The 59346-nt window shown below is 48.4% G+C and overlaps 1 protein-coding gene and 1 pseudogene across 1 annotated transcript; one reads left to right on the top strand and one right to left on the bottom strand.

The window, feature by feature from the left end:
- The first annotated feature begins 5854 nt into the window (after window positions 1–5854).
- MAPKAPK2 (MAPK activated protein kinase 2) lies at window positions 5855–55766 on the top strand. The gene is made up of 10 exons (XM_030935609.1): window positions 5855–6463; window positions 50129–50268; window positions 50452–50516; window positions 50811–50890; window positions 51438–51564; window positions 52156–52231; window positions 52607–52731; window positions 53107–53192; window positions 53306–53386; window positions 54065–55766. The coding sequence occupies exons 1-10, from the start codon at window positions 6185–6187 to the stop codon at window positions 54206–54208; spliced, it is 1203 nt and encodes a 400-aa protein (XP_030791469.1). The 5' UTR covers window positions 5855–6184; the 3' UTR covers window positions 54209–55766.
- LOC115899096 lies at window positions 16491–17209 on the bottom strand (annotated as a pseudogene).
- Window positions 55767–59346: the final 3580 nt, after the last annotated feature.

Here is a 59346-nt window from a genome sequence, read left to right as displayed (position 1 = left end):
GCCTTAAAGTTACGTTCTCATGTGGAGCTATGGCTCATTATACCCTTAGGAAATCTCTACCCATTTCACATACACATGTGTATATCTCTCCCCTACCTTTTCTACCTTTCCACTTCCATTTACTATCTTAAGCAAGGGAGAAAATTCCAGGCATCACCAGGTCACCAGGTAAGAAGATAATGATCCTTTTCGTTGACCCATCTTGATTGTGTTCCTAGATAGTTCCCCCTTTCCTTTCCTCCTTTCCCAATCATTATCCAGGCTGTTACTCATCTAAGTAGCAACTGATATGCCAGATGTAAGCTAGGTTGGAGGGCAATGCTTTTTAATACAAGGACAACAGCCTTGGAAGCCTTCTTGAATACGGCTGGATATTTGCCTCTCTTCCCTACATTTCCCATTGTAAACCGTGGATTTAGCATTAGGCATCCTGGCCGGGTGCAGTGGCTCACGCCTGTAATCCCAGCACTTTGGAAGACCAAGGCAGGTGGATCACCTGAGGTCAGGAGTTCGAGAGCAGCCTGATCGACATGGTGAAACCCCATCGCTACTAAAAATACAAAAATTAGCCAGGTGTAGTGGCAGGTGCCTGTAATCCCAGCCACTCGGGAGGCTGAGGCCGGATAATTGCTTGAACTCGGGAGGCAGAGGTCTCAGTGAGCCAAGATTGTGCCACTGCACTCTAGCCTGAGCAACAAAGCAATACTCTGTCTAAAAAAAAAAAAAAAGACTTAGGCATACTGTAGTCCTAATTACTCTCATTTGTAGTCCCTTTGGACCATATTATGTCTGTTGATGTGCAGAGGTGAAGTTTCTGTTCCCCTTTGGGTACTTCCTTCTTTCTCTTTCTATTCGCATTCTTTGCCACTGCCCCAGCTGTTCCCTTCCATGGCATTAAACTATCAAAGGATGAAGTGCAGATGAGGGCACCGAGGGCATCGTGGGTGGGGAAGCATTTTTCCCCTCTGGGATGTCTTAAATAGGGCATTACCAATGGCACTTGCTTTGGGTAGAATTCCTTTCTGTGAGGCAGCCGTTAGCATCTTCAGAAAGAGCTAAGATAGAAGGGATGATAGAGACCATCCTGACCAATATTTTGAGGTCATTTTCTGGGCCAGAAATTTTTGTGACTAATGAGTCTTATGTATATGTATATATATCTGTCACTTTTGCTTTGGGGGAATTTCTCATTTTATCACAGAAATACTAGCCTATGACAGGAAGACTATTTCTTTCTGGCTCTGAGCCATTTTTCTTTCCAAGGGTGGGTTTTTAGTGGACAGAGCTTCTTCTGTAAATCATGCTCCTTCTTGCAATATTTTGTTTGTGGTAGTAGCAGTGGATACAAAGGCTGCTTTATCTGTGTTCATGCGCAGACCTGCCAGCCTGTGGATGATCCTCTCTCATCAAGAGAGTGTTAGCTGAAAATTTCCAAGAAATCCACCTCCATAAATTTCCACCCTCTGTCACTCATTCATAATGCCACGTCATAGTAAAACAGGAAACTTAAACTCCCTGATGGTGTGAAGGCTGGGTGGGGGAATCTTGAAGAAAAAGATTGTCACAATGTATCCTATCATATAACCCAGTCATGCAAATTAACATAGACCTATACTCTGTAACAATTAGGCCAAGATGGAAGGAAATTGAGGTGTGGAAAATTTATGTTGCTCTAAAATGGAAAGAATAGCCCATACCTCTTCAGGCAATTCCTGCCCAGAAATAGCAGATACAGTATTTCTGACATTAAGAAGGATATGTGAGTGTATGTCTGCTCAGGATCTACAGTAAGGACTGTGAGCCTGGACTTTGGGTCAGAAAGACTTGGGTCCTGTCCTTTGCTAGTGGAATGACTCTGGGAAAGTTCTTTAATTTCTCTGGGACTCAGTTTTCTTGTTTAGACAACAGATAAGTGAGGATAACAGTGCAGACCTCATAGGGCTGTATAAAAGTAGGATAAGGTTTGGCTGTGAGTGACAGAGAACCTAGACCATCAGTCACTTCAACAAGAAGGCCATTTATCGATCTTTCATATAAAAGTCTGGATAAGTGGTTCAGTGCTGATATGATGGATCTAGGCTCACCAGGATACAAACTCCTTCTGTCCTTTTGTTCTGTCTTCCTCAACCTGTAACCTCCACTTCACAATCCAAGATGGCTCCAGCTGTGAAATTTTTATTCCAGCCAGTAGGAAAGAAAAAAGAGAAGGAGAAGAAGAAGGACCTACCTCTTTCCATAAACCACTTCCATTTACAAGTCATTGGTTATAACTTAATCTTATGAAGGTAACCAGCTGTAATGGAGGCTGGGCAAGTGGGAAATGTAATTTTTATTCCAGGCAGTCTTATGCTTAGCTAAATATGGGGGTCTCTTTACTGTCAAAGAGAGGGAAAAAAGGTATTAGCCCACCCAACTAGCAATCTCGGCCACGGATTGTCATGAGATTTAAATGAGACAATGCAGGTAGAGGGATGAGCACAGTGTTGGGCACTCAGGAAGCACTCAACAAACATTGTCATCATCATCATCATCATCATCATTATCATCATCAGCAGCATCATCAGCATCATCATAAGAAGGTGAGGAATACTTTGAAACTATGACAAGGCATTTTCTTATTTTAACCTGGTCTTGCTGCTAAAGCCACCCTTGGCCACCTCCCTTTTAAGATGATTTGAGTTTCATCTTTTATGATACATTTGAACATGCCTTCATGAAATAAAACTATATAAAAAGGAAAGCAAGGGAAAGGTGAACATAGGACTCAGGATGATGGGGTCTTGGGCCAGGGAAACAGAGGAGTTGGGGGAGTGTGGATGGAGGAATCATCTAGTTAGGTGTACATTATTGTCGAAGTTCTAGTTTTTATTTTGGGTAGTGGATTCACAGGTGCTTACTGCATTATTAAAAATAATTATTAACTAACAATAAAAGTGGAGCTGCATGGATCAATGATCCAATGATGAGAGTGGGTCATGAATCAAGGATTATAATTAATCCATTTCTATGTACCTGAGGTCCTTAAATTGTCATTGTGTGTACTATATTGTATGTCATATGTGTTTGCATATTAATAGTAGACAAAAATAGGACTTTCTATTTGCATAGACTTTCAAGTTTTGAAGCACTTTTACACATCCATAAAAACTGTTTATTAAGTAGTTCATTACAGATGGCTGAGAGCCTGGTGTTACACAAATAGGACTTTGGACTGCTTCCTGTGGGTATTTTATTTTATCCTTGCACAAGCCCTACAAAGTAGGCAAGGCAGATATTATTGTCACTGTTTTATAGATGAGAAGGAAGGAACTGTGGGAGCAAGGGGCTCTCATGAGGTTACATAGCGAGACAGTATCAGAATGGAACTTAAGACTCAAGATCTCTTGTCCAGTGCTTCTGCATTTAGCACATCTCACTCCTCAATTATTCATCCACTAGGCGTTTATTCTGTTACACGGCACGCTGTGCTTATGTGTTGTGTTCATATATGTGTGTGTTTTCTAGTGCTGTGTGCACAGTTCATATAATCTCTATCCACTATGTATGTACCCTCAGAGTCCCTGCGTACCCCCTAGGCCTATTTGGCTCTTGCAACTTGGGAGGACTCTCAGGTGGGAATTCAGTTGTCCTGTTATTCCTAGGTCATAGGGCTTCACCATCTCCCCAGAGCTCCAGCTTGGTAGGAAAGCGGCTTTGATATCAGGAATAGATCCGTAGGCCATGGGCACAGAGCAGAGGAGCAAGCCAACAATGTCCAAATAATGGTGATATTTAATATTTCATGATAATTTATAGTTTATGCTTTAGGATGTGTTCTCATAATTACTATTTCATTTTATTCTCTCTCAGCCCTGAAAGTAGATTTTATTGTTTTTCTCTATTCTTTTTCAGATACTGAGAGATGTTACATGTCTTGCTCAAGGTAACCCAGCTGGAGGACAGCCTTGGCTTCAGCTCATTTGTCTCTAGATCCTGTCATCTTACCGCTGTGCCTTGCTGCCTCCGAAAAGGCAGAAAGAAGTTACTCTCTTTCTAGCTTTGTGGAGAAAAACAGGTGATACCTCAACACCAAGCCATAGGGAGCCTCCAGTGACTCTGCAAAGAGAAAAAAGACCAACTCAGATTCCAGAGCAGCCCCAGACCAGAGCCTGAACAGTTGCAGCCTTCCACCTTCCCACCCTGAGTTCCTCTTGTCCTTGGGCATCTCCTGTGTGTGCTTCTGGGAGATGACAGCAGTGCTATAGAAGTGTTAGAGTGAAGGTGTTTTCCCATCCCCTTGGCCTTAGGTAGTGTCTTTGTCTTTGAAGAGTCAAGGGAATCCCGGGAGCTGTCTAACCATATCTATCCTGTAGACTCAGGAGGAAGCTGCTAGCTGCTACAGACAGAAGAGAATCCCTGTGCTTCGGGCTCCTAGGAAGGTGTCTACCATACCCTCTGTGCCACTGGTATCTGTCTTCTTCCCCACCAGATTGACACCATCCACCGCTGCAGGGCTCAGCATGGCACCTTGTACATGGAGCTAAGCAGATGCTGCTTGAGAAGAGCAAATGTTCATGTCCGGGAAACCATGTCTCTCCTTGGTCTACAGAGCCCTGCCTGCCCCAGGAAAGGACAGCGTTGGGAGGGTAAGTCCCGCCCCTCACTCTCCCCCTCATTCCTGCCTCCACAAGCATCTTCTGAGAAAGGCGAATGAGGGAAGAGACATTGGCACTTGTGCCTTACCTACCTAAGTTCTATCCCCAAGGGCCCCTTCCGGAGGTGCTGTCTTCTTTCTGGAGTTTTGGGGGACCTATCAGGGGGAATGTGTGGCCATAGGTCAAGCCTCATTCTCTAACTGGCCTTACCAAGACTTAAGCTGAGGTTTTGTGTTCACCTGTCTGGGTCGCCTGCCATTTCTCAACTGTTTGTCAGTCAGAAGTGGGAGGAGGTCAGCAGGGATGCACTTGGTCATCTCGAACCCCATCAGAATGTGTGTGGAGGCCTCCTGGCAGCTTCTATGTAGGGTCCAGCTAGATCCCTGGGCTTTTCCTGAGATACACGGGGCTAACCCATTTCTTACGGATTAATTTTTCCACATCAGAAATCAGAAGCCATTCCCTAGGCCCTCCCCTTCAGTTTCACTATCTCCTCTGACTCTGCCCACAACCTTTGAAAAACTCTCGCTGTTCTTCCCACGGAGAGAGAGGTGCAAGGCTTGTTCAGCCTCACGCAGCCAATCCGTGGCAAAGGATGGCGGGAATTCAGGCGGCCCAAATCTCAACCCATCCTCTTGCCACCCTGTATCCTTTTTAGTTTATTTACATGAAAACATGTTCAAAGGTATAATTAGTAAAGTGCTCCTGACACAATAATACGTCTTTACTGAAAAACAATACATTAATGAGAAAAGAGATGCAAAAAACCTCAGAGGAAAATGTTGAAGTTAGGGAAATATTTAATACACCCGCGTTTGGCTCACACCTTTTCCTGGGACGATTCCAGCTCCCCCGCGAAGTCTCATCTAGCTGGACACCTACGAGCCATCCCTCTCCTTGGAAATACACCCTTCTTCCAATTCGCTGACGCTGAGGCCCAGACAATTGGAGAGGAGTGGATTTTCCATCTGAATTAAGCAGCTCCTTTGACACGCCTCCCCTCTCCCTTTGCATGGCCTTGGTTAAGAACTAGGATTTCTTCGTCCTCTCTCCCTGTCCCCCAGGCAGCAGCCCCCAGCCTACTCCGCGGTCCTCCCAGCTCCCGGCACCGTGCGTCCTCCCCTTTAAGGACCGCCCCTCCCCCACACCACGCCTCCCCAGGCCACGCCCCCCGCCCCTCCCCTTTAAGGACCGGCCCCGGACGCAGACGAGGCTGTGACGCGGCCGCCGGCCCGGGGCTGGGTACATTGTCGCGCGGCCGCTTCCCCCCGGCCGGGCCCCCGCCGCCCCGCGGTCCCCAGAGCGCCAGGCCCCCGGGGGGAGGGAGGGAGGGAGGGCGCCGGGCCGGTGGGCGCCAGCGGCGCGCGGCGGGACCCACGGAGCCCCGCGACCCGCCGAGCCTGGAGCCGGGCCGGGTCGGGGAAGGGGAAGCCGGCTCCAGCTCGGAGCGAACTTCGCAGCCGGTCGGGGGGCGGCGGGGAGGGGGCCCGGAGCCGGAGGAGGGGGCGGCCGCGGGCACCCTCGCCCGTGTCCCCGCGCCCCCGGGCACCATGCTGTCCAACTCCCAGGGCCAGAGCCCGCCGGTGCCCTTCCCCGCCCCGGCCCCGCCGCCGCAGCCCCCGGCCCCTGCCCCGCCGCACCCCCCGGCGCAGCCGCCGCCGCCGCCCCCGCAGCAGTTCCCGCAGTTCCATGTCAAGTCCGGCCTGCAGATCAAGAAGAACGCCATCATCGATGACTACAAGGTCACCAGCCAGGTCCTGGGGCTGGGCATCAACGGGAAAGTTTTGCAGATCTTCAACAAGAGGACCCAGGAGAAATTCGCCCTCAAAGTAGGTCTGGGGCCCGGGGAGGGGAGGCGGGGCCGGCCCGGGCCCTGGAGCTCCCCAGCGTCTGGTGCCCGCCCCGGCCTGGGTCGCGGCGCGGTGTGGAGGGGTGGCTGCGGCGGGGCGGGGCGGCCGGGCGGGGGTGCCGAGTGCGGGGCAGGCGGCGGGTCCCAGCGCCCTCGCCACCCTGACCGCTTCCGGCCGCTCCCGGGCGGGAGCCCTGGAACCCGCTCCGGGGACTCAGGGGACCCTGCCATTTTGGGGTTTGAGCGGAATCCAGCCGAGTCGGAACGGTTGGCCTCGGGACTTCTGCTAATTTCACTCCATCTCAAGGAAGTGATTTTGGGGGGGGGAGGTGGTTCCCCGTCCTCTCCTCCCTCCTTTTTCTCTCTCTGCGGGCACAAAAGGCCCCATTACTCATTGAGCCGGTTGGTCGGTTGGTTTGGAGAAGTCGGATCGCAGAGGTTTATTTAGCCTCGCTCCTTATTTGGGAGCCGGAATGTGTGATTTCACTTCCCCGAGCCTCGCGAGGGCATCCGGGCCGCCTTGGGGAGCGCCAGCCAGGAGATGTGCTGAGGCAGGGTCCTGGGCGTCCCCTGGCTGCGGGGGCGGGATTGTTTGGATCCCGGAGCTGGCCCCCTCCCACCCCCGCGCGGGGTGGCTCCGGGGAGAGGCCGGCGGTGTCCGCGGCCCGGCCGATCCTTGTGAACTGAGTCTGTAACCCGCGGCCGGACCCGTGCTGATTCCGCCTCCCGGAGAGGGCCACTTGCTGTCCTGGACTCGCGCGGTGATGGGCAGTCTGAGGAAACATTATCCTTGAGCCAGGGAAGCCCATCCCTTTTCTTTCTTTAAGGGGTGTGGTGGTGGGGAGAATAAGGATTCAAGTGAGAATATCGACTTCAGAAGTTAAACAGAATGGAGTGGGAGGTCTCTGGAGATGAGCGGGTCCCCAGTGAAGTGTGAGCTGGTCTTGCAGGGTCACCAACAAGGTTTTCCTCTCACAGGGGTTTCAGGTCAAACCAATCTCTAAAGGTGACATTTCAGGTTTGTTTCCCCTGGGGTGTCTCAATGATTGGAGGAGGAGAAAAATACTTCCTGTGTTGTATTTTTCTCTTCCCCATCAGCCCCCATAGCGAGCTGTATTTCAGTTATCAAATACAAAACTCAGAAATGAGGTATGGGTGGAACTATTGGAATATACAATCAGATGTTTTGAAAAACACCAGTACTTCGAAGTTGTACAGAGCAAGCATGTTCCATTTCTGGATTTTAAGGCCTCTAGAATTATTTTCCTGCTGCTCTCATACTCAACCCTGTCAGAGTTCTGTGGTTTCTGCTGTAAGTTTTTGTTGTGGGATCTCGGTTGTTGTTTAGTGTTGGCTGTTGGAGAGGGGATAAGTATCTTCAACACTTCAATATTTGTACCTTAGACTTCTCTTTCCCTACTCATAACTGAAGGGAAAGGAGGAGGAGAAATTGTTTGGATTGACCATTCACCCAACTCCATGACCTTGGGGACTGGAGTTGGGTGAATACAGTTTGACCACAGTTAACCTGTATCACTGAGGAAGTGACAGACGGTCTTTACAGGAGCGTTTGCTGTCCCCTCTGAGACACCATCTGCCTTCACCCGTTAGTAGTTTGGGGACACTGGCTGTTTATTTTCTTGGATATTTGGAATATTATGTAAAGAATTCAGAACAAAAGCTCCCAGCTTCTGCTCTGTATTCTGTGTAATAGACACATGCACAAAATCATCCTGTGAAATGCTTTTGAGTGGCAATTCGGATTTCTCTTGTAACTAATGGGATAGAGGTTTAGATATTTTTCTACTTTGAATAGTTTTGGAAGGAAAAATCCAGCATTGTGTTAAATAACGCTTATAGTTTATCCCTCTCAGGTTAGAAGTGGGTGAAGAGTGAAGTCAGTCTGTTTTGACAGGCAACCTGCTCCCAGATCTTTTAAGTTGACTCAACTGTTAAATTGTGGATTTCCCACACACGTCTTTGTGTTAAAACTTAATAATGGAGGAATAAAGGAGAGACAAGGCATTTGGAGTCTGACAGCAGTGTTAACAGCACTTCCATATCCAAATACTGGCTGAGACATAATTACAGCTGTAGGGGGAATCTGGTTCAAAGAACCCTGTTCTAGAGACACACACCAAAGAGATTTCTAGATCTTGAATTTTGATTAACCTCAGATGCTGAGTAGTGAAATGATTTTCAAAACCAGAAGTCTCATAATTATAAAGCAGGAGAGGAAGATGGAGTGGGGCAGGAGGGATTACCCCCTTGGGAAGGTGCCTGAGAAAAGGGGAGGAGACCTCTATTCTGCAGTGTGCGGAGGGCAATGCTGGGGGCTAGGGCAGAGCTGGAGGGCAGCAGCCCAGCCTCTGCTGGGGTTCAGAAGTCTCCTATGTTGCAGCTCTGAGAGTTGATGGCAGCTGGCAGGTGCTTAGATGCTCTTCTCCTTGCCTATAGTCTGGTGACCTCTTAGCACTGTTAAGTGAAATCAGCGTTTGAAAAACAGTCCCAGCTCACCCTGCTGCTTCTCTCCCTCCACCTCAGAGAGCTCCCATTTAAATGCTTTTGGTGGGTGCTTTGACCTTACCTCACCATCTCTCCTGGCTGCTTTTGCTAAGTTCTGAGTCATGCTTCCAGTCAGAGTTGCAAGGGACTTGAGAGGTCATTTTGTCCAGCCCCCATCTTTTGCAGAAGCGAAAACCAAGGCCTAGAGTGAGAGAGTGACTTGCTCAAGGTACCATAGCCATTCACTTGGCAGAGGCAGGGTTGGAACCCAGGTTGCCTGACTCCCAGTCTCAGGCTTCTTGCCACTTACTTCCTAACTGAGCCACAGGCTCAGGGACATGGCCAGCTGCTGTTCCAGGGTGCCTCCAGCCTGAGGAGCTGTTCTGTCACCTCAGGCCCTGACGGACAGGAGGGGAGGTCAGCGAAGGGGGATGGGTGGGTATTTGCCCCCCTGCCCCCCCCCCCACCCCGAGCACAGTCCCCAAAGTTGGAGGGGAACTTCAACAGTAGCTCTATGCATCTTTTTAACCACTCCCTCCCCTTTTTAAGAGAGTATTTGATAGACACCTTACTTATTGTTTTTTGTACAAGAACATGGGAATTCTATTATTTCTTTGATAAGGACACCTAGTCTCAACCCACTTGTGTATTAATTAGTTGTATTCCCTGGGAGGGTCCCTCAGCTGCTTGCTACTTCACTGTGTCATGGTGACCCTTAGGTGTTAGCTCAACAAATTTAATTAAAGACCGTATCGTTGTTCTTCTTTGCCGTGCAACTCTGATTAGGTGAGGTATGTTGCTGCTTTATAGAATGTTGTCATAACTTATCTCTGTGTATCTTTCTATTGCATGGATTAGAGAAAACAAGGTCCTGTAGTTTCTTTTCCTTTCCTTTCTCCAGCAGTCCTCTCTCCCTACGTCATCGTGGAAGTGCCACTGCGATGTGGCTTCCTTTGTTCTGGTGAAGGGGAGATGATTAGAGCCTCTCATGATTGTTCTGGATGCTGTTGGAGGGAAATGCCAGAGCTCCCACATCCTCACAGTACAGGCACCATCTCTTTTCCAGCACACCTCATACTGTGTACCTGTGGAGGGCAAGACAGGTAGTGTGGCTAGGTGAGAGGTAGTGTCCCAAACTGGAGTTTGCTGGAGGAGTCACAAGGTTAGGAAAATTTCATTGACCAAGCCAGCCTCTTTTATATGCAATATGGTTACAGATAGGTAACAGTTTGCTGAGTATCTGTCATAAGCTTAGTTGCATGGGAGGATACACATGTAAAAACTGGCCTGTAAAATTTTGAGTCAAGAAACCTATTTAGAGAAGATGAAATTAACACATGTAGGCTAGGGCTGCACTGTCCAATTTGGTAGCCACTACCCTCACATGACTAATTAAATTAAAATTAATTAACATGAATGGATTAAACTAAATTAAATTTGAAAAATCAGTTGCTAGCCACACTTCAAGTGTTCAGTAAACATGTAGCTAATGGCTATTGAATTGAACAGTGCAGAAGAACATTTTCATACTTGCAGAAAGTTCTCCTAGACTTTGCTGGTCTGGGAGCTAAATCATGTGGCTGGGAATAGAGGAGCTTTGAAAGAGGGGAATCTGTGGTGACTCTGGGAGTTAAGGGAGGCTCCAGCTGGGGTCAGTGGGACATGGCTGTGCCTCTGAGGAGTAATCAAGTCTGTGAGAGGTGTGGTGATATTGGCCTGGCTAGAACTGAGGAGAGGAACAGGAGGTCAGAGTGGTCAGGGGTTGGTGGCTCGAAATTGAAGCTAACTCATCTTGTGTCAAAGCAGGCTTTAGAGTTTTTGAGGGGCATGAAGGTGTCAAAAAGGTTAGGAATCATTGAGGTTGGGCCTGCGGAATTATGAGGGAAGCGTCAGGTTTCTGGTTTCAGAGATCCTGTCCTTCCTGGCCCTAGCCCTGAACCCTGGCTCCTGCAGCAGGGCTCTTGGTATTCACTGAGGCAGGTTCGAAGCCGGGTGAGCTCATTGTCCTTTTTCACTTGTGAGTTCTGGGCTTTGACTGAGCTTGGAGACCATCTCCAGCTAAGATATGGGATCAGTGACTGAGAGGAAGGGAGAGAAAAGCAGTCCCTGGGCCTTAGGGCCAAATATTGGTGGGTGTCTAGGAAACAAAATAACCCCTTTGTGGGAGGAGGAAGGTATTGGGACCTGTGACGTTTCTACTACTTAGGACCTGAGGGATTGGGCCATCCACAGTTGATGATTTTTCTTATGAAGCAAGTACAAGGGATTGAGAGGAAGGCCTGGAAGAGTCCAGCCTCAGAATTGCTGGAGGCAAACTTAATCCTTGGGCTAGGGGAGGGGCCAAAGCTCCGTTACCCAGAGCCCAGGAGTGTGCTGAGTGGGTGCCAAGAGGAATGTCAGCCAAGATGGGGAAGAGCAGGGCATCGTCGTCTGCATCTGAGCCATTGCCCAGTTCCCAAGCAGCCTTGCCATGCTCTGAGCCGGGGTTCTTCCTGGTGGCGTGATGTCTGTGGTGCAGGATTCACTCTATTCTCCTACCTTTCCTCTACTTCAGGCCCTGCCAAAGGTCATGTGAGGTCTCTTTTCCCCCTCTTTCCCCTGCACTGTATCTTTCCAGATGGTTCTGTGTCCTGGAGGGAGGTGGATGGGCAGAGAAGAGTTGTTTTTTGCTGGGACTGCAGCTTTTCTTGGTAATGGTTTGAGGCCCAGTGGCAAAGCGACCCACACTTCATAGTAACTTAGAACCCACACTCCCTCGTCATCTTTCTTGACTCCTTGCACATCACTGAGGAAGAAGCTGGGCCAGTGCAGAAAGGTTCAGTGGCATGTCCAAGGTCTTACATGGTGTTGGCATCCGAGCCACATCTTGAGACCTCTGGTTCCTTGGGACCTGCTCTTGGTCTGGGCTCCTTTGGTTTTTGGTTGGTTGCTGGAAGACTGCAGACCTGGTGGAGCAAGACTGAGCTCCACTAACACATCAGCTAGGATCTTTCCACATAGGTCACCTTGTAAAAGGGGGCACTGGTGAAGAGAAAGGGCCGTGCTACTGGACAGTGTAATCATGTATGGCAGTTATAGAACCCAAATTAGATTGCTGTGTACCTTTTCTAGTTTTTAGGAAAATACTGATATTTTGTATTTTAAAATATATATAGATATAGATATGTAGAGATGAGCTTGTTACCATGGATTATGTGCTAGATAAGAAAGCAAAAATAAGTACATACATAAATAGAAAGGTTCTAGTGTTTGCATGCTGCTAACAAGTTACATGACCTTGAACAGGTCGACTAAACTTGCCAGGGCTCATTGCACAGAGGGTCGGCTCGAGCAGCTTCTTGAGCACCGGCAGGGTGAGGCAGTAGAAGGTGGTGCTGCAGGCCAGAGGTGGAGGGCAGGCAGGATAGCTTGCTGACCTGCCCCGGGTCTGACCATCAGCAGTATTTGGGTCAGCATAGATGCCCTTTCGTAGGCTTAATGCCGGGCTCCAGGGCAGCCAGTGTTCAGTTAATGAGTAATCATCACTGACCAGCTGCTCCTTCTCTTGTATGAAGACATAGAAAGTGTTCTAGCTGGTGACTCGGCAGAGAGGATAGACGACATAATTTAGCAGGGTGTGCATCTTCTCTTTCCTTAAAATCAGAAGAATCATGGTGTAGTGGTGGTGCAAAGTAGAGATGAGGAACTCTATTCCCTACTTGAGATTCCTTTCTCATTTCAAGTCATGGGGCATTCGAAGGCCACTGTGATTGCTGGTACAGGCTGTGCCCTGTGCACAGGGATCTGGTTGAGGAACTAAGGGAGGGCTGAAGTCTAGCCACTGTCCCCTTGCTCGACTTTATCTTTGTGTGTGGCTGGGTTCTTTCAAAGGAATGCCTTTTTCTAATTCACCAAAGGTATAGTTATGGATTAGGGGTGGTTCTGAGTTTAGAGTTGGGGACTGATTCCCAGAGCTGATGAGGAAATTAGGATTTATATTCAGGTGACCCTCAGCCCCTCAGACAGGGCTGAGTAAGAAGAGATATCAGGAATCCAAGGAAGCAGGAGGAAAAGGGGTTGTCTGGTGATGTCTGTTCTCTTTCTTCCTCTTCCTGCCCATGCAAGGCTAGAGCAGCTGTTTCAGCCCTGGAGGTTTGGACTGTGGGGTCCTGTGTGCCGGGTCATCAGATTTGGTGTGAGGAGGAAGAAAACCACAGTAGAAGGAGACATAAAGTTGGGCTGGGCCTCTGGCAGTGAAAGGTTCTTGGGGTCTTTATTCTCTGACCAGTAAACACCTCTGTGTGCCAGAATGAGCTGGGACAGGTCGCCAAGGTCAGCCCATATTTGTATCTGGTGTTCTCCTCCAAGACTAGCCAAGCTGTGTGCTCATTCTGCTGGGAACCTGAGCTCTCCAAAAGGGTCGTATGAAAGGGCATCTTATTCTTGAGGGACATTTCCAAGCTTCTCTGTGGCCACTGTCCATCCTGGACTCATCTGAGAGGTGAAGAGTGGTGGCCAGAGGGAAGCCAGTGGCTGCCCGATGGAAGCTTTTCTGTTTCAGAGCATATGAGGGAGCTGAGGGAGCTGTACAGTTGATGCCTTCTCTCTGGCTCATCTCCGTGAAGATTCTTTTGAACCAGAAGCAAAGGTGAAATCTCTCCAAGGGGAGAGGCTGAACAGGAGATCTACTGACTGTCCCCCTGCCGACTCCTCCCCCTTCGTCCTCCTGCGGGGCTCCTTATCCTCCTGCTTGTCTACAGGGAGATGACTGAGTTGATCGTTTGCTGCCATTTTAATGATCCATATTGTTAGGAGGCTCTCAGCACACACTAGACCTTAGTAGCCTGGCCTCCTGCCCACGGCCCAGAACTGTTACTCAGCCCCTCTGCCCAACAGCTAAAAATAAACCTGCCACTGCTGCAGTCTCCCCTCACAGCCAGGCCCTGTTAGCTGTCCCAGTGCTTCCTGCCACACTGCTGACCTGTTTCTCTCACTTGTTGCTGATGTTCTCCCTGCTTACCCCTTTCTCTTCTAGCCTGAGCTTGGTAGGTGATTTGGGGCTAACTCACTCTTCTGAGTGCTGGGGGATGCGCTATGGTTTTTATGTCTCCAGGTGTCTAGAATTTGTGTGCATGAAAGCTCTGTGAAGCTGTCCTGCTTATTTCCCAGTAGGGAAAGGGTTAAACAAAAAGGAGAGTGACCAAGCTCGTTAGAGTGGATCAGACCTTCTACTGTGCTCGCCTCCAGACCTGGCTTCCTCCAGTTTTACCTCCAAGCAGGCTTCTCTGCCAGAGTTACCTAGGGATGCTAGGACAGCCCCACATGGGCATAGTCTGCCCCAGGCCTTCATCCTGACTGCCCTGTCACTGAGCATGCTACCTACCGTGTACTCCCGCCCTGTTGCTACGTTATATTCTCCACCTGCATTGTGAGGCTTGGGGCTACCACATTCAAAAGTGTGACCTCATCTTGTCAGCTTCCAAGAATAACTGGGTCCTGGCTCTCAGTACCTCCTTACTGAGTCAGGCCATGGCACCTCTGGCCCTCCCAGCTCAGCCACGTGCAGAATATCACCAAGTGCATGGGTTTCTTCTGTCTCTTAACTGCAGTATTGATGTGTGTCCATGGAGGTGTAGCCTCTTCCTTTACTCCCCAGAGATCCTGTAGACTTGTGGAGCAAGGTGAGGAAAGGAGCTCAGGTAGCTAGAATATCTGCTTAGCTGAGAGATACTGGGCAGAGTGTGACATTGGCATTCTGTTCTTCAGCGTGGCGTTACTATTTTTTATGTTTTTTTCTAATCCCTAGACAGGTGTTGATACTAATCGTGACCTAGGAGGGCTCTATGTCTGCTTTCGGGAATTACGGTTTATTTGGGGGAAGGGGTGTATGGTGGAGAGTGATGGTAATGGCAACCAAGACATAGGACTTGAGGAACCCTCTGCCTTCAGCTAGAGTTACATCCTCTGACCATGTGTCCATGGCCTGCTTCTCCCACCTCTCCCTGGGGCCCCATTTCTTCTGCAAGGAAAGATTAATCTGCCAGGGCCCATTGGCCTATGCAGGGGAAGGGTTGGTTATACTTGCTAAGTGTTTATTTTTAACTCTGACAGAAGGAGCCCCTGTCCTCAGAATAGCCATATCCTCTGTCTTTCCCTATCCCAACTGCCTTCCTTGGCTTCTGTGATTCCTAGAAGAAGGTTAGTAGGATTCTAAAGGCCAGGCTTACACAGGAGCTGGAGAAGGGCAGCCTTTCTGAGTGAGGAATCTGCAGGTTGCTCATCATGCTTGGCTTCTGCAGAGCTCAAAGGGTCCTGCGGGGAGAGTCCTGGACACTAAAGGCCATGTGTCTGGAACTTGGAGCATCCTAGGAATGCAAGTGGCTTGATGAGGAGGCTGCATGTGCCCTGCAGCTCAGAGCAGCCTGGCTGCACAGCTGAGCTGGACAGCCCAGCGAGGGGTTATCCCATGCCTTCTCCATCCTTACAGGCACCCAGATCTCTGGCAGATGGGGAGGCCACAGGGAGAAAATGAGCGTATGTAGTAACCTGCCTTGGAAACGCTTGCGCTTGCAGACATGCCAAGTGCTGTCATTCCCTCTGATTGCCAGGCTCACGAGCATCATGTCCTCATGTCCTTTCTAGCAGAGCCCACCTGGGACTCTTAGTGACTTCATACCCTTTGTGTTCTCTTCCCCTGATGTGCTCTAGGGACCTGTGCTCACAGAGAGGAGGAGGAAGGGTGGCAGTGCCCCCTCTCCTGGGTCTCAAACTCTGCTAACTTTATGCATTTGATTTGGCTACCTGGGCTCGGATTCTTTAAAAGAAAATAAAATTAGGTTTGAGGTGTAACCAGAGAGGAAAGGAATAGAGAGTAGTAGGGGATGGGATGGGCGATTGAAACATGTGGCTAACTCTGAGAACCCTCAGCTATGGAAGGAAGGTCTTGCCCCCATGATTCTTTGGTGTGCAGTGGGGGATTAGTTTGCCTGGAGGCCAGCACTGATCATGTAGCTTCCCAGCTTTAGCCCTTCAGTGGGTTCTCTTTGCCTGCAGAATACATGAGATATCCAAATCCGTCCCAGATCTGGCCCCAATCTGTTTTTTTTTTTTTTTTTTTTTTGAACACATGCTTTTTTTTTGTCCCCAGCTTAAGTGGCTTTTATATGTTGTTGTTGTTGTTTTTTTTTTTTTTTTGAGGCGGAGTCTCGCTCTGTCGCCCGGACTGGAGTGCAGTGGCCAGATCTCAGCTCACTGCAAGCTCCACCTCCCGGGTTTACGCCATTCTCCTGCCTCAGCCTCCCGAGTAGCTGGGACTACAGGCGCCCGCCACCTCGCCCGGCTGGTTTTTGTATTTTTAGTAGAGACGGGGTTTCACCGTGTTAGCCAGGATGGTCTCGATCTCTTGACCTTGTGATCCGCCCGTCTCGGCCTCCCAAAGTGCTGGGATTACAGGCTTGAGCCACCGCGCCCAGCTTATATGTTGTTTCTTTAACAGAACTGTGCTTTCCACTCCCACACCTTAGCATCTATCCATCTGCATCTTCTCTGTACCATGCCCGTCCCCCGTCCTGTCTATATCTACCTATTCCACCCTCCACCCTGCACAGATGCTGCTTTTCCAGAACCTTTCACACCAAAAGCGGGTCTTCCCATTCTTCTCCATCAAACTTGGTGATACACTCTTACCTTTTATTTCTCCGTTTAAGTGCATTTCTCCATGTGCAAGGCATCTCTCTCTCTCTCTAACAGGAAGGCAGTTTGTTAATGGAAAGTATTTGAGGAGTCCTGTGCACAGGCAGTAACCACGGCGACCCCCTTTCCTGTGGGTGCTGTCAGAGGGGTTGGGGGTGACGTCCTCGATCTGTCCGATCTTGATAACCAGGCGGGCAAGGGCCCTGAGGGCCACCTGGGCCCTAGGTCCAGGGGTCTTGGTTCTACTTCCTCCTATGGCTTGGAGTTTGATGTGTAGGGCAGTGATACCCAGCTCTGGGCCACATCCCGGGCAGCCAACATAGCAGCATGTGGTGAGGATTCATCTCAGCCTGCCTTCACCTTCGTCCCACCAGTCGCACGGCAGATGATTTCTTTGCCAGAAAGGTCAGTGACATGGACAAAAGTGTCATTGAAGGATGCAAAGATATGGCAGACACCAAATACATTCTGTCCTTCAGCTACCTGAGCTCTGAGGCTGATGACCTTTCTTCTTTTCCTTCCCCTTTCAAGGTGCCATTTCTGCATGTTGTTTCCAGACTCCGCACAGGAGCTCAAGGCACCTCTTTAGATATCGGATTGGATTGTAAATTCCTTGAAAACCCACATCTTCGTTATTTTTGTATGCTTTTATTTTCATGTAGTGACCATATGTCCTCATTGAAAAACAGGCCAGGCATGGTGGCTCACGCCTGTAATCGCAGTGCTTTGGGAGGACAACTGGGAGGATCTTTTGAACTCAGGAGTTCGATATCAGCCTGGGCAACATAACAAGACCCCATCTCTACAAAAAATTAAAAAAATTAGCCAGCTGTGGTGGCACATACCCATAGTCTCAGCTACTCAGGAGGCTGAGGTGGGAGGATCACTTGAGCCCAGGAAGTCATGGTTACAGTGAGCTATGATCATGTCAGTGCACTCTAGCCTGGGTGACAGAGCGAGACCCTGTCTCTGAAAAAAGAATCCTAGAGTATTTTGGCACTGTGTATTATACACATTGTACTTAGCTGCTGAATAAAGGTGTGATAACAGTAATAGTGGATGCCACAGATATTAAATGTAAGGTACTAGAGGTAATCCTCAGAGTCAGGGGCTGTGGCAGCCCCAGAAGTGGGATAGTACTGGGCTGTGCTCTGTGGGACTGAGCTGGGGTAGAGTGATGATCTCTCACAGTGTCTGTTTTTATTTTTCCTGCTGCTGAAAAGCTGCTCTTAGACAGTCTTCTGAGCATTTCTTCCCTCTACCCACTTGGATCTGCTGACTCAAGCAGGTACCTTCTATTTCTGCTTACAGAGTTCTCATTCTTACAAGGACCCTGACCACAGTTTCTCATTGATACCTCTCCTCCTTCTCCCTGTTCCAGGGCCCTTCCTATTCCTGTTCAGTCATGGAGATGACCCTTTTGCCCTTTGGAGAACTTTAACTGAGGGAGGGACAGATGTGGAGCTTGCCAACTTTCCTACAGCTCCTGGCATTTTCTAGTTAGCTACAGATATGGCATAGACACACAGATGCAGTCCATGGTTTTCTATCTGCTGGTCCTGCTCCTGTGTGTTGCAAGACGGACCAGTGTTAAACACTGTATTAGTCCATTTTGTGTTGCACTAAAGGAGTATCTGAGACTGGGCAATTTGTAGAGAAAAGAGGTTTATTTCTCACAGTTCTGCAGGCTGTACAAGAATCATGGCACCAACATCTGCTTCTGGTCAGGACCTCGTGAAGCTTTTGCTCATGGGGGAAATTTAAGGGGGAGCAGGCATGTCACATGTTGAGAAGAGGGAGCATGGGGGTGGGGGAGGCCCTCGACTCTTTTTAACAACCAGATCTTGTATGAACTCAGAGTGAGAACTCATTGCTACAAGGGAGGACACCAAGCCATTCATGAGGGATCTGCCCCCAAGACCCAAACATCTCCCACCAGGCCCCACCTCCAACACTGGGGATCATACTTCAACATGAGATTTGGAGGGGCCAGATATCCAAACTATATCAAGTACCCAGTTGCCGGGACTGAGGTCAGAGGTTTGAACCTCAGGGAGCTTCTTAACTGCATGCCACAACAGATTTGCACAGGAAAGAACCTGACACTAGACTGGAATCTGAGAGAGCTGGCTACTAACTACCTGTGTGGCCCCAAGCAAGTCCTAGGACCTGTCTGGGCCTCATTCAGTCTCCTCATTGTAAATGAACAGGACCAGACTTGACCTTGAAGGACTCCTGCACCGAAGGCCTTTCATCACTGTTGTTGCATCTGCACTGCTGGGAAAATAACCTAATGCTGGGAAACAAGTGGCCAGCCTGGGTCCCAGGGAGCCTTGGGGACTAAGAGCCATCATGTCTGTCCTCAGTTTCTGCAGGACAGTGTTACTTCACCTTTCTCCTGGCTACAGTGTTTTTATTCATTCAGACAATGTTTATAAATGTTTATTCTTCTCCATGCCTGCCTCCTGTCTTTCCTGCTGATTGGCCATCAGGAGGCCCAGATGGCAGGATTAGCTTGGAATGGCAGAACAATCAAGGGTCATCCTCTTGGGTTTAGATCCCTTTAATACCTCTGCTATATGAGATGAGAAGAATTTAGAACATTGATTCCTTCTAGCAGCTTAGACTAGACCCCTGCCTTTCTAAGCAGGATTTGCCTGTGGGTGCCTTCTATACCCTTGAGATCCAAAGTAACTTACTACTCAAGAAAATTAATTGGCAATGCCAAGAGTGACTTGTACAGCTTCCCTAAGGATAGCTCAAAACAGCAGATAGACTTTGATACAATATAATAATTTTCTATTATTCAGATCACTGTAGGAAACTTAGCAACTCTGTGAAGGTTTCCCAGATTAATAACGAGTCTTTACTGAGCAGATACTGTGTATCAGGCATTGTGTTAGGTGTTTTACTTACATTCTTGTTAATCCTTAAAATAATCCTTTTAGTGCAAAGTGAAAGTCCCCATTTTACGGAAGAGACATGTTCAAACATATACAGAATAATTCATTAGCAATTATTTATTGAGCACCTACTAAGTGCTAAGCATTATCTTGGGCTCTGGATATACATCAGTATATAAAACAGACAAAAAAGCTATTTTGGGGGATGGGAAGGAGGACCAGGTAGAGGAATAGCAAATGCAAAGGCAAAAGCCTGAGACTTATTAATGAGTGTGTCTAGCTCTAAAACCTAGGCTCCCTCCAGCTCACAGTATTGCCTCTCTAATGGTCCTTTGTGACTCCATTATAATTGGGTACTTAGATGACCTAGCAATTTAAGTTTATCATCCAGTATTTATGGGATACTTACTTTGTGCACATTGCTACAATGATATGAATAAGTTGTAGGCCCTGCCTTTGGAAACATACAGTTTAGAGGAATGAACACCCATGTGTATAAAATGATTGAAAGAAGACTTCCTCTCAAAATCCAGGTTGTACCATTTCTTGCATTTTGTCATTTGACCCTTGTAGGCCAGGTGGTGTGATTCCTCATTTTGTATCTGAAGGAAGAGGTTCAGGGAGTGGGTGGGGGTTAAGTGTCTGGGCACCAGGGTGGCCAATAAAGGATGCAGAGACACACAATGGGCTCTTCAAGGTGGGAAGGAGTAGAGGGTGGGATCACTGCCTGGCATGGGCAGAGGATGCTTCATGGACACATACCTGTGACACACCCAGGGGAGGATGCAGATGAAAATACGTCCAGTGGGATGGTTTCTAAGGAGAAGTGTGAGGAACTCCACTAGGGCTCCCATATTTTGTCTGGCTAAGGAGGGAGAGATGCTGCCTCTCCAGGAATCTGGTAATAGACAATGCTTGAGATTGGTGTGAACCGAACCGTCACATAGAGCCGGGAGAAGTCACGAAGGAGGCATGAAAAAGAAATGGCTGGGCTGAAGCTGTGGCACAGCCCTTTTTATCCTCCTTTGGGCCCTCATATGGCTTCTCTTCTGCTCTGAAGAATCTCATCCTTCTTGAGTTTAGCCTTCTAGGTGAAGGAGTGGGCAGACTGTATGCAGGGAGACGGGGAGGCTGTGTTTGTGTCCTGCAGCTCAGGAGCTGAGAGAACAGAGGTCAGGGCTTTGGATGGAGCTGACCGTTAGTGCAGATGGGAAAGTGAAGCAATGGGTCGGGTCTGTTCGTTCCTGAGCATGTCCTGTGACAAAGGAAGTTGCAACATGTCTGTCTTTCTCTCTCTCTCTCTCTTTTTCTTTTCATCTTTCTTCTTTCCATTTCCCTCCCTCCCTCCCATTCTTCCTCCTTCCTTCCTTTCTTTTCTCTCTCTCTTTTTTTCTCTTTCTTCTTCTTCCTTTTTTTTTTTTTTTTTTTTTTTTTTTTTTTAATAAAGCAGCAGGTAAAACCATCTTCCAGGAAACGTCAGAAAAAATATCTGGTCTGTGATGGGTGGTTCTTGCCCCACCCCTTGCAGTGCTTTTCCTGTGTAGTTTTTCTTTTTTCCTTTCCCATCCACACCTTCCACTCTCCTTTCCTCTGAGAGATTGTGTCTCTGCAGCAGGCCAGCTATGTCTCCAAAGGGAAGTAGTCAGTGCTTGGACTGAGGGAACCTTGAGAGAGAATCCTCTCCATTGTCCTCCAGGTAAGAGAGCTGTTGCACCAGCTCACACCTGGAAGGTTGCTGGTGGTCTCTCCCTAGACAGAGAGCTGTTTAAATGTGACAGGTGGTTCCTGATTCCCACCTGGCACTTTTTGTTTGTTTGTTTGTTTTTGCTGCTGCACAGGTCTGTGTTGTGTCTCAGAAGGCTGAGGGAATACTTACTTCTCAACTCAGATAACCACCTTGTTGGTAGATTCAGTGTGTGTCTGTGTCAAGGCAGATGCTGGGAAAAAGGGCCCAGAATGTGTGTGGGAGGTAGAAATCAAGGCTAGAAGACCACACATGTTAATCTGGAATACTTGGTAAGGTTTGATTTTGGCCTGTGTGCTATAGCTGGGCAAGAAGCCAGTTGTGTTTGGAAATGTACAGATGATCTCTTTTCCTGATGAAACCTTTTGATGTCTGGAATAAACTTAGCTTGCTTTCTCTCTTTCCCTCTTTTGAGATTCAGTTTCTCTCCCTTGGACTTCTATACCCCAGTAGAGCCAAAAGTTCCAGTACAAACCAATTTTGAGACTCCAGCATTAGTCAACTAAGGGATGTTCTAGGTCATCCCTGAGAATGAGGTCTGCTTGCTCCGGGGAAGCTGGAAAATGGCACCAGGTGTCAGGCCCTGCTGCCCAGGATGGGGTGACAGCTGCTGGTGTTAATTACGTTTCTGGGCAGAACAGGGTAAAGTCCTTGGAGGCGAGAGTTTTTGTTCAGGCACTGTGTTGCCTGTACCTGTTGCCTCTGGTACAGCTGCTGCAGAGCCCCTCCTTTCCTGCTGTCTTCTTTGAATTTAATCTCCCTGTGATCAGGTGCATCTCTTCAGACTGGAGACAAGCTTAGAGGAGTGGTGGAGGAAGTGAGGCCAGAATTTACTTGTTTACTGAATCCCACTGAGAATACAGAAGCTCTCTTTCACGAGAAGCTATGCTGGCCTCTGTGGTAGCCACTGGCCATATGTGGCTATTAAAATTAAGTATTAATAAAATTTAAAATTCAGTTCCTCAGTAGTGCCAGCCACATTTCAAGTGCTCAGTAGTTAGCTGGTGGCCATGGTTTTATGCAGCACAGATAGAGAACATTTTATCATCACAGAATATTCTCTCAGACAATGCAAGATTCTGAGATAATTTTTCTAATCCTGGTAAACACTTATCTGAGCTGGAAGGGGATTTGAGGAAGGGTACTGGGAGAGGTTTTTGAAGCCCAGGTGAGAGGGCAAGTAGAAGGTATTCATTTAGAAAAGGATCTTAAAAAGTATTTCGTTTTGGCCGGGCGCGGTGGCTCAAGCCTGTAATCCCAGCACTTTGGGAGGCCGAGACGGGCGGATCACGAGGTCAGGAGATCGAGACCATCCTGGCTAACACGGTGAAACCCCGTCTCTACTAAAAATACAAAAACTAGCCGGGCGAGGTGGCGGGCGCCTGTAGTCCCAGCTACTCGGGAGGCTGAGGCAGGAGAATGGCGTAAACCCGGGAGGCGGAGCTTGCAGTGAGCTGAGATCTGGCCACTGCACTCCAGTCCCAGCGACAGAGCGAGACTCCGCCTCAAAAAAAAAAAAAAAAAAAAAAAAAAAAAAAAAAAAAAAAAAAAAAGTATTTCGTTTGTAGGGCCAGGTGCAGTGGCTCATGCCAATAATCCCAGCACTTTGTGAGGCTGAGGCGGGCAAATTGCTTGAGCCCAGGAGTTCGAGACCGACCTAGGTAACATGGTGAAACTCTGTCTCTACAAAAAATACAAAAATTAGCCGGGCGTAGTGGCATGAACACATGGTTCGATCTACTCAGGAGGCTGAGGTGGGAGGATCACTTGAGCCTGGGAGGTCAAGTCTGCAGAGAGCCATTATTGCACCACTGTACTCCAGCCTGGGTGACAGAATGAGACCCTGTCTCAAAAAAAAAAAAAAAAAAAAAAAAAAAAAGGAGTTCACCTTGTTGAGGACTACATCCTAACAGATGGTCACCTGGCCCAGTGGCTTCCAAACCAGGGTGATTGTTAGACTCACTTGTGGGTAGCATTTCAAGATTCAGATTCCTGGGCACCACTCTTTGTGTCTAACTGAGTCCAAGACTCTTCAGACAAGGTAACCTGGAATGTGCATTTTTAATGTGCTCCCCAAGAGATAATTATCTGGGTTTGGCAACCACCAACCTATCATACCTATGCTTAAATTCTTCCAATGGTGAGGAGCTTATCCCTTTTCAAGAAAACCTTACCATTAAAGAAAAATTTGCTATTGTTAAAGTTCTATGTTTTTCAAATCTTGAGATTTGGTTCTTTGAGTTCGTGAAATCCTTTGGTACTCTTTCCGTCTTCAGAGCCTTGCAGAACGCATCATCTTCATCTCTGCACTCAGTCTTCAGCAGGTATTTGAGGGCAGCTGTGGTGTGGTCCCTGCCACTCCAAGTCATGGCACGCGTCAGAATGCCTGATCTGCCAAGGGCTCTAGGGAGATGCAGAGATGCAACATCATTCCAGGATCCTTCCAATTGTCAGGCCTTGCTGAGAGCCAGAGGAAAGGTCTGAATCTCAGTGGAGCCCTACAGGGACAGCCCAAGGGCCATCCAGCTGGTGAGAGCCATGTGTACCTCTGCCTCTCTGCATCCTGCTCTGTAGGGAAGAGTCCCTGTTTCTTTGCACGTTAGCACTTGTTAACACCGACCTGGTTTTCTTCAGAGGCATCAAGAGATTCAGCCATCCATTCCCGGTGATGACAAATGTCATTTCTGTTTAGAGATCTTCAGTAGCCTCCCTTCACCTCCAGTGTAAAATTCAAACTTCTAAACATGGCATTCAAGCAAGCTGGTTTGTCCTGCCTTCCACCCTCTCCCTTCCAGGAGAGCACTCCTTCCTGCTCTGCCATGCATTCGTTTGCTTGGATCTTACATTTGCATCTTCTCTTGGATCTTACATTTGCTCCTCTTAATTTTTTTCTGTAAACTGTATTTATCTTTCAAGGCTCATAATAGATTTTACCCCCTTACTCCCCTGCCCAACTCTAGGCAGAACTGCCTCCCTCCTCTGCCCTAGTGATGGTTCATTCTACCTGCATGACTGCTATGCACTCGAATTACAGCCCCCTGCCAGGCCCTCTCTGCTAGACCGAGCTCCTTGAGGATAAGACCTATGTCTTGCTTGATATCCCCAAGTGTAAGCAAGCACCGGTGCTGGAGTCCCCCTTTCCAGCACTGGCATTCTTACCCTCAGTGGCCCAGAGCTCATCAGCTCCAATGAGAAAAGTGCTATTTAGCAGCTGATAATTAACAGACAGGACGTGAGGTTTGGCTGCTTCAGAGGCAAAACTGGTATTTAAACAGTAAGGTTTTTAAAAATCAAGCATTAAAGTGTCAGCTTCAGAAGCAGCTACTTCCAAACATAATCCTGCCCAGTTAGAGAAGATAAATGGAATAATGAGTGGAACCAAAGATTTCTCTCTAGCCTTGAGAAGAGTCCAGGGTAAAGAGGCCTGGGTGCATATTGGCAGGAGCTTGGAAAAGGGGCCTTCATGTTTCTGTTCTCTGGGGTGGGGCTGGGGCTGCTTGGAGAGCAGGTGGGAGGTGCTTCCCTAGAAAGGTCTGTCTGTGTTCTCTTCCATTCCCAGTTTCTATAGATTGGACTAATTTTTCCAAGTGACCAAGAAGAAAAATTGGGAAACAGAGGGTAGGCATCAACCCTGACATTTATCCTAAGGTGATGCAGCACACACTTGTATTCAGCGATAGAGACTTTTCCGTAATGCCTGGTAATATCTCATTGTATTTTCTTTTGATGCTCCTGGGGGCAGGAGGGGAGAGCTGACATCAGAGCCTCCTCCCTTCTAGATCACAACCAGAGCATGAGGAATTCCCCAGCCCCTTGAGGTACCCAGACACTAACCACAGTCTGCATCTCTGCTGAAGGCGTTGTAAGAAACATGCAGGCCAGGAACAGTCAGTGGCTTCAGAGCAGGGACAGCCTGCTAAAGAGGCAGAGGCTTCTTGTGAGGGCGGGGAGCTTGAGAGTGCTCTGCACCCCATCCTGGGGGAGGTGAGCATCTGCTTCGGGGTTCAGCTGCCTGCGGAAGTCAGTGGGAGACACCCTTTCAGGGTCTACTTCATTATGAATGAAGCAAAAAACCTATCCCAGGAAATCACAGAGGCTGCTGGGTGTACCCCAGGGTACACAGGCTGTATTTTTTCAACCCAAAGTTAGAGTCTGTCTGATAGTTTTTCCTGGGGTTGGGGAGGGGTCCTACTTTCAGATCCAAAAGAAAATCTGAGATATGTCATTTGAATGTGAACGCACTCGACTTTCTGGGAAATGTTGAAGATTTACTCCTGTCTGAGTGTCTCTCACTCATTGTTACCTGTCCATTTGTTACCTGGCCCACGGATGGAGGAGGTTGGATGGAGTCTCCCAGGGTCCCCTTCCTGGGCAAGCTTGGTGGGCCTTCCTGCTTTTCCTTTCAGGTTGTGGAATTAGTGGTGGTGGTAGCTCAGCTCACCCAGACTGTGTGTGATGGTTAAGGTGGTGACTTCTCACTGACTGCTGATGTGTACAGTACGTTGAAAGTAGTCACCCAACTTCCTTTATAGCCAGATGCAAAACAGTGCCTGAGGTCCAGGGTGGGGGAGGATTTGATAAGGGAATAAAAACAGCCGGCTCATCTGGGGGCTGATACCTGTCTGTGGTGACATAGGCACAGATGATCTGCAGTCAAGGTTGACTTGAGGGTGTGCATGGGTTCAGTCCCATTTATGAAGTCTAATGGTCCTTCCGGAAGCTTCATCATCATTTGAGCTGAGTAACTGAAGATGAGTGCAGCACAAGTGTGTGTGTGCACTTATTAATCTGTCCGTTCATCTGTTCACTGCAGGCTTATTGAGGGAGAAACATGTAAGCAAGGTATTTCTTATGTACTCCAAGTGCTAGAAGAGCTATGTTCAGGGAACTGGGTGAACTTGGAAGAAGGAGCTGCCCATTTCTCCAAGTGCCGCGACAGTCCCGAGACACTCTGTGATCTCCTAAATTGGGGAACAGTCTGCAATGCACATTACTGAATTAAAGGCTCTGAGAAGTTCTACAGTGAAAGAATCTGTTTAACTTTGTTTAACCTAGTGCTTCTGCCATCTATACGACCCCTTTTTACTTAGCACTTATTAACATCCTACGGAATACTATTTGAGAAATGGCAACAGCCCCCCGTCCTCTGGGAGAACTGTTCAGTGATTCAGAGCAAAAGTCACCTGACTCTGGGTCAGCACAAGTTGGAGAGGTTTGAAAAAGGTGTATGTATGTTTGCATGTGTATGTGCGGTGGGTTGGGGGGAGGGGTGTGGCAGAGGAGGGGCCCCAGCAGGTGGCTTCTATTGAAGTCAGCCTTGTCTGCCTCCCTGTTGGCTTTGTGCTTTTGGAGAAGCTTTTGTCCTGGCATGAAAATACTGAATAGCAGCTGCATCTGTCATGCCTGGGAAGCAGCAGTGTGCAGCATGGGGGTGCCTGAGCAGACACTCCTGCTGGAGGGCCAGGCTGCCGAGAGTGCCTGGGTATTGGACAAGGGAGAGGCTGGTGATTCTGAGGCAGCTGCTTGCTAATCCTGGAAGCGGAGGGGAACAAGATTTAGCTCCCTTATCTCTCTGCCTTCTCCTTTCCAATGGGGGCAGTTGTGCTGACCCTTGAGGGACAGCCAGGAAGAAGCAGGTGGGCTGGATGCTTTCTCCTCTGTCCACCAACCCAAGGGCATCTGGAGGGTGGGCCAGGGTGGAAAGGCGATTAGCTCTCTGTTACCCAGGGGAGCTGAGACAAAGGCATTTTGGGTTAAATTCAAGGAGGAATTCAGAATTGTGAACTGGATTTATGGAGGTTTGTGGAGTTTGAAAATTCGAGAGCCCTGGCTGGCCTTGTGCTTGGAACGTTGGTCGGAGGTGGCTATGAATGATGGGTCCTGCAGATGGCCGGCTCCCCAAGAAATGCCTGGGGCCTTACTGGATTTTTCGCTTGGAACAAACCCAGGCCTAGGGAATTCCCGGAGCCTTTTGCAGGCCTCAACACCATTCTGGCGCAGCTTCGCTGTGAGGCAGTGGTTATTTCTCAGGAAATTGGCAACTGGGAGTAAATGGGAGTGTGGGGTGGGAATCAGCTACTCTTCCTGAAGATTATATACTTCCAGTGTAATTAAGGCGGGGTCAGGATTTCCTATCTCTGATTTATTTATTTATTTATTTATTTATTTATTTATTTATTTATTTATTTATTTGCTTAATCTTAAAAGGGTGCTTTTCCCCTCCCGGTCTTTCCACAGGGATGGGAGTTAGTCTGTTCCCAGAAGGAGCTAGGGGAGGTGTCCTTTGTCTCCCAGTCCTTCTGGCCCTCTCCCTGCCTTTCCCTGGCCATAGCCATGGAGACCCAGAGTCACTCAGAGCAAAGCCAGTCCCTCTCATCATTGCCCCTTTGTTAGTGGAGAAAGGGCAGATGCTGCTCCGCAGTTACCCCTACCACCCTGCAGGACGTCTGGGTGGGCCGGGCTTTGGTTTGGGAATTGGGAGTATTAGCTGCAGCTGCCAACTGGGCTTGTACTTGCAGACTCGCAGGCTCCAGGCTCTCTGAAGGGACCAGCAGCTCTGACCCCCGTGGGCTTGCTGTGGTCCCCAGGGAGCAAGCCCTTGCCAAGAACCTCTGAGCTCACCCAGGCGGGTGTGGGGTAAGGATGGAGAAGGCCTTGGGAGCAGGAGAAGTGTGCAGATGACTCCCTCCTTCCCCTCAGCTGGGCATGCATCACTGCTGCTGGGAAGACGTTCAGGCCACTTCTAGACAAATCGGTCATGATGGAAATTTTTTCTTGGCCCTGGGTGGGGCTTTACTTGTTCAGAAGAGGCTTCAGATGTGCTCTTTCTAGGTCCTGGCTTGAGTGCTGAGCATTTACCTGCCGCCCCTCGGGGCTAGAAGGCTGGGCAGTGTCTGAGCCCCTTCCCTACCCCTCATTCATTCTCTCCCCTCACCTGTCTTTCCACCCATCAGCCCCGATCAGCTTGGCAGCCTTGTGGCTCCAGCTGGAGCTTAGTAGGCATGTAGTTGGAGGAGGGGATGGCACTGCAGCCGCACCCTTCTCTCTCCCACAGGTCTTATTCTTGTTGGGCCTCCACTTCCTGTCAGGGCCCTGCTTGCAGCTGTGGCACATCTGGACCTAGACGGAGTGTCCTGTTATCCTGCATGATGAGGATCCCAGATTTCCCCTAGGTGATGACCATAGTCATTGCAGGGTGGGAGCAGGACTTCTCCCACCCCCAGGCACTCCAGAGACTTCCTCCAGACCCCCACTTTCCAGTGGTGACCTCTAAGTAGTCTGTCCCCAACTCCACCTCCCCCCATGGAGAATGGTGGGAAGGAAGTTCTGCCAGAAGTTGTTTTTGGTTTGTGAGGCAATAGACTTTGCTTTGAGAAACATACATCTCTCCCTCTTCTTTAAGATGTGAAGCCAGAAGCACTAGACTCTACTTTCCTTGGAAACCAGAGCAGCAAAGGCAGAGAAAAAAGGGGCTGGTTGTAGGCACTGAAATTGAGGGGAGTTCTCTGGGTCCCAGCGCTTTTCTTGGGAGTCCGTATGGTCTTCCCAGGGCCCCGGGTTGTAGCCCTGACTGTGTTAACGGGCTGTGTAACCTTGGTAAACACCTGCAACTCTCTGCACCTTAGTTTCCACCAAGATGCCTAAGGTGGGGAACATGTTGGCTTCACTCAGACTCTGTGCCCCAGAGACCTGCTGGGTTGTGTGTGGGGGGGGTTGGGGGTAGGGCAGGGGACTCCTGCTCACTGATTTAGTGTTTGCGGTGGCTAAACTACAAAGTGGACAGTCCACATGCAGACACTTAAGAGCTACTTGCACCCAGGTCCTGTCTTTGAGAATACAGTGATGTAGCAGGAGGCTCCTTGCATTTTGCTTGTGTGAAACCACCTGGATTTTGCTGAAGCTGTAATTGTGTCTCTGCATTCTTTTATTCCTGTGTAAGAAAAATGGTTTCCACAAATGTTGTGAAGAATAGACTGTCAGAGCTGGAAAGCGTTTAGTAGGGATCCTTTAAACCTATCTCTACATTGTACATTGATCCCTTCAGCCAAAGCCAGAGAGGGGCAGGGACTTACTTGCTCTGACCACACAGTCAGAACAAGAACCTACAACAGTAAACCTCTGGGTAGCAGCCTCACATGTGCTAAGATTCCCTGTTGGCTAAGATTATCTGTGCCCAGGTCACCCTGGCCTTTTGCAATTCTGCCCTTTGCAGGCCCCTGTGTTGGCTGAAACCAGCCCTCTTCTTCCCCTTGCGCTTTCCTCCTGTGACCTCCCAGCCACCTCTTGTTTCCCTTGTGGTGCTCCCCACCTGTTGTTACTTCCTACTTCTCCTCACAACTTTTTATTATGAAACATTTCAGATGTGCAGCAAACTCGAAAGAATTGTACAGTGAACACGTTCTACCAAACCACCTAGATTCGACCATTAGCCTCTTACTATGTTTACTTTATCACGTCTCTACATGTTTGAATCTCTCTATCCATTGACCAGTCTGTCTTATTTTGGGGGATGCATTTCGTAGTAAATTGCAGACATCAATGTACTTTACCCCTAAATATCTCAGCATACATAGGCATTAATTTGAGTTCAATATTTGTTCATGCATTTTTTTGATGATAATATTTATATAACAGTGAAAAATGCACAACTTTTAAGGTGTCACCTGATAAGCTTTGATAAATCCCTCTATCTGTGCAACCCAAACCTCTGTCACCTACAGAACAAAAAGTTTTACTACCTAGTTAGTTCTCTCGTGTTGTTTCCCAATCATCCCAACACATACCCCTTCGCAGGTAATCACAGTTCTGATGTTTTCTCACTGTAGATTAGTTTTGCCTGTTCTGGAACCTCATATAAATGGGATAATCAGTGTCAACTCTCCCTTTTGTGTGAATTTCATCTGCATGGTGACATGTATCAGTAGTTTGTTATGCTGAGTAGTATTCCATTGTATAGATATAAAATTTGCTTCTTTATTCCCCTGTTGATGGACATTTGGGCTGTGTCCAGTTTCGGGCTCTGATGAATAAAGCTCCTGTTAGCATTCTTGCACAAGTCTTGTTGTGGACGTAATGTTTTCATTTCTCCTGGGTAAACAATGAGGAGTGTGATTGCCGGGTTACAGGAGGCTGTTACTTATTGTTCCTATCTGACTCTCAGCCCTGCCCTCTCATTGTACTGTGCACCCAAGTGTTTTACGACTGTTATCACATCCAGTCCCTCAGTTGCTCCTTTAGGGTTTCTCTTCTTCCGGCATATCACCCCAGTTTATTGAGCTGTTGCTCATATGTTATGCTCCTTAGATCTTTTATATCCTGGTTGTCCTCCTCTGGAAATATAATACTGTTTTACAGATGTGTTGCCTAGAACTGAGTGCTCGCTGCTCGATGTGAACATGTGGATTCTAGGTATGGGAGAAATACAGAGTGTGGGTGCATTTGGATCCCTGTCTTGAGCTAGGTACTTGATCTGTCTATGAGCTGAAGGAAAGATTAACTTTTTGGCAGCCACGTCATGGCATCAGATCAGATGAGTTAATGTTTGTAAAAATACCACAAATCTCATATTAAGGTATCCATTCAGCTTGAAGTCAGTCCGAACCTCTGATACTAATGGCATTTATTGTAAACTTTCTACTTGCCATTGTGTCATTTAGTTTTTGCCTACCACTTGGTGGGAAAGGTACTATTCAAATTAGCTTAATAAAAACTCTTTGATTTAAAACAAGGGTACTTAGCTTTGGCACTGTTGACCTTTTGGACCAGATAAGCCTTTGTTGTGGGGGATTGTCCTGTGCTTTGTAGGAGTTAGCAGCAACCCTGGCCTCGACCCACTCCATGCCAGTTGCAACTATCTACCCATCCCCCCAAGTTATGACAATAGAAAATGCCTTCAGACATTGCCAAATGTCCCCTGGGGGGCAAATTAACACCAGGTTGAGAACTGTTCCCAAGGTATAGAGCTTAGTCACTAATAAAAAATTTAAACAATATAGCTGTTCCTGAAAGGTAATCCCTGTCAGCTCTTTAGCATATATACCTACAGATTATGCTCTTTCTACAGACAGTCCTCAGTTTCCATGGTTCTGATCTGCATGAATTGCAGTTACTATGGTTTGGTTAAATAACATCAGTCCTCCAAGAATTTGACTCAAATTTTAGTTGCCAAGATATCTGTATTATAAGTAGGTGCATGGAGTACAAACTTTGCTGTTAGCTCTGTAGTCCACAGATCACTATGTGCATAACAGATGCTCTTCATAGTCACTGACCAATCATGTTTTTTCTTGAAGAGTCTTTTGGTGATTGGTCACTGCCTGTCTGTTCACTTCACACGCAGACAGGAAAGTGTGTAGTTGTGTTGCCTCCCTGTCTCCTGGTGAGAAACTCATGTGGCATTTTACAAAAATGGACAATTGATGAGGGAATTGGCCAAGAAAGATGAAATTTCAAATGAAATGTGGTAATGCTGGTAGTGAAATTCAAGCAAAACGTAATGGAATTATAGACTACATAGCTGACTGTGGGAATGTCAACACTGCCACTGTTCAAGACTACATGTACAGCCTGGGAAACTCAGTGAAGGTGGCATGTCAGCATAAATGGGGAAAGTGGTTTGATGAAAAGGACGAAGAGGTCCCGGAGGAGGTGACACTGCAGAAGGAAACTTCACATTAAAGGCATCCTTGAACATATTTCACAGCATTGAAAGTGCAAAGGATAAAATGTTAGAAACAGATCCAAACTTAGAAAGGAGTATGACAGTTTGCAAAGGCATACGTAAGATACTCATTCCATATTGGATGTTAAACAACAAGAAGGCAAGTGCTGTTCAAATTACTCTGGATAAGGTTTTTACAAAGCAATAAAACACTCATTCTCAGTGAATCTAATGTTTTAAATTAGAGTATGCAAAATAAATAGTTTTTACTGTTTTCTCATTTCCTTATTTATAATTTGACAGCAAGAGAATTTTTAATGTTTTGACAGAAATTTTTAAATGTCATGGAAAAATAGTAAATTTTCCTCATTGATGATTAAGGTTGCTTTGCATGGTCATTTTTATGGTTCCACATCACTGCGCAAAGCAAGAGCTGCCTATATTTACAAAAAGTGTGGGTGAATACACACACACGCATGCACATACACGTGCTTTTTCTCTTTTTAAAACATTTTACAAAATGGGATCAGCCTATATGTATCAAATTACAACTTGCTTTTTCATGGAAGTTTTTTTGTTTGTTGTTTTTTGAGACACCATCTCTCTCTTGTTGCTCAGACTAGAGTGCAATGGCGCTATCTCAGTCCACTGCAACCTCTATCTCTTGGAGTTCAAGTGATTCTCATGCCTCAGCCTCCCAAGTAGCTGCTGGTACCACAGGTGCGTACCACCACACCCAGCTAATTTTTGTGTTTTTAATAGAGATGGGGTTTCATCATGTTGGCCAGGCTGGTCTCGAACTCCTGACCTCAAGTGACCCACCCACCTCGGCCTCCCAGAGTGCTGGGATTACAGGTGAGAGCCACTGCACCCAGCCAGAAGAATGTATTTTTGAAGAACTTTTGATTTCAGTATGTCTTAATCTACCTCATTCTTTTTTTTTTTTTTTTTTTTTTGAGACAGGTCTCACTCTGTCCCCCATGCTGGAGTGCAGTGGTGTGATCTCTGCTCACTGCAATCCCTGCCTCCTAGGCTCAAGTGATCCTCATGTCTCAGCGTCCCAAGTAGCTTGGACTACTGGCCTCTGTCACCACACCCAGCTAGTTTTTTCTGTATTTTATTTGTGGAGACAGGGTTTTGCCATGTTGCCCGGGTTGGTCTCAAACTCCTGGGCTCAAGTGATCCACCTACCTCGGCCTCTCAAAGTGCTGGGATTACAGGTGTAAGTCACTGTGCCTGGCCCAGTTTTCTATTAACAGGTGTTTAGTTTATTTCCTTCTGTCCCCCAATTTGAAATAATGCTAAAGTGAGTATTTTTGACTGATACTATCATAAACTCCATTTAATTGATGAGTTCAGTGGAGATTTAGAATGTGAAGTAACTGGCTAAGGTCAGGCAGCTACTAAGCTTTAGTACTGGTGTTTGAACTTGGGGCAGTGTAATTTCAGAGCCCTTGCTTTTAATCACAATGCTTTACACCTTCTCTTCCCTGTTCTTAGAAGCAGCTTTTAACCATGACAACAAATAATAACAAAAGATCTTACTGAGTCAGGCACAATTCTAAGTGCAATTACATTGTTATTATTCACTAAATAACAACCTGCGAGTTAGATACTGTTGTTATCCCTGAATTGCAGTGAAGGAAAACTGAGGTATAAGAAGGTTAGGAAAGGTGCTCAGGGTCCACAGCTGTTTAATGGAGGAGCTGGGACTGCCCCCATGCAGCCTGGCTTAGAACCTTGGCTCTCATTCATGTTATAAAGATATGACTTGAGAAAAGTCTCTTTCATCCTGTGCTGTTATAGATTTTTTTTTTTTTTTTTTTGAGAAGGAGTATTGCTCTGTCTCCCCGGCTGGAGTGCAGTGGCGCGATCTCGGCTCACTGCAAGCTCCGCCTCCCAGGTTCATGCCATTCTCCTGGCTCAGCCTCCAGAGTAGCTGGGACTACAGGCGCCTGCCACCATACCCGGCTAATTTTTTGTATTTTTTTTAGTAGAGACGGGGTTTCATCGTGTTAGCCAGGATGGTCTCGATCTCCTGACCTCATGATCTGCCTGTCTTGGCCTCCCAAAGTGCTGGGATTACAGGCTTGAGCCACTGCGCCCGGCCAGATTATTATTATTATTATTATTTGGGTTAGTTTTGGCATATATTTTCTCCTACTGTAATCTTTTAAAAATCTACTACCCAGCGGCCGGGCGTGGTGGCTCACGCCTGTAATCCCAGCACTTTGGGAGGCTGAGGTGGGCGGATCACGAGGTTAGGAGATCGAGACCATCCTGGCTAACATGGTGAAACCCCATCTCTACTAAAAATAGAAAAAAATCAGCCAGGCCTGGTGGCGGGCGCCTGTAGTCCCAGCTACTCAGGAGGCTGAGGCAGGAGAATGGCGTGAACCCGGGAGGCGCAGCTTGCAGTGGGCTGAGATCGTGCCACTGCACTCCAGCCTGGGCGATAGAGCAAGACTTCTGTCTCAAAAAAAAAAAAAAAAAAAAAAAAAAATCTACTACCTAGCGCAGCCTGCCTCTCCCATTGTTTTCTTAGGTGGTGTCACTTGGTAGTGTGATAAGCTTACTGCCTACGATGTCTTTAGTCAGCTTGTTGGTAAAATATGAATACTAGGCAAAGCCAGCCTGGCGTGGTGGCTTATGCCTGCTGTAATCCCAACACTTTGGGAGGCCGAGGTAGGTGAATGACTTGGGATCAGGAGTTTGAGACCAGCCTGGCCAACATGGCAAAACCCCATCTGTACTTAAAATATAAAAATTAGCTGACTGTGGTGGTGAGCGCCTGTAGTGCCAGCTACTCAGGAGGCTGAGGCACAAGAATCTTTTGGACGCGGGAGGTGGAGGTTACAGTGAGCCAAGATTGCGCCACTGCACTCTAGCCTGGGCGACAGAGTGAGACTCCGTCACGCAAACACACACACACACACACACACACACACAAATAGGTTTGCCACTGAGGTTGTTCTTTGGGTTTAGTCAACAAATACTCATTGAACACCTCCTAAATGCCATATACTGGGTCTAGGATTTACAATAAAAAGATGAACAAGACATTGTCCCAGCCTCCAAGAGGTACATGGTCTACAGTGAGAAGAGAAACCGTTTTATAAATCCCACTGGTGAGTGCTGAAGTAGGAGTTTAGCAAGAGTCTGTGGGCACAGGGAGGCAGAGGGGCTGACTCTGCCTGGAAGTGGTCAGAGAGGCTTCACAGAGGAGGTGACATTGCCATGGTTCTTACAGACGTGAAGTCATGACAAGGCCTGGCATGCTTGAGGTCAGGAAGTACATTGTAGCTTCAATATAGGGGATGTATTGGGAGGTGAGGGTAGCAACGATGTGGGTAGGAGCTACGGAAGAGTAAGTTAGGGAATTTGGATTTTATCATGTCAGCCAGTGGAGATGTTTAAGGAAGAAAATGTCCTGCTCAGCTTTGCTTTTCAGCATGTGACCCAGGATGTACTAGGATGGAGTAAGTCTCCCTTCTAGAAACCAGTTAGAAAACACACAAGAGTAGGCCATGCATGGTGGCTCACGCCTGTAATCCTTGTACTTTGGGAGGCCGAGGTGGAGGGATCACTTGACGTCAGGAGATTGAGACCAGCCTGGCCAACATGATGAAACCCCGTGTCTACCAAAAAATAAAAAGTTAGCCAGGCGTGGTGGTTGCATGTCTGTAGTCCCAGCTACTCAGGAGCTTGAGGTGGGAGAATCGCTTGAACCCAGGAGGCGGAGTTTGCAGTGAGCTGAAGTCATGCCACTGCACTCCAACCTGGGGGACAGAATGAGACCCTGTCTCAAAAAGAGAAAGCACACAAGAGAAAAGGGGGCTGCAACCCAGTAAGCAACAGCAGGACTGGAAAAGGAAAGATGGATTTGGGAGATCTTCCCAGAGACAAAATTGGATTGGTTCTGTGGGTGAGGGAGGGAGAGAGGCTGAGGATGAGTATTCAAGATTTATTATCTGGGAGCCTGGCTAGGTGGTGATGTTGCCATTTACTGAGATCCTGGAGCGAATTCAAGGAGGCAGTGAGTTGAGTTGGGTGCGTGTTCAGCAGCCTGTCCTAGATCCACCAAACAGCACTTTGTTACTGGTCATCTGTAACAACTGCAAATATTATCTAAATGCTTTGCCATCTCACTGCCTCCTCCTTTGTCATCCCTAAGGTCTGGCGGGAGACTGTGTTCATATACATTATAGAGGTCCAGACCTCTTGCGTCTGGCATTCCTTTGGTCTGTAATTCAGTAAACTCTGCTAAAAAGGAAAAGAGACTAGCTTGCTGGGGCCTCTTAAGCGACCCAGGCTAGCTTGTGATGGTTCAGATTATGTTTTGTTCTAGAGCTTTTCCAGAGACAGATGTTAAGGAGTTTATCCTATTTATCCCCTTCCCTTTAAACAAACAAAAGTGCTGGCTGGGTGCAGTGGCTCACGCCGGTAATCCCAGCACTTTGAGAGGCTGAGGCAGGCAGATCACCTGAGGTCAGGAGTTTGAAACTAGCCTGGCCAACATGGTAAAACCCCATCTCTACTTCAAAACAAAACAAAACAAAAATTAGTCGGGTGTGATGGTAGGCGCCTGTAATCCTAGCCACTCAGGAGGCTGAGGTGGGAGAATCGCTTGAATCTGGGAGGTGGAGGTTACAGTGAGCCGAGATTGCACTGTTGCACTCCAGCCTGGGTGACAGAGTGAAACTCCGTCTCAAAAAAAAAAAAAAAAAAAAAAGAAGTGCCAACACCCCAATTTTTTATATCCTCTTAGTCATCATAGTTTATTAACAGTTTTGTTTACATATTGCTTCTTTTTCCCTCTTGGCTAGACTATGAACCTTGAAGCCCTGTGAGCTTGGTCTAGTGCCTGGAGCATTGTGGGTACCGGGTACCGAGAGAATGTGTGCTGCCAGAAAGCAGAACATCGCCACCTCCTCTCCCCTCATCTCCTGAACCACTGCCAGCAGTGGTTTCGGAATCAACCTGCACTTTCCTTCTGCATCCTGGGGTGTAATTCTGGGTGATTGTAAGTTGGTTTATGGTCTAGCTTAGATTTGAGGCCTCTCTTGAGAGAGAGAGAATGTGTGTAACTGTTTAACTTGTTCTAGTCTGGAGCATTCTCCTTCATAGAAAAGATGGGAAATGCTGGAGATAAACGTTCCCCCATTCTGTGTCATTTTGTATATTAGAGTCTCTGTCCCCATCCCGGGGCCACTTCCTCCCTGGTTCTTTTTGTGGCTTTGAATATAACTTGAAGACGTGTTCCTAGCAGCTCTTGCATTTTCACAAGCTCTGCTTGTTCTGTTTAGTGAGCCCAGACTGCTCCCTTTGGACCTGTCCTGTCTCAGGGGCAGTTGCTCGTGTCTTTGCACACATCCTTTACTATCTCAGCTCATCACTCCTCCCTGACATTTGTGGCTGCCTTCTCCTGGTTTCTTCTTTAGGGGATTATTGTATTTTAGATGATCAGAATTCACATTTTAGAGACTTAGACCATGTCTTTCAAAATGCATTCCCTTTTGGGATCTCTGCCCATCATACTCCTTGGTCTCAATATCTAAATATTGTTTTTTTTCTTTTTCTTTCTTCTTCTTCTTTTTTTTTTTTTTTCTTGAGACAGGGTCTCACTCTGTTGCCCAGGCTGAAAAGCAGTGGTACAATCATTGGCTCACTGCAGCCTTGACCTCCTGGGCTCAGTGATACTCCTGCCTCAGCCTCCTGAGTAGATGGGGCCACAGTCTAGTGCCACCATGCCCCGCTAACTTTTTAAATTATTCGTAGAGACAGGATCTCCCTGTGTTGCTCAGGCTGGTCTTGAATTCCTCCTTCTCCTTTTTATATCCTCTTAGTCATCAAGCCATCCTCCTGCCTTAGCCTCCCAAAGTGCTGGGATTTCAGTGTGATCCACTGCACCTGACCTAAATATTGGTTTTTTTGAAGTCTAGGCAAAACAACTGTTTTTGTCTCAGGTTTTTTTTTTTCTTTTTTTTATTTCCCTCCTTTGAACTCGGAATTGACAAGGTTACTTCCTCCCAATGTGGCGTTCTTATTATTGTTTTTGCTAGCTGAAGCTTTTTTTTTTTTTTTTTTTTCTTTTAACATAATTTACTAGATTTTTCTTCCTGGTCAGAAGTAAGTTCAGGGTAATAGTTCCCTTCCTTGTGTCTTCAGCTGTGTGAAAGGTGATGTAGAGTGAGAATTTATCAGGTGCCCTGCTCGTAGCAGAAGACGCGACTTCTCTCTCACAGGTGACCTTGTGTTTGTGTTGGTGGCTTGAACTCACGCTTGTGTCTGGGCCATTTCTCTCACTGTGTAGGAAAGAATGGTTCTTGTCTTCTCCCTGGCCGTGTAGTCTGCTGTGTGTCACCACAACAATGATCTATCTTCTGGTTCTTTTTCCTTCTCTCCTCACCCAGTAGTCTCCAGTCTTAGGCGTGTGGAATTGTGTACCGGGTGGAGGATGTGTGTGTGAGCTGTCCTCTTGATTTGTAGGATCCTTCTCTTCCTCCACATTCTCTCTCAGCTCCCCTCTGCCCGCTATGAGATCTAGATCTGTTGACTCAGGTATATGTTGCCGTGAGTCTCATTCTGCTCAGCTGGGGTGATGAAGGTGCGATTGCTTTTGTCACTTCAAAGTGAAATTTAGATTTGCTTTGGCAGCCATGCAGGGTCATATGTGTGGGGGCTGCTTAGGCCAGAGGCACCGTGTTCCTGACCTCCTTCCATCTTACTTTCTCTTGCTAGTTTGCCCATCTCTGTGGATTTTTTTAAAGTAGATACTAGATACCTAGATACTACTAAGATCATGATCGTTTTCTTCTTGCCACTTGGATTTTAGCTTAAAGCCAACTTGGAGCATTTAGGGTGTTTCCTTCCTACCACTGTCTGCCTGGTCTCCTAGGGAAAGATGCCTTGTATCTTGTTCTGGTGTACAGTCTGCCCATTTAATCAGTAAGTGTTTTTTGTGGCTCTTCTCTACTGGGCTCTGGCCCCAGGCCTGATACGAATAGGGCAGGCCTGTGAACAGAGCAAAGACGAGTCACTTAGGAGGGGACGAGAGAGGCCAACGGTAAACTAATATTACCAACTCAGGGTTTATTTGTCAAAGCCTCCTTCGTTGTGAATAAAAGGTTAGATCTGAATTGGGTCTGAGTCCTGGCTTTATCACCTACTAGCCATCTGGCCTTGGGCAAATTATTAATACTTCCTTGGGCCTTGGTTGCCACACCTGTACAATGGAGTCAGCGATGGATCCTGTTTTGCAGGGCTGCTAGGAAGCTTAAATATAGCAATATTTTCTATATATAAGTGCACCTGGTACATGATTGATGCGGTTTATATGAAAATTCCTCTTTCTCTTTCAAAGTCATTTGCTGGAAGAAACAGAAAAACTCTGTCCCCATCTTTCAGTTTCCTACCCAAGACTCCTGTGTGGTTGACATCACTGCTGTGTGCAGTGTTCATGTCCATATAAGTCAGAAGTGGTTTGCAACAGTGGTTTGGGGCTTTGGGGCCTCTGCTCGCTCCTTATCAATTCTTAGGGTTACATCCTCTGGGAAGATGCCAGGCCTGGTCAAGTGTGGCCTCTGACCTAGAGTTATGCAAGGCCTCTCTTCCTCCTGTGGCTAGTGCAGAAATTTCTCATCTCTGCTTTCCTGCCTCTAGCAGGAAGGTTGGCCTACATTTGGGGCACATTCATGTCACTGTCTCAGACCAGGGGTTCAAATATAAGACCTGAATCATACTGCACCTCAGAATCCAAACCCTTTCACTTAATTTTTTAAAAGAATTTCATTCAGATGGTAAAGGTTCAAACAATACAGAGAGATATAAAACAGAAAAAAAAAATACACACTTTTCTCTAGTACCTATTCCCCAGTAGTCAACACTGCTACCTTTTTTTTTTTTGCAGGGGAGGTAAATTCCTCCAGAAAAAAATTTAAACATCTACAATTTCATATATCCTTTCTCCTCTTCCATAAAAAACAAAACAATAACAACAAAACTACACACATGGGATTATGCTATATATTCTGTTCAGTACTTTACTTGTTTCTGAAAATTTAAAAAATATGCAAAAGAAGAAAATGTCATCCCTATTACTACCACTTAGATTAACCACTAATTAACTTTTTGGTGTGTTTGCTTCTTATCTTTCTGAATATACTTTAAAAGCTACTTAAGTAAGGTGGAAGCAGTTCCATTTAAAAAATTAGGATGTTAAAGATAAAGCCAAAGTATTATATCATCTTGGTCCTTATCTGCTTTCTCACTTAATGTCATCCTGCTGTCCCCGTCGTTGCGGATGGGGAGCTGCCTCTTTCTTCTATGACGCGGCACGGTATTCCGTTGTATGGATTTGCTGTCGTTTATCTGACCAGCCTCTTATTGGTAGGCATTTAGGTTGTTACCAGTTTTTTTTGCCATTAAAATGCTTTATGAATATAATTTGTAGGATGGTTTCTTGCTGGGTAATTACTGGGTCCAAGGTTTGAATGTTTACAATTTTGATAGACATAGCCAAATACCTCCCCAAAAATACTAGTTTATTTCTCTACCAACTGAGTGTGTAAGAGAGTGCCTTTTCTCCCCAGATCTTTGCATCAACCCGGGAGTTTTGTTTTGGTCAAACGTTAAATTTTTTTTTTTTTTTTTTGCCAGTCTGGTGAGATTATCATCGTTTTTATAAACATTTCTCTTTGAGCTACACTGAGCATCTTCCATTCAGCCATCTGTGTTTCTTTTGCTTTGAACTGCCTGTTCTTATCCTTTGTCCATTTTTATACTAGGTTGGCGATCTTCAACAATTGATTTGTCTGAGTTAAGTTAGCCTTTTATCCATCCTGTGTTGTAAATATTTTAAAGATTTGTCATCTACAGTGCGATTTTTAGGCCTCTTGACTTTTTGGTTGAGCCCTAGGCTTTTGTGACTGCCTGTGACAGCTCTGGAGAGGGGGCCGACAGGGACGGTGGCCCGCAGTCGAGCCAGGCCCCATCTTCTGGGCAGTGCCGCGTGGTTGTTTTAAGGCTTTTGGTACTGGGATTCCCCGTTGTAAGTTTTAGCTTTGTTTTGGTTAGAGACTTTTCTGCATCATATTAATGAACATTAATAACAAATAGAGACTTGCTTTTGCCTCCCAACCAAATGTTTGGGAATGTACACCCATGTGAAGGGTCTGTGTGGTATCTTTATCTCATCAACCTTCTAAGCCTTTTAAAATCTGTTGTTAGATTTATGTTTAGACCATGGTTCTAGGGGAGAACCATTGTCACTCCTCATTGAGTTTTGCAGAGGCTCTGAAAGGAGGACATAGTCTCTTCCCCCATCAATGTAGAGTAAAGTCAGTAGTTCAGCCAAGACTACTCTGTCTGCCACCTCTTATGCTTCCAAGCTGGGCTAATTGAGAAGTGTGACATCTCACTCCAGCCTATAAGCAGCTGTCTGTAATTTTGAGAGATGAGAGGGATTCTCCCTTAAAACCATTGCCACTTTTGTGGCTGCATCTCATTTCTTTCCTTTGCAGCACAAATCACAGTGTATAATTAAAACTATTTTCTTTGAGCTTGTTTTTTGTGTACCTCCTGCCCTAAAATGTTGAGTTCCATGGTGGTCACAGGCCTTATTTGTCATATTCTCTATTATACCCTTGGCATCCTCTAAACCAGTGTGTGGTGCATGCTGGGCACTCTGGGATTTCACTGAGTGATCCATTCTGTGAGGATGGGATCAAGTGCTCATGTATCTCCTCCTGTGTCCCTCTCTGACTCCAGATCTTCTACCTGGCAGGGTTTCCGGAAGCCCCAGAGATATGCTCCATGGCCATAGGGCCTGAGGCGTGGATGGCTGCCCTCTGACTAAAATTCAGAGAGCTAAGCTTCGTCTCTTTAAAAAGTAACATATACTAATTGTAAATAACCTAGAAAATAAAGACATAATAAAGGAAATTAAATCTGTGATTCTGTCTTTCAGAGATCATTACTTTTAACAAGTCATTGAGTCTTAATGCCTTTACTGTTTTGTTTTTTGTTGTTGTTGTTGTTGTTGTTTTTTGAGACAGAGTCTCGCTCTGTTGCCCACGATGGAGTGCAGGCTCACTACAACCTCCGCTTCCTGGGTTCAAGTGATTTTCCCGCCTCAGCCTCCCAAGTAGCTGGGATTACATACAGGTGCGTGCCACCATGCCTGGGTAATTTTTTTGTATTTTTTGATAGAGATAGGGTTTCAGCGTGTTGGCCAGGCTGGACATGAACTTCTGACTTCAAGTAATCTGCCTGCCTTGGCCTTCCAAACTGCTGGGATTATAGACGTGAGCCACCGTGCCCAGCACCTATGCTTGTATTGTTTTTATATACAGATCCAAATAAATATCCATATAGCACCGAGTTTATGCTGTACATAAGGGTTCGTAATTTTCACTTACCATCAGACACATTCTGATAATGAAATGTAAAGAAAGTACACATTGGGATTTGGGTTGCAAAAGAAAAAATAGGGTAGTATTCTAGACAATGACAGTGATGATACCTTAGAATCTAGTAGACACTCAGAAATCCACATTTCCCCATTTAATATTCATCTGAAACACCATTTTAGTGACTGTAGATTGTGTAGCTAAACTCACTTTTAAATAAAACAACCTCTATTATTTATCTCTGGGCCTTAAGTTTGTGATGTAGTTTGGCTGTTTGTTTCTTCCAAATCTCATGTTGAAGTGTAATCCCTAGTGTGGGAGGTGGGGCCTGGTGGGAGGTGTTTGGGCCCAGGGGGTAGATCCCGCATGAATGGCTTGGTGCTATTCTCAAGATAGTGAGTTCTTAGGAGATCTGGTTGTTTAAAAGTATGTGGCACCCCACCCCTGTTGCTCGTGCTCTTGCCATGTGACACCCCTGCTCCCCCTTCATCTTCCACCATGATTGTAAGCTTCCTGAGGCCTCACCAAAAGCAGATGCTAGTGCCATGCTTGTACCAGCTGCAGAACTGTAAGCCAGTTACATCTTTTCTTTATAAATTACCCAGTCTCAGGTATTTCTTAATAGCAACACAAAGTAGACTAATACATTTGTTAGCTATTTCTAGTAAAGGTAAATAACTCTTGAAATGTATATTTTCTTAAAGATACATCTATGATTAATACCTGAGGATGAAATTCTAAAGGTAGAATTTTAACATCAAAGGGTTTGCACTTTAAGGCATTTTCAACCTCCATTTCTGGCTGTTGCTGTTGCGGGCAGTCTTGGGCAGATTTTGAACTCTTTGCCTTACTGTGGGGTGGTGGAAAGGAGGCTGTAGGAGCAGCCAGAGCACGATTAAAATTCCAACCCTGCCAGGGACAACTGTCCAAAAGGTCATGAATTAATGACTCAGTGAGTTTTCTCATTTATAAAATAGGATGTTTCCTCCCAGGGAGGGGTGAAGTGGGAGAGATGCCCATTCGAAGTGCAGTTCAAGGTACTTCAGTGTACAAAAGGCTGGTTCTGGCACCACGTGTGTCAGAAGGATAGTTGACCCGTGAGCAATGCAAGGGTTAGGGCCACTGACCCCTCAGCAGTCAACAATTCACAGAAAACTTTTGATTCCTACTTTGGGAGGCCGAGGTGGGTGGATCACCTGAGACTGAAGTTTGAGACCAGCCTGACCAACATGGAGAAACCCCATCTCTACTAAAAATACAAAATTAGCCGAGCATGGTGGCACATGCCTATAATCCCAGCTACTCGGGAGGCTGAGGCAGGAGAATCACTTGAACCCGGGAGGCGGAAGTTGCGGTGAGCTGAGATCGCACCATTGCACTCTTGCCTAGGTAACGAGAGTGAAACTCCGTCTCAAAAAAAAAAAAAAAAAGAAAGAAAAAAGTAAAAGGCTGGGCGCAGTGGCTCATGCCTGTAATCCCAGCACTTTGGGAGGCTGAGGCGGGTGGATCATGAGGTCAGGAGATTGAGACCATCCTGGCTAACACGGTGAAATCCCATCTCTACTAAAAATACAAAAAATTAACTGGGCTTGGTGGCAGGCACCTGTGGTCTCAGCTACTTGGGAGGCTGAGGCAGGAGAATGGCGCCAACCCAGGAGGTGGAGCTTGCAGTGAGCTGAGATTGCACCACTGCCCTCCAGCCTGGGTGACAGAGCAAGACTCGGTCTCAAAAAAACAAAACAAAACAAACAAACAAAACTTTTGATTCCCCCAGAACTACTATTAAAAAGTAGCCTACTGTTGACACGAAGCCTTACTGATTACATAGTTGATTAACACATTTTGTTTGTTATGGGTATTTTCTCTTTATTCTTAGAATAAAATAAGCTAAAGAAAATACACATCATTAAGAAAATCACATTGAGTAGGCTGAGGAAGAGGAGGAGGAAGCGGAAGGGTTGGTCTTGCTGTTGCAGGGCTGGCAGAAGAAAATCCCTGTGTAAATGGATCCACACAGTTCAAACCCAGGTTGTTCAAGGGCCAACAGAACTAGTAGCCACTTAGCACAGAGCACTGCCAGCGCCCCTCGGCCTGCAGGCTGCTCCAGCACCTTGCTAAGAGGTTGTCGAGGCTCACCTGCAGCAGCTGCCCTCCCGAGTCCTCTTTCCTTTACACCCCACAGAGCACCTGGGCCAGCCATCCTCCATGTGGTGCAGCAGAGGCACTGGTGGTCCAGGAGGCAGAGAGGGTGGCCCTGGCCTGGAGGCACGGTGGGTTAGTGTGTGACACACGTGGCTTTCCCCCTGACCCCCAGCTGCCTCCTGGGAGTGAAGAGGAGGTCTTGTTTGACAACACGCACCACATACCGCACCACACACCCACAACACACTTGGTGCCAGAATGAGCCTTTTGCATTGCTCTTGGTGCTGAATCAGAGTCTGTCTTGGGGAGGGATGTCTTCCTTCTCTCATTACATGTGCACCCCCGCCCCCAGCTGCCCAGCTTTGGTGGTGTAGTGAGGGAGCGCATAGGGCTGGGATGCCACAGCCTGCTTTCTTCCCCGTATCCTGGGGTCCCCCCCTCTGTCCAGTGCCCAGAGCTATTAATAACACTTTCATTGAAATGGGTGTAATGGAATCCGAGTTGCCCACCCCAGTGGAACTCCAACACATGGGGAGTGGGGAGCAGAATAATAATAGCAAACACGGATGCAGTACTTATTATGCCAATCATTATTCTTAGTTATTTACATCATGCACATCTATTAACTCATCTCATATAGCAACCCCATGAAGTAGGGGGTGTTACTGTCCTATTAATGGGTAAGGGAACCAAGGCACAAAGGGGTTGGAAACTTTCCCAAGTTCACATAGCTAGTGAGCAGTGGCGCTTGTGAAGGGGGTCCTCCTGAGGGCCTGGGGCCTCCTCCTTCCCAGTCTTGTCCTCATATCCACCTTGCTGGCAAGTGGCACGTCAGGCCCTGGGTGCCGGCTGCTTTCCTGTCCTCTGGTTCAGCCAGGCTTCTAATGCCGACCACTCCTGAGTCTTTCCACGTGGCTCCACAATGGCAGACTCGCAGGAGGAGATGAGGGGAAACATGCACACCCTGAATAGGGGGAGGGGTCCTGTCCTTCTTCCCCTCAGGTTCTGGCAGAGACAGAGAGGCATAGGACTGTATTTAGGCAGCTCCCGCAGCTCCCTCACTGCCACTGTCCTAGAGCTTCCTCCCCAGGCAATGGGCTCTGTGGCTTGACCCCCTGCCCCTGCCACAGTTGGCAGGGGGCCTTGCCTGTTGCGTTGCAGCTGAGCACATGCAATCATTAACCTTTTCTACGTGTAAGAGCATTTCAGGCACAAACTGTGTGGGGCTGAGGTGAGTCACAATGTTGGACTGGGACTTAGTTCGGGCTTAAAATATTTCACCATTCCTCCAGGCATTCCTTGACTAACGATCTGTGGTCTTTTAGTGGGAAGACCCTTCCTTCTTCTAGTCTCCAGTCTTCAGAGCTGTGGTCCAGGGCCTGTTGGCCTCCACTGCCCATGGCCATGGCCATGCCCAAGGAGCGGGGGCCTTGGCTTCTGGGTGGGCCCACCGCCTCACTCTGCTGGTGGCCTCTGGCAGTGCCCTGGGAGTCCTGCTTTCCTTCCCTGTCTCTTCTCTGGCTTGGAGCGCAGGCCACCTCCCCTGCTGTTCTTTACTTAGCCCTGTACTCCAGATTAGCACATTCTTGGTTTCCTCTCTCCAGGCTTTCTGCGCTCCACGCTTGTCCACAAAGCCACTTTGGCACTTCAGGGCTGTGCGCCCATGACGTCAGCCAGCCTGCCTCACCCATTTGAAGGTCTTTCATTGCTTGGGCTGATTTTCCTATCCAATCAGGGATTTCTGATAAACATGTGCCTGGATGAATGTCAATGACCAGTCCTTTTTTTTTTTTTTTAATTTAATTTAAGTTCTGGAATACAAATGCAGGATGTGCAATGACCAGTCTTCATGGGAAATTCTTGCTATGTTTCTCTAAGAAATTAAAAATACTACCTTTTCCAATTCAGGACGGAAAGGACAGCTCACCCTCATTCAGTCACTGGGGGAGAGAGTTTAGTAGGGAGAAGAAGCAACAGAATGAGGCAGTATTGGCTCAGAAATTCCTAACCACTAGGTGAGGGAAGGAAGAGGGGAGGGAGTAAACAGAAATCAGATTAGATCTTGCCCATTAGAAACTCAGTTAGATTGGGCAGATAAGGCATAAATATGCAAAAGGGTAAATTTTTTAAAAGTGAAAACTACCCTATATAGAGTTTCAGAAGCACCTTCAAGGATATTATTTCACCAAGTTGAATCTAATTTTACCGATGAGGAAACCCTTTTCAGAAAGATAGGTGGGCTTGCCTGACACAAGCTAGGAAGTGCAGAACTGGGATTCAAAATGCCTGTAATTGCAAAACCCAGGTTCACTGTGCTACACCCACCTCCTCTAATGGGTGGAGAGTTTGTGCAAGTCTGGAAGTGCGATGTGAACCCAGCCCTTCTTGCGCAAACTCTCCTTTGCCTTGTACCATGCACTCTTACATGTCTAGGGCAGAAAGTGTGGAGGTTGCAGTGGGTGCTTGGAATTCAGGGGGTGCCAAGGAGCATGCATTTGGATTTGGACCTTGGTGCATCCTCACTTAGCACAGCTCTGGTTGGCGGACGTCCTGGTGGTGGTCACTGCACTGAAGACAGAAACTCAGCCTACAGTCTTGCTGGTAACTTGTATTGGTTACATCTACATGCTCCAGGCTCTACTCACTGGTGACGGAGGGACCCCCCTGTTCTGTGGCATTAATGGTACTGGTTAACAGTGATGAATGCCTTTCTGACAATAAAGCACTTTTAGAGGTATTATTTCATTAGATGCTCATAATGTTTCTATGAAGGGGAGGCTAGGCAGGTATTGTCGCTCCTAAATGCATGTGGCACAGGCTCTGAAAGGCAGACCTCTCTGTGAGGCTGTGCAAGAAGAAACTGACAAATTTCAGACTGGGCCAAGTCTTCCCTGATTGTAGCTCTACAACCATGCATTGCTTCTGAGTAGATCTGACAACTTGAATTCTCCTCTGGGCTCCAGTTCTTGTGTGCCTGTAGGGGGCGATCGAGGTTCTTTCTGCGTGGCTGCTCTGGAAACCTTGTTCCTCCTGAACCCTTTGAATTTAGCACTCTTACAGCATATAATCTCACTGGATTTTAAGGATTTTCTGTGTCTCCCCTCATATCTTCTTCTGCCCCCATTAGCCTAGGCTTTTCCAGATCAGGACTGCTCTATTTGGTTTTGACATTCAGTGCAATGCATGGCTCATAGTAGGAGCTCAGTAAATGCTTGTTGGATTGAATTTTATACAGAGGAAACTGGCCGTTGCCTTCTCTTGCTCCCCTTAGAGCATGGGAAAGTAAACTTTTTTCCTGGTACATCCAAATGAATGAAGTCGAAGGCTGGGTGTGGTGGCTCACACCTGTAATCCCAGCACTTTGGGAGGCCAAGGTAGGTTATCACTTGAGATCAGGAGTTCGAGACCAGCCTGGCCAACATGGCGAAACCCCATCTCTACTAAAAACACCAAAAAATTAGCCAGACCTGGTGGCTCACACCTGTAATCCCAGCTACTCAGGAGGCTGAGGTGGGAGTATCATTTGAACCTGGGAAGTGGAGGTTGCAGTGAGCCAAGATTGTGTCATTGCACTCCAGCCTGGGCAACAGAGCAAGACCTGGTCCCAAAAACAAACAACAAAAAAACCCGAAGGAAGTTGAAGGTGGCAGAACTCAAGACCCATGCCGTGTCCTCATATGGCCACAAGGTGGCAGTGTGACCTCATGGGAACCTTGCCTCCTGCAACTATTGGCTCCAGCCACCTGTTACTCCATGGTATCTAGTCATTGATTCCTTCTAGACACCTGTTTGGGGAATTGCCTCTGCAAAGTCAGTCAGAGAAATCTTGGCTTCCAGCCTCCTCTAAAAACTGGGTGGTGTGGTGGAAAGCCTTGGTCTTTGGAATCTACCAGGCCTGGATTCCAACCTTGGCTCTGCCTTTTCTCAGAAACTTGGCATGCTACTTCCCTGAGCCTCAGCTTCCTCATCCTGTAAAATGGCAAATGTACAGTTAGGAAAAACCCAACATACCATGGGCCATAGCATGAATGTATGCCAGCTTTCTTGTTGGAAATGCTGATTTGCCCTTCCCTGCCCCCTGCAAGCTGGCTCCATCGTGGCCATCTGATCTTATTTGCAAGCTTCAGATACTTTCTAGCAGGTTCTTAGGCCTCCCTGCTGTATCACCCCAGCTCCAGTCCATCTCAGTCAGTCAGCACCTGCTTGCCACATTCCCCTCTGCCTCCATGCCTTCCCTCTGCCTGTCCATTTCCTTCCTAGCCTGTCTCTTAGACACCCCAGTCCTCTGAATGTCCAAAGCAGTTGGAGTGTAGACTATATAGGGCTCATCTTGACTTCCCATGAAGATGCTAAGTCTGTGAGTGTCGTTATCTTAATTATTTTGGCACCTGTGCTTGCACTTAGCAGACAGTTGGTGATAAAAATGACAGCTATTAGTGAGCATATATGTCAGACACTCTGTGAGGTGCTTTGTGGAAATATTTCACTTAATCCTCACAACAAATATGTGAAACAGAAGCCATTATCCATCCCCACTTTACAAAGGAAGGGTAGATCAGGATGATTTTGGCTCCAGGCAATAAAAAATTTCACGAAAAGCAGCTTAAACAATAAGAAGAGTTTATTATCTTGTCAAAAATAAGTCCTGAGGGATCCCTGGTGATGTCAGCAAGGATCCAGGTAGTTGCCATCTCTCCTGGTTGCCTTCCTTGGTGCATTGGTTTATCCTCTTAGGCCCCCCTTACTGGTAATGATGTGATTGTCATGGTCCCAGGTGCCATATACAGGAGAGAGATGTAGGTTTCTTGTGCTCCCTTTAAGAAGCCTCTTAGCAGATTTCTTACTAGATTCTTGGCCAGTTGGGTTATAGGCTCGTTCCCAAGCCAGTCACTAGCAAAGGGACTGGAATTAATCAGACTGGCTTAGACAAGTCAAGATTGAACCCCTGAGGCTGGTGAGAAGCCAGCCTTCTTTAATACCCCCAGCCAACTGGTCCAGGGAGAAGGGGTATCAACGAGGTTCAGTGAGTTAAGTAACTTGCTCAAGCTTGGAAATCTAGTAATAACTGGATTCAAATCGGCATCTAGCTGACTTCGAAGGCCATCTGTTGCCTGGTTGAAGTCAGCCACAGAGGTAGAGAGAACATTACTCTGGATTTGTTGTGCTGGGTCTGAGTTATTGAGGAGGTGCCTTTTCCTATGGACTCTGGAGTCTCTCTTCTCTCTAGCCGCCTTTCCCACACTGTATTGGTTTTTCTTAGTCGGCCTTTCTTCCTGAAGCCCCTTCACCCCCTACTTCCCAGTACCTGAGTGCTGCTTGCCTTCTAGAGTAGACTTCATGGCCTAAGCTGGAGACAGGCCTAAGCTGGACTGAATGGCCCGAGGGCTGATCTCAGTGTAGCTGTCAAGGCCCCAAAAGAGTCATCGTGAGATTTCATATAGAGCAGATAAGGAAATGCAGAGGCCTCAGGAAATGTGCCAGGGGGGCTGGTAGGGAAGGCCAGCAGGAATAGGGGGTTTGTGGTGTGTCGGTGGCAATGTCAGGGCAAGTGGACCGGGGGCTTAGAGCAGGGCCATGTGATAGCGCACTCAGGAAGCTGTTTGGCCTGCAGATGCTTCAGGACTGCCCCAAGGCCCGCAGGGAGGTGGAGCTGCACTGGCGGGCCTCCCAGTGCCCGCACATTGTACGGATCGTGGATGTGTACGAGAATCTGTATGCAGGGAGGAAGTGCCTGCTGATTGTCATGGAATGGTAAGCAGCCACTGTTCGGGTCCGGCCCAGCCTGTCCCCTCTCCTCACTCAGGCACCTTGCCCTCTGAGGACAGCCCAGGGATGGGCCTGAAGCCTGGAATGTAAACCCTTGCTTTTTCGGGGGTCAGTAGAGAGTGGCGGCGGGCTGTTGTGTTCTCCGATCTCACTGTGGCTTCATTTCAGTTTGGACGGTGGAGAACTCTTTAGCCGAATCCAGGACCGAGGAGACCAGGCGTTCACAGAAAGAGGTAGAAAGGGTCTGTTGTGGGAACAGGTGCAGGCAGGCAGGGCAGTGGGGGTGTGAAGGAGGCCTCTGCAGTGCCTGCTCTAGGGGAAGGGTGTTGAGGCTGCTGTCCCCTCCAGCACACTGCAAGGGCTGCCTCAGCTGACCAGGGCAGCTCCTGGTGGCTTTGTTTCTGGGGTGGGTGGTGGCTTGGGGAGCCTCAGGCTACACAGAGGTGGGACTGGTGCACTGGATTTTCAAGCCTAATGACATGTCCTTGTGACTTTCTTTCCCACTCTCTCTTCCCTCCCTTCTACAGAGGCATCCGAAATCATGAAGAGCATCGGTGAGGCCATCCAGTATCTGCACTCAATCAACATTGCCCATCGGGATGTCAAGGTGCCAACTGTTCACATCCCTGAGCCCGAGTGCTGTGGGGGCAACAGAGTGGCCGTGGCCACTCCAGGGATGGTTGCCAGGCCACCCGGCGTCCTTGCTGCCTGGTTCCTGAGCATGCCATTCTCTGCCCTGTAGGGCCTTGCCCTCTCTGCCCATGGGTAAACTCATAAACCCAGTAGTGAAGCATTCTCTGACCCCACTCAGCCCTGTGGTTCTCCTCAGGCAGAACCCCCCAGTCACACTGTTGGTTTCTCTGTCCCTGTGGTGTTTACTGTGGGTTCTGTGTGTCACTCTCTTATCTCCAGGCACTCTGGAAACCCTGCAGAGGCAGGCACTTGCCCATAGAGAGCTGCCACTCCTTGGGATGGGCAGTGCGTGGGCTGGGCAGACACCCATAGAGAGCTGCCACTCCTTGTGGTGGGCAGTGCCCGGGATAGGCAAATGGTTGCTGGATGAGCAGAGGAAGGAAGGAACCAGCACGCTTTTGTTTCTGATAGCCCCTCCCAGGTCCAGCAGGGTTGCTATTTTTCTGTCTCTCTTTCTGTAGCCTGAGAATCTCTTATACACCTCGAAAAGGCCCAACGCCATCCTGAAACTCACTGACTTTGGCTTTGCCAAGGAAACCACCAGCCACAACTCTTTGACCACTCCTTGTTATACACCATACTATGTGGGTAAGTCCCCAAGGGGCCCAGGGACCTAGTCTTTTCTCAGAACTTTTCTTAGCCCCTCCTCTTGACTGTCGGGGGGCGCCGCAAATCCTAGGAGAGTTGTGTCTGTGTGGTCCCTTCTGGTGCGGGTTCTGCTGGGACCTGCTGAGAAGTAGGGCTTGTCAGAGCGAAGCTACAGTGGAGGAATTGTAGGAAAGGATCTGCCGGGATCTTTCTGAGAAGAGCCATGGTTTCCATCAGATTCTCAGTGGAATCTGGACCCAGGTCTTGTTCTGGAGCCTCAGCTGATTGGCATGGAAAAAGCTTTCAAAGCGTGTTCAGAGCATCTGTGAAATTAAATGGACGGCATAGGTCTGAAAGTCTCATGCAGTTCAGGATCTTTAAAATCTTAAGATCCCAGTTCCAGAGTTTCTTGTGGAGGAGGGTGTTCTGTTCCAGTCCCTGGGCTGGGCTTCGGCTCTTCCTTCTGCACCCCAGCTGCTGCCACCTCATGATAGGCTGAAAGGTTGGGATGGGGAGCATCTTTCGCAGAGAAACTGAGTGGATCACAGGATTCTGAGGGCTGGCCTACCCATGTTGACCTTTGGTTTGCAGCTCCAGAAGTGCTGGGTCCAGAGAAGTATGACAAGTCCTGTGACATGTGGTCCCTGGGTGTCATCATGTACATCCTGTGAGTGTGCTGGGGAGGGGGCTGGGTGGGGCAGGGAGTCAGGGCGGCCAGTACTTCTCCAGGACAAGAGGAAGAGGCAGACGTTAGCATTCCTCTTTCTACAGGGGAGGTCCCCTGCGTGCCCCTTCTCTCAGTTCCTATAGCTAAGTGGCGGGTGTAAACCAGCTCATGGACTGGAAAGTGTATGCCTTAGATACTTGCTATGCTGGATTCCCGGGCCCTGTCCTTGGCTTCGTATGTTGTGCCTGTGTCAATGAGCCCTGATTTCTCTGTGACCTTTACAAGGAGAAGAGCCTGTTTCTCATCCTGGTCCTGGTGCAGAGCCCCTAAGTGACAGCTGTTGTGTCTCCCACTTCCTTCCTCCTGTTGATGCAGGCTGTGTGGGTATCCCCCCTTCTACTCCAACCACGGCCTTGCCATCTCTCCGGGCATGAAGACTCGCATCCGAATGGGCCAGTATGAATTTCCCAACCCAGAATGGTCAGAAGTATCAGAGGAAGGTAAGAACCCAGGCTTTCAGGACAAGGGGAAGAGCCTCTGTGTGTGTGTATGTGTGTGTGTGTACACACAGACACACGTATGGGCCTCCATCTCATGTACCTGGTGTAACTGTGGGTTAACACCTGAGCCCACGCCTGCGGGGTGCGTCTTGCCTCATTTTGCCTGTGTGGAGGGCCAGTGGCAGGGCCAAGGCTGTGGGGCTGTGCAGGGCCTATCAAGTGGTAGAGCCGTCATGGTCCTTGGGGCTAGTTGTTCAGGCAGCCTGCCTCCATGCAACCCCTCTTTGAATCTGGTTTCCCCATAAAAACTGGGGAAAGGAGCAGGCCAGCGAGAGTGGCCCCTGAGCTGTCACTGCCCCCTGCCCCGTCCCACAGTGAAGATGCTCATTCGGAACCTGCTGAAAACAGAGCCCACCCAGAGAATGACCATCACCGAGTTTATGAACCACCCCTGGATCATGGTAAGCTCGGCAGGCTGGGGAACCTTGGGTCCCACGGGACTATTCCACAGGACAGAGTCTTAGGACCCTGCCCACCCCAGGCTTTCACTCGGACCCCTTTTCTGTCTTCTCAGCAATCGACGAAGGTCCCTCAAACCCCACTGCACACCAGCCGGGTCCTGAAGGAGGACAAGGAGCGGTGGGAGGATGTCAAGGTGAGGGGCACCACTGGGCAAGAGGGGCTCCGGGTGGGGTGGGCGGCTTGCGGGGATTGCCCAGGTGTGAGGCATGGTGCTGGTAGGGGAGAGCTTGATTCTGCCTCTTTCATCCCAGGGGTGTCTTCATTACAAGAACAGCAACCAGGTCACTTGGCTGACTGGGTTGTGAGCAGAGAATTCTGTGTTCCTGTCCAAACTCAGGACTGTTTCTTAGAATCCCTTTACTCCCTGGGTCTCTAACGGGACCTTAAAGACCATCTGGTATAATGTTCTCATTTTGCAGAAGAGAAACTGAGGCCCCGGGGCGGGGGGATGGACATTCTGCTCAAGGTCACGCAGCTGGTGACTGGTTGGGGCAGACCGGACCCAGGTTTCCTGACTCCTGGCCCAGGGCTCTTCCTCCTTTCCTGCGAGGTCAGTGGGGGCTCTCAGGGAACAGCAGCAGTGCTGTAGCCAAGCTCTCTGCTGCTCAGCGCTGGGATGAGGCTGCCGTTGTTAGCTTGGACCGCTAAGCAGCCCGTCTTCTCTCTCTGCTCCCACCCCCGCCGCCCTCACCCTGCTCTTGTTGTCTCTGTCTCTCACGTCTCTCTTCTGCTCTTACATCTCTCTTCTGCTGTCTCTCCTTCCTGTCTTCTGGCTCTCTCTGTACCCTTCCTGGTGCTGCTGTGCCCCCAGGAGGAGATGACCAGTGCCTTGGCCACAATGCGCGTTGACTACGAGCAGATCAAGATAAAAAAGATTGAAGATGCATCCAACCCTCTGCTGCTGAAGAGGCGGAAGAAAGCTCGGGCCCTGGAGGCTGCGGCCTTGGCCCACTGAGCCACCACGCCCTCCTGCCCGCGGGAGGACAAGCAATAACTCTCTACAGGAATATATTTTTTAAACGAAGAGACACAGAACTGTCCACATCCGCCTCCTCTCCTTCTCAGCTGCATGGAGCCTGGAACTGCGTCAATGGCTGAATTCTGCCTTGGTTCTGGCCACCCCAGAGTGGGAGAGGTTGGGAGGTTGGGAGGCTATGGAGAGAAGTGAGCAAGGTGCTCTTGAACCTGTGCTCATTTTGCAATTTTATCAGTAATTTGACTTAGAGTTTTTATGAAACCTCTTTTGTTGTCCTTGCCCCACTCCTCCTCTCCACCAGACGCCTTCCTCTCTGGATACTGCAAAGGCTTGTGGTTTGTTAGAGGGTATTTGTGGAAACTGTCATAGGGATTGTCCCTGTGTTGTCCCATCTGCCCTCCCTGTTTCTCCACAACAGCCTGGGGTCGTCCCCGCTGGCTCAGGCGTTCTGGGAGCTCAAGGCCACCTTGGAGGAGGATGCCATGCACCTCCTCTCTCGGAGCCCTCAGACATCTCCAGTGTGCCAGACAAAAAGGAGTGTGTGTGTGTGTGTGTGTGTGCACACGTGTGTACGAGTGCGCAGATCTGTGCCTGGGATCGTGTATTTGAGGGGCCAGGGGCAGGCAGGGCTGCAGAGGGAGATGGCCCTGCTGGGGCTTAGGAACCTTCTCCCTTCTTGGGGTCTGTCCTGCCCATACTGAGCCTGCCAAAGTGCCTGGGAAGCCCATCCAGATTCTGAACCAGGCCCTCTGTGGCCTGTCTCTGTTCGCTGGGTTGCGGGAGGCAGAGAGGAGTGACCAGGCACTGGCACAGCGATCAGGAAGACTGGATCCCCAGCCCCAGGACCCCCTTCCCCCTACTTAGTGCTGGTCCTAGGTCCTCTGAGGCACTTATCTACTGAATGACCTCTCTACTTCCCCTTCTTGCCATTATTAACCCATTTTTGTTTATTTTCCTTAAATTTTTAGCCATTTCTCCATGGGCCGCCGCCCAGCTCATGTGGGTGAGCCTGGGCAGCTTCTGTTGACAAAGCTTTTGCATTTCCTGTGTTTCTCCTGGGTTCTGGGGCATCAGCCAGCTACCCCTTGTGGGCAAAGGCAGGGCCATTTTTGAGGTCTTCCCTCAGATTTCCATTGTGTGGCCTGGTGGGTCAGGGGGAGTCTTTGCACCAAAGATGTCCCGACTTTGCCCCCTTGCCCATCAGCCATTTGCTATCACCCCAAACAACTCAGCTTCGGGGCCGGTGAAGGGAGGGGCCTCCCCCAGCACAGATGAGGAGCAGCTGGGGTAGGCTCTCTGTGCCATGGCCCCCCACTCCCCCTTCCCTTGGAGGGAGAGGTGGCAGGAATACTTCACCTTTCCTCTCCCTCAGGGGCAGGTGGTGGAGGGGCACCCAGGGTCGTCTTTGTGCACCGGGGAAGGTGCTGGGTGCCTGCAGCGCCTCCCTTGTCTCAGATGGTGTGTCCAGCACTCGATTGTTGTAAACTGTTGTTTTGTATGAGCGAAATTGTCTTTACTAAACAGATTTAATAGTTGAGAGTTTTTCTTTCTCTTTCTTCCTGGGGCTCAGGCGCTAGCCCCCAATGCCTCTGTGTGCAGAGGGGTTTTGTTGGGTGGTGGGGGTGTGGGTTGGGGGTCCTGGGAGAGGAGCAGAGGGCCCCCTGGGCGAGCAGGAGCCAGAACCTCATTGGTGAGGACCTGGGCAGGATGTGTGTAGGGCATCCTCAAAGCAGGACAGGGAGGGTGCAAGCCCATCATCTTTTGCCAAATGCAGAGTCAGGAGCCAAGCTCTTTTTGGCATATGATTCGTTGACCTACATAGCCACCACCAGGTGCTGGCACCTTTAGCTTGTGAAAGCCGACTGGTATAGGGTCCAGGGAAGACGGGGTGCTGGTGAATTTTGTTGAAATCCTGGAAAAGATACCAGGGGAGCAGGTTAGTGTAATACCGGCACTCTCCAGGAGGCGGTGATAGGGGTCAGGTAGAAACCAAATGCTCTACCTCGGAGCTAGAAGAGAGCACAGGATTCCTGTGGCACATTCTCAGTGCACAGATGAGAAGACTGAAGCCCAGAGCTGGGGCCACGTGATAACCTGACCTACAGCAGAGCCTAAAGTGGAAACTGGGCTACCTGCCCCATTGCACTCCCTCCGGGTCAGATGGGAAAACAGCATATCCTTCACTGTGTCACCCGCATTTTCTTACGTGACCCTCAGAGCTGCCAGCGAGAGACAGTATAGGGTGGCTGCTGATTGCTGTTTTATGTGTGAGGAAAGTGACTGAGAAGGCGGGATAATGTGCTGCAGCTGCGTGGTGGGATTGGCAATCAGATCCCCCTTCCCGCTGGAGGAGAGACCTGCTTGTCCCCTCTGCTGCCAGAGGGACCATGTCTCCACTGTCAGCTCATGGGAACATCAGGCCCTGGACCTCCCCTTCATGACAATGGTCGCTGAATTTGATTCTTGCCTTGAGACACTACTCATCACTCTAAAATCACAGCTCAAAACAAAGCAGCATGGGGGTTTGCTTTCAGAGAAATCCATTTATTTTGTCTGCACTTATGAAGGTGTTAGAAGCAATAACCCGAGAAGGAGGAATGAGGGGTGGTAGGAGGGAGTGAGGGAGAGAAGGAGAGGAAGTTGTCAGAGTTCTGCTATCTTTAGAAACTGCATTAGTTTCCTGTTAACAAAACTTCTGCCATATTAATTTTATGGCTTAAAACAACACAAATTTATGATGTTCCTGTTCTGTAGGTCAGGAACGTGATAGGGTCTTACTAGGCTGGCTGGAGTCCAGGTCTTAGCAGGGTTGCATTCCTCTTTGGAGTCTGTTTCCTTGCCTTTTCCAATTCTGGAGGCTTCCTGCATTCCTTGGGTCATGGACCCCTTTCTCAATCTTCAACTGCAACCTTGCATTTTTCTGATCCTTCTGTGATCACATCTCTGACCCAGCTGGTGTGATAAGATTGAGCCCACCCAGATAATCTAGGATGATCTCCCCATTGCAGGGCTCTTAACTGTAATCCCATCTGCAGAGTCCCCTTTGCCATGTAAGGGAACATAGCCACAGTCTGGGACCAAGACGTGGGCATCACTGGGGGCCAAGATTCTGCCACAGAAGCCCATCTCACAGCCTTCTTGTGCCCAATGTTGGCCCTTGTGTTTTGCTTCCTTCCCTGACTCAGCCCAGTTCAGGAGGATGCTTCTGTGGTCAGCAAGGATTCAGCCTGGGGTTGGCTTTCAGGGAAAATGGCTGGGGCAAAGGGCCAGGAGGGGTCTGGCGTGGTTAGTGGGGTCTCACCACACCTTTCCACCCCCCATGCCCATGCCCTTGACCTTCCATGCTGGCATGGCCCTGCGAGTCCCTGTTTCTAGGGAGAACTTAACACCTCTGCTAAATGCCTGGGTGGGATGGCAATGGAAACTTTTGTCCCTAAGGGCAGATGCTGACTTGCATGAGTTCAGGAGCAGGTGTGCTTCTTGAACACCCTTAAGTGGTGTGAGATGTAAAGACCTACAGACACTCCTGGGCCCCTCAGGCACCGATGCTGGGCTCTTCCCCTCCATCTCTTCATCATCAGAACCCTCTGAGGTAGTCAGTCTCGTCTCCAGCTTATAAGAAACTCTAGCTCAGAGGAGTAAAGGGACTCGCTCAGCGTCACACAGCTAGTCAGGGATTCTGACCTGGATCTCCTGTTTCCAAGTTTAGAGCTTCTTTTAACAAAGCACGTGGATGTCTTCTTGGTAAGGGAGTGGAGAGGGGGCGGGGAGGAGAGGAGATATGAGGCTGGATTCCGCTCCACTGAGGAAGGTCTAGTTTTCTTTGCTGTGGAAGGAGGGTGATAGTCCTAGGCCCGTGGCTGTTTTAAGGAATTCAGTGGGATGGTGGACTGATTGATTTATTTGAGACAGAGTCTTACTCTGTCACCCATGCTGGAGTGCAGTTGTGTGATCTTGGCTCACTGCAACCTCCGCCTCCCAGGTTCAAGCAATTCCCCTGCCTCAGCCTCCTGAGTAGCTGGGATTACAGGTGCGTACCACCACGCCCAGCTAATTTTTGTATTTTTAGTAGAGATGGGGTTTCACCATGTTGGCCAGGCTGGTCTCGAACTCCTGACCTCAGGTGATCTACCTGCCTCGGCCTCCCAAAGTGCTGGGCTTACAGGCATGAGCCACTGTGCCCAGCCTAGATGGTGGATTTAAATGCCTCCTAAAATGCCAGCTGCCAGGTGGCCTTTATCACCAGGAGGGTCCCACCCCTCAGTGAGCTGCTCAGCGGTGGGGGCACAGGGAGCCCCAGGCTTGGAGTTGAGTCAGTGGCCTAGGCCTGGTCCATGTTCCTGCCCTGAGCTTCAGGGAGGGTCTCTGTGCCTTGGGGTGAGCAGGTAGTTGGGTTGGTAAACAATAACAGTAAATTTGGGGTTTTCCTTTGACTGGGTTGGAGACAGGAAATGCAGGAGGCTGTGAGTGACGAGTGGGTACAGTGGGTAGCAGGTAGGTCGGGTAGGTCGGGCCTGCTCAGGGTGTGAAGGAAATTCAGTTATTCAAGGGAGGAGGGTGAGGGTGGTGAGGCTGGGGAAAGTGGCTGGCCCACTTACTGGTGAATATAAACAAACCCTCTGGGCGTGCCCCAGGTGGGGCAGAGTGGGGACAGGGGAGGCTTTGAGGGGCAGCCACTGCATCCTCAGCCCTGAGAATGCAACTCCTTTCGGCCTCTGTCTCCGGACGCCTACATTTAGGGGCTCCAGCCACCCCTGGGTCCTTTTGCTGACTTCATCTCCCTGTCGCCTCCCTCCACGCAGTCAGAACAGTGTGGTTCCCCAGCATACTCGACTGCTAGATAATCCAGGCACTTGGTGTATGCTGTGCTTTGGGAGAAACAAATGAAGTGTAGGGCCCAGTTCCTGCCCTTGAGAACCTAGTTGGGGAGATACAAAATGCCTGTGTGCAGAAGCAAGTGACTTTGTCTTTCCTTTCCCTGTACCCACAGGCCTGGACACATTAGGGGCTGTTCCAGACTGTGAACAATGTATCATCCAAGCCCCGGTGGCATAGGGCAGCTGCCCACAGGTTTTGAGATGACCATGAGTGAGGTGAAAAAACCAAAACAAAAAAGC

This window comes from Rhinopithecus roxellana, chromosome 8 (assembly GCF_007565055.1).
Source record: "Rhinopithecus roxellana isolate Shanxi Qingling chromosome 8, ASM756505v1, whole genome shotgun sequence".
In the NCBI taxonomy this organism is placed as follows: Eukaryota; Metazoa; Chordata; class Mammalia; order Primates; family Cercopithecidae; genus Rhinopithecus; species Rhinopithecus roxellana.
Note: the sequence above shows the minus strand (reverse complement) of the source record. Positions and strands in the feature narration are given on the sequence as shown.

Excerpts from the sequence above, each read along its gene's own strand:
- MAPKAPK2 (XM_030935609.1), top strand. The coding sequence starts at position 6,185 with ATGCTGTCCAACTCCCAGGGCCAGAGCCCGCCGGTGCCCTTCCCCGCC. Across the intron at positions 6,464-50,128 it reads AGGAGAAATTCGCCCTCAAA|ATGCTTCAGGACTGCCCCAA; the intron begins GTAGGTCTGGGG and ends TTTGGCCTGCAG. Across the intron at positions 52,732-53,106 it reads GTCAGAAGTATCAGAGGAAG|TGAAGATGCTCATTCGGAAC; the intron begins GTAAGAACCCAG and ends CCCGTCCCACAG.